The sequence below is a fragment of the Lontra canadensis genome, unplaced genomic scaffold, assembly GCF_010015895.1.
Source record: "Lontra canadensis isolate GAN:19392208 unplaced genomic scaffold, GSC_riverotter_1.0 scaffold398, whole genome shotgun sequence".
In the NCBI taxonomy this organism is placed as follows: Eukaryota; Metazoa; Chordata; class Mammalia; order Carnivora; family Mustelidae; genus Lontra; species Lontra canadensis.
Window position 1 is genome coordinate 4368 of NW_022631392.1, and position 72089 is coordinate 76456.

A 72089-nucleotide genomic window follows, 5' to 3' on the forward strand; every position below is an offset into this window, starting at 1 on the left:
TTACTTAATATACATAGAATACCTAACTGGCTAATGGTGTGATATTATTTCTTTTAGAGTAGTTTAGTACTTCATATGTTTTAATTCCAACTGTGCTTAATCAGTACATTGCCAAAAAATGTGAATGCTATAATTATTACAGTAAAGAAGACTTTAAAATGAATATTTTAAATATTTAATATTTAATATTAAAGTATATTATAAGGTAAAAATATTTCTTAGTCATTTAAATGTCATTTTCTTCTATTTATATTCCTTTCCTAACATGTCATAGACATTGTATCTCTATTTTTATTTAACATAAGAAATCATTTTTTTTTTAAGATTTTATTTATTTATTTATTTGACAGAGAGATCACAAGCAGGCAGAGAGGCAGGCAGAGAGAGAGGAGGAAGCAGGCTCCCCACGGAGCAGAGAGCCCGATGCGGGGCTCGATCCCAGGACTCCGAGATCATGACCTGAGCCGAAGGCAGCGGCTTAACCCACTGAGCCACCCAGCGCCCCAAGAAATCATTTTTTAAAAGATTCTATTTATTTATTCATCAGTGAGACAGAGAGAGTGCAAGCACAAGCAGGGGGAGTAGCAGGCAGAGGGAGAAGCAGGCTCCCTGATGAGCAAGGAGCCTGATGCAGGACTTGATCCCAGGACTCCTGGATCATGTCCTGAGCTGAAGGCAGATGCTTACCCGAATGAACCACCCAGGCACCCCTAAGGAATCATTTTAAATAATAATATAGTTTCTATTTTTATAAATCAAAGAAGTTAGATAATATTACACATCAAATTTTCTTTATCCTTTGAATGAGGAGGAAACAAAGGGCACCAGGAAAAATATTTATGGAGCATCTACTTTATGAAAGATGTTATACTTTAAGTATAAATATCAGATTTTCATTCTCTTGTCTTAATTATTCCCATTCAATCTTCTGTAACATATTTGAGATGGCCATGTCCTCTACAACTTTCCACTGTTGGCATCATCCCACTGTCTTCCCATCTAGCTCAGATCCCATTAGCTATTGCTTCAAATAATCACATCAATATCTTTCCCTACAATCTTTGACTTTTCCCCCAACTCCTCTGCCAAAATCCCAGTAAGTATCCACTGTCTTTGAGCTTGCTCCTAGGTCGCTGAGGTCTGCTGGGAAAAAATTTACCAACAATAGTGAGGCAGACTAGAATTTACAAATTTCACTGATTCCAATAATGCCTAAGAAATTTCTGATGGCAAAACAAGTAAAAAAAAAAAAAAAAAAGCTTGGGGGGAGGGTAGAAAAAAGAAAACTAAACTGATATGTAATATATATATATATCTATGGAAGTTACGAGGTTGCCAAATCTTGAATGCAAAATTTAATTTTTATCATGAAAGGCTGAGGTGCTTACTGGAGTTGAGAAATCAATCTATCAAGTGGCAAGATAATAACCACAGATAGACCTTATGATGATTTACTCTCTGTTTGAAATGATAACCATTTGCAGAAACTGCTTTTAAGCAACCCTCAATTTATTTTATTGGTATAAATTGAACATGGTTTTCTCTTATGAATTCAATCTGCCAAAAACCAAATCTATCATTTCTCTCACTGTTTTTATTTAACCCAAGGGCACCTAATGTCATCATTCTGGCCCTACACATATGTTACATGGTTGAAGATAGACCCTGCCCATTTTTTTCTCATTAACCACTTATTGTTTCATTCACCCTACTCTTCTTTGTGAAGCAGTGGAAAGATTTAGCTCGTCTGTCAGATCCTTGTGTAGTAATTCTTTCCTACCCTTATGTTAGAAAACTGAAGTTTTAAAAATTTATCCCTTCATAATTATAATGAATTCCTAAGCTCTTATGACAGTTGTATCTAAATCTAAACCTCTAAGTTCATGTTTTTATCACTTGGAATAATTCTTTCTTTGAAATCTAAGGTTAAAGGATCTTACTCTGTTTTCAATACATATTTTAAAGTTTATTTAATGTGTAGAACACCAAGCAGAAAATAAAAAGATGTGTTTTTATAGGTGAAGAACAGATAACTAGATGAAAATTAGGAAATTAGTCTTCCACCTGTCATACCCATTAAATGCTTATGGGAAAAACATAAAGAGCCTGGATTGATGATTGACTTTTCTCTCTGATAACTTAAAAAAATTACTTAGAAATTCAGTTCTATCATCTAATTGCCAAAGTCAGGGTTTAAAGACTTAAATTAATACCTTTTCCACTCCTCATTCATGTTGATCATTTTCCTTTCAATCACATGTCCATTCTCCTTGTTCTCTTGTTTTTTAGTTCAAGCTATAAATATATTTATATATAATATATTTTTTAAAGTTTTTTTATTTATTTGACACACGGAGAGAGAGCACAAGTAGGCAGAGAGGCAGGCAGAGAGAGGGAATCAGGCTCCCTGCTGAGCAGAGAGCCCAATGCGGGGCTCCATCCCAGGACCCTGAGACCATGACCTGAGCTGAAGGGAGAGGCTTAACCCACTAAGCCACCCAGGCACCCCTCAAGTGATATTTTTTTATATCCTCCCCCGACTCCTCTCTCTCCCTCTTCCTCTCCCCCACCCATCCCTCTCTCCCTCTGTTTCTCATTCTATCAGTAAACACAGACACAGACACAGACACACACACAGACACACACACACACACACACACACACACACACACTGACCCATCCTCTAACAACCACTTAGTCCGCCCACAAACATCTTTACCATCAGTCATCTCTTTTCCATGTCAACTATCACAAACATGGTTTGGATGTTCAATGACTCTTAAGTGTAATAACCATTAATTGATTTCCTTCTCTAATTTAGTTATCTGTAGCTTTTGGAGAGCTTCTGATTCCTTTCAAAATATGATGATAGCTTTATATGCTCTTGCCTGAAAAATCCTACACACACACAAAATTCACCCTGCAGTCTCTGATGATTAGTAGTTACAGAATCCAGACCACAAGTATAAGTTTGAAAATTGGCTCTTCTTTCTCCAATTTCCAATCTACTCCTTCCTACCCCACTGCCACTTGAATACTTTCAATGTATTGATGAATCATATTAATTCCTCCCAAAATTTGTTCTATCCCACTATTTGTTGAGTTAAATCTAAATCTTTATTCTGGACTCAAAGTTCTATAAGCTACAGCTCTTCCTCCAGTGAGACTCACCATTCCTGCTCTGTGCAGCCTACAGTCTAGCTCAAATTGATATGCACCGAATTTGCTCCTATATTGTCCTTCCTTTACTGATTTTTTCTAACTGCTCTATCTCTACCTCTAACTCTACCAGTTAAAATATACTAATTCCTAGGCCCCTCAAAAAGAGATTCTGAATTAGTCAGTTTGGGGCACAGCACAGGAACTAGGGGTTTTAAAGCTGGTCTCCATGTGTCTCCAATGTGTAGTAAAGTTTCAAAACCATCGATGAAGATGATGCAATGCCTTGATCCCTCAGTTCTTTCTTCATTCTAACAATTTTAGAAAACACAAGACTAGAAAAAGATGTATACATTATTGATTTGGCAAAGTACCCACATCCATAATATATGAAAATTCCTGCAAATTAATGGGAAAATGGCAGGTAAATTTCTAAATGTGCAAGAGACTTGAATAGGCATTTCACTTAAGAGAATGCATTTATCTAAGTGATCAACAATAAAATAATGGGGCGGACAATATCATGAGTCATAGGGGCATGCAAATACAAACTACAAAAAGATACTACACATTTAATGTTGAATAAATAGTTTGGCCACACAAAGTGGTGGCAAGCAGATACAGAACTTGTATTCTCTTATACTCCTCATACACATGTAAAACCATCTTAAAAACTACTTAGCAATATCTGTTTTTTTTAACTTTATTTTTTTTTAATGTTCTAAGATTCATTTTTTATGGATCATACCCAGTGCTCCATGTAATACGTGCCCTCCTTAATACCCAATACCCACCACTAGATCTATTTTTTTTAATTTTATTTATTTCTTTATTTGATAGAGAGAGAGTGCATTCACAAGCAGGGGGAGTGGGAGAAGCAGGCTCCCCACTGAGCAATGAGCCCAATGAGGGTCTCAATCACAGGACCCTGGAATCATGACCTGACCCAAAGGCAGAGGATTAACTGACTGAGGCACCCAGGTGCCCCTTTTGCAGTGTCTATTAAAGCTGAACAAGTATATGTATGTATGTATGTGTGTGTGTGTGTGTGTGCGTGTATCCATATCTATATCTATATCTATAGCCATATATCCTATGATATGGGTATATATATCCATATATTCTATGACCACTTAGCAATTCTACCCTTAGGTATCATCCCCCAAAATGATATTTATGTAAGCAAAATAGGTAAATACAGCATTATTTTAAATTGCCAAAAAGTGGTAAACATATCAAATTTCCTCGCACATATGTGTGACACCATGGACAGGTCTTTCAGACATAATGCTGAATGACAGAAGTCAGAGAAAAGAATGCACTCTGTGTGGTCTTATTCACATAAATTTAAGCTGGCCAAATTAAACCATGAAAGTGGAAGTCAGCATAGTAGCAACTTTTGTTGGAGAGATGGAGGCAATGACTGAAAGGGACATAAGACAGTCTCCTGGAATGTTGGATAGTTTTCTATATGTTGATTTAAATAATGGCTACACAAGTGTGTTCACTTTGTAAAAAGTTCATTGAGCTATACACTTAACTAGATGTATGCTATAAAATATACCTCAATTTGATGTTTTTAAAAAGGGAAAGACCTGTATATATTTACATGTCACACAGGTAAAACTTTAAGATTACTATATGAAGAAAAAGACATTTTTGTGTAAAAAAGAGAATATTGCTTGGAAAATCAGGGGTCATATTAAAGTAGTGAACAATTATATATTTTTTTCTAAATATTTAATAGTGGTATAGAGTCCATATTTGGTAACAATGACACCTAAGCCACATTGATTCTGGCATATTGAAAAATGAAAACTACAGAGATGAGTGCTCAGATAGGAGTTGAAGTAGGAAAATATAAACCTTTCCTAAGGAGTAGAGATACATGGTAAATATTGCCCATTCTTCCATAGTTAGAGGTAGTAGTAGCCTGCAATAACTAACTTCCTCTCATACATGAGATCTCAGTTCTAGGGTAACACATTTACCTAATGAACTTCCTAACACCCAGGAAATAATTAATTTTTTTCTTAAAACAGCATCCAGATCCTTCACGTAATTTTATCTTTTTTTTCACTTTCTAGAAAATATGAATGTATCACTATTAAGAGAAAAACAAATTTGACTCTTCTAATTATACAACTTATTCAGTATTTTTCAAATAGAAACAAGGCTAGATTAGTTTAGATCATCAAACTTAGCATTTCTGTTAAAATAAAGCTTAAACATTGATTAGATAGCAAATGTTATAGTTATTATGAATTAAAGTTACCAGTTCTATGTAAGTTACCAAAGGAAAAATTATTATTGCCTATTAAAAATTTCTTGTGACATATTTAAAGAGTACTTTCAATCACCAAAAAGCTATTCTCTTTTGTAGACACTCTATTAGGCACACCATATATTAAAGATCCTTTTATTTATGTACTTTCATAAAACAGTTGTTAGCTCTTTATATCTTAGCAACCAAGGGAAATACAAAATCAATTTTTACCTTCCTCCATGCCCCCTGCTTTATTTCTAATGAAGTGCTTTTAATTGCCAGGAGAAACATGCCCAATGTGTCATCATATAATTCATGTGTTAAGGTGCACAAAATTCTAAAGTACAACATTCAGATTTTTCTAGCATCCAAAATTACATTGTTTAATTATGAGCTATAATAATTTTTGTAACTGAAAGCACAATACTAATTTCAAAATTAATAAAAATTAAAATATGTAAATATCTTTCTATTAACTATATTAGAAAACATTTAAAACAGCCAGAAAGTATACCCAATTGACTAACATTATCTGTAATGTTATAAAAAGTATTCATGTTAAGACTTTTATGGTTTCATTAAAATTTTTTTAATGAAAAGTTTAGATAATCTTATAATCAATTTAATGTGGTCAATTACCTTAAACACATCTCACCAAAGAAGATATACAGATGCCGAATAAGCATCTGTGAAAAGATGTTCCACACTATCATCAGAGAAATGCAAATTAAAACAACGAGATACCACTACACATCTCTTAGAATGGTTAAAATTCAAAACACTGGCAACACCAAATGCTGGATAGCGTGTGGTGTAACATGAACACTCACACAATTGCTGATGGGAATGCAAAGCAGTATGGTCACTTTGAAAGACAGGTTGGCAGTTTCCTACAAAACAAAACATACTCTTTGCATGTGATCCAGTAGTCATGCTCATTGGCATTTACCAATAGGAGCTGGAAACTTATTATCACACAAAAATCTGCACATGGGTGTTTACAATAGCTTTATTCATAATTGCCAAAAGTTGGAGGCAACCAAAATGTCCATCAGCCAGTGAATGGATAAGTAAACATTCAGACAATGGAATATAATTCAGTGCTAAAAAGAAATAGCCTAACAAGCTATGAAGGACATTTAAATGTATATTACTAAGTGAAATATGCCAATCTGAAAAGACTAAAGACTGTATGATTCCAACTATGCAACATTCTGAAGTCAAAACTATAGAGACTGTGAAAAGATCAATGGTAGCTGGTTTTGGGGTCAGAGTGGTGAATAGGATTTTTAGGGTAGTGAAAATAGTCTGTATGATGCTATAATTATGGACACATGTTACTATAGAGTTGTGTTATATAAATACATTGGTATAATATATTTGTAGAATGTACAACATCAAGTGTGAACTCTAATGTAAACTATGAACTGTGGGTGATAATGATGTTTCAATGTAGGTTCATTAATTTTAACAAATGTACCACTGTGGGTGGGGGAATGTTAATAATATGGGAAGCTGTATGTATATTCGTGGGAGCAAATGGTATACAGAAAATTTCTGTACCTTCCTCTCAATTTTGGGGTGTACCTAAAACTCTTTTTTTTTTTTTTTTTTAAGATCTTATTTATTTATTTGACAGAGAGAGAGAGAGAGCAGGAATACAAGCAGGGGGAGTGAGAGAGGGAGAAGCAGCTTCCTGCTGAGCAGGCAGCCTGATGTGGGGCTTGATCCCAGAACCCTAGGATCATGACCTGATTCAAAGGCAGACACTTAATGACTGAGCCACCCAGGTGCCCCTAAAACTCTTCTTAAATAAAATCTCAAAGCAATCAGTTTATGCTGGAAAATGCCTCTCCATTTCACTTTTTCTAAGTGTTTCAACGAATACTTCCTGTGGGAGATATGTAAGTTTCATTGATTTCATGTGTGTGTGCTGACATATTTTGATTCCTGTCACATTTTCTTTTATGTGTGTTGTCATGCTTTGATTCCTGTCACATTTTCTTTCATGTATCCTCTGTTGGTACTTTCCTTATGGTTATATAAACACAGGGCTTACATAAAATATATTTTAAGTTATAACAATCTATTTTAACCTGATAACAACTTCAATCATATATAAAAACTCTTCTATAAATCCCACCCCCACTTTATATAATTGATGTCACAAATCACATATTGTGAATTTATTAACATGATTTTGCAGCTATAGTTATTTTTAATGCTTTTGTTTCAAATTCTGTCCAAATATAAAAGTGCTTTACTTTACACCAATACAGTATTATAGTAATCTGTACTTTCTTATATATTTACCTTTACCAGCAAGCTGTATATTCTTGCATGGTTTCATGTTTCTGTAGGACATCCTTTCATTTCAACTTGCAGGATTCCCTCTAACATTTCTTATAGGACAGACCTAATGGTGTTGAACTCCCTCAGCTTTTGTTTTATCTTTTTATTTCTCTTTCATCTTTGAAGGACATTTTTACCAGGTAGTGTTCTTGGTTGGCAGGTTTTTCCATCTTTTGGTGCTCTATGTCATCCCTTCCCTTCCAGCCTGAAGGTTTCTGCTAAGAAATATACTGATAATCTTATGGGGGTTCCCCTGTCCATGACAAGTTGCTTTTCTCTTTCTGATTCAAGATTTTCTCTTTGACAGTTTAATTACAATGTGTCTTTTGGTGTGGGCCTGTTTGGATTCATCCTAGCTGGAATTCTTTGAGCTTCCTGAACTTAGGTGTCCATTTCTTTCCTTAGACTTGAAAATTTTCAGCCATTATTTCTTCAAATATTCTACCCCACCACCCTTTTCTTTCTCAAACTCCCATAAACATATATTGGCTGCTTAATGGTGTTTTTTGAGTTCCTTAAGCTTTCTTCACTTTTCTATATATTTTTTTTCTGACTCAATAATTTCAAATTGCCTGTCATTGAGTTCACTATTTTCTTCTGTTTAGTCAAATTCAATATTAAAGTTCCTCTAGTGAATTTTCCAATTCAGTTGAATTCAGATTCAACTGATTTCAAATTCAGTTATTGAATTTGTTGATTCTTCTCTATACTTTCTCTTTGTTGGTGTCCTCATTTTGTTCATGTATTTTCTTGATTTTGTTTATCTGTGTTCTTGTGTAGATCACTGACTTCCCATAAGACAATTACTTTAAATTCTTTGTCAGGTAACTTATAGATCTCCATTTCTTTAGGTTTATTTTATTCCTTTGACTGGACAATGTTTCCATGTTTCTTTGTGTCCCTGTGATTTTTCTTTTCCGAGTTTTTGCATTTGAAAAAAAAAAACAAACAAACAGCATTTCTGTCAGTCCTTTTGGCTGGCTTTCAATGGGGGAAAGACTTTCACCAATTAACCCCGCTATAGATCCTAGGGGGCCTCTGAAACCTTTTATGGGGTGGGGATATGGTGTCTGTAAGCTTAGAAATTTCCCAATTAGAGATTTGCTAGTTTCTTTTTCAGGAGCTCGTAATCTCTTGCTCCCTCTGGTGACTGGCAATACTGCAAGTTCAAAGGTGCTACAGTAGTAAACTGTTCAACACCCTTTTGTTCTCAGCAACCCTGAGGCATCCAAGTATCCTGATTCCCTATCAGGGTTTCAAGTGAGGCCAGAGAGAAACCAGTTTCTCAGGCAGCCCTCTGTAAATCCAAATGAAAGCTCTTCCCTTCTCCCTTCCCCCAAAGAAGCCATGAGTTGGGTGCATTTTCCCAATAACACCAAGTCACATTGGCCTCTCTGCCACCTCAAGTCCTCCAGTGCAAGATGAAGCTACTCCCATTTTCCTTTACTTTTAGTGGTCCCCATGCAAATTATGCTGGTTCCAACTAAGCCAGTGCTTCAAGTCAGATGAGAAAGAAACAAGTCTCCCAGGCAGCCCTCTAAAAATCTTGCACATTGGACACATGCTCCACTTGTCTGTTTCCCCCTAGGGAGAAGGCATGAGCTAGAGTTCTCTCTAATGACACTGACCTGTGTTGGCTTGGGGGTGGGACAATTGGGAGTAAAGTTAAATAATTCTTCCCATTCATTTCAATGTAGCTGTTCTAAATTTTTTTTATCTGCTTGGGATATTACAACTTAAGTGGTTCCTGGAGTTCCCATAAAGATATTTTGGTCATATATTGCTAAGTCCATGTCTCTGTAGGAGAACAAGGCTGGGTCTATTTATTCTGCCACCTTGCATTTATTCTCATTGATTTCTGCTCTGGTCTTGATTGTTTCTTTTCCCACTTACTTTGGTTTTATTTTGCTCTTTTTTTCTTAGGGTGGATACTGAAGTCATTGATTTGAGATCTTTCTTCTTTCTTATATAGGCTTTTGGTGCTATAAATTTCCCCTTCATACTGCTTTAGTACCATTATACAAAACTGATACATTTTCTTTATCAATTCAAAAGATTTTTTTTCTTTGACTCATGTTATTTAGAAGGATATTACTGAATTTCTAAATTTTGAAGGATTTTTCCAGAGAGCATCCTATGAGTGATTTCTAACTTAATTCCACTGTGGTCAGTAATATACATTGGATGACTTAGATCCCTTTCAATTTCTTGTGATTTATTTTATGGTCCAATGCAGTCTATTTTGGCAAATGTTTGTTTTTTGAGCACATGAAAAGAATATTTGGTTTTGGTTAGAGCATTTCATAAATGCCAATGGCATGATGTCAATTCACAATGTTGTTCAAATCTTCTACTTTCTTCATAATCTTTCTTTCTTCTGTTCTATCAGTTATTGAGAGGATCTGTTACTATAATTGTGGGTTAGTCTATTTCTTCTTGTGGTTTTAGCAGTTCTTACCTTATGTATTTTCAAGCTCTGTTACAAGGTACATAAGTCTCAGTAAATTGACCTCTTTGTCACTACAAAATAAACTTATTTATCTCTCATTAAGATATTTTGCTCTGAATGCTATTTTGTCTGATATTAAGATGATGACTCATTTTATTTTATAACATGTTAGGATGGTATAAATTCTTCCATTCTTTTACTTTTAACTTACTTCTATCTATATTTATGTTTGAAATTTGTTTCTCACAGGCAGCCTGCAGGTTTGCTTTTTATCTGAGACTGTTTTGTTGTTGTTGTTGTTTTCCCCATTGGATATTCTTTCCTGCTTTGTTGAAAACTAGTTGACCATATAGTTGTGGGTCCACTTTTGGGTTCTTTTTTTCTCATTGTAGATACTGAAGTCATTGATTTGAGATGTTTCTTCTTTCCTTATATAGATCTAACACTCTTTCCTTTCCTTCCTTTTTCTATAGATATTTTTTCTTTCCTTTTATACCTCTGACAATCTCTGTATTTTATTTGAAATTTCTACATCATTTAAACTTAATCTTTTATTAATATGGTTAGCTTCAAATCTATTATCTTGTCATTTGTTTCTTATTTTTCCCATCTTTTCCTTGTTTCTATTTTCCTCTTACCACAGTTTTTTAGATTAATGAATTTCTATCATTTTATCACCCTTATGGGCTTTTTAACTATAACTTTGTCATTTTAAATAGGTGCTTCAGGACTTACAGGACACATGTCTAAGTTTTCACAATCTTTTTTCACCTATTACCACTATGTGGAAAGCATAAGAACCTTAGAACAGTATAGTTCAATTTCCCTCTCTCAATATATGTTATTGTTTTCCATTTCAATTTTATATATATCATACACCTCACACTACATTGTTATTATTTTTGTTTAAACAGTTACTTATCTTTTAGAGATTTAAGTAATATGAAACAAATCTTAAGTATTTACTTATCTAGTTACCATTTCCTGTGAACTTCATGTCTTTTGGGGGATTCATATTTCCACGTGGTATTTTCTTTCTGGCTAAGGAAATTCCTTTAATCTATTTTATAATGTAGGTATGCAGTTTATAGATGCTTTCTACTTTTGTATGCTAACAAAGTCTTTATTTAGCCTTGATTTGAAAGGAATTTTTTATAGGTATAGAATTCTAAGTTAACAGAGTTAGTGCTTTTTTCCTTTCTTTTTTTTCTTCTGGGTTTCATTTTGAATAGTTTTTATTACTCTATCTTCAATTTCACTAATTTTTTTCCTTCTGCCAAGGGTTATCTGCCATTGATCCCATCCCATTATTTTTCACCTCACACATTATAGTTTTCATCTTCAGAAGTTATATCTGGGTCATTTTATTTGGGTCATTTTTATATCTTCTATATATCCACTTAAATTTGATCATATGGAGTATCTTTTAGTAACTTTTTTAAAGCCCTTGAGCCCTGAATCAGTTTTGCTTATTAGATTTATCTTGCCAGTATAAGTCTCATTTTCTTGCTTTAAAAAAAATGATAAATTTTTATTGTAAATTTTAACTTGTTGGATGCTAAAAAATTTTTTGTCCCTGTAAATATTCTTAAGTATTATTTTTCTGGGAACTAGTTAAATTACTTGGAAACAATATTACCTTTTCTGGTCTTTCTTGTAACATATGTTTTATGAGAACAATGCAGTGGTCAATCTAGTGTCATTTGTTCTTTGTTACTGAGGAAAGATTCTCTGTAATCTGCCCAATGCTCCATTACAATTGAGATTTTCCAGCGTGTTTAGTAAACACTATCCCTGGCCCTATGTGAGCACTGAGCATCATTACATCTGGAAGATTATTTCCCCAGCCTTGCATCCTCACACACACGTGTTGATTGGTAATCAGCTGAATTCTTGATGGAGGATACTCTGAATGGAGGAAATCTCTGGAGTTTTCTCTCTGTGCTACTCCTTTCTCTCCAAAAATCAATTCTGTGAACTATAGCTGCCTTGGTTTCATTGAACACTCAGTTCCATAGACTCACTATGTCTACTGAACTCCACCTAATTTCCTGTTCCCTGTGTTGTAAACTGAAAACTCTCTAAAAGAGTTTTTTTACTCTTCATCTTAATTGCCTGATGTCCACTGTCTTGAAAACCATCCTGTATAGAATTTTGTTTTTATTCTTCAGACAGGAGGATAAATCCAATCTCTGTCATTCCATCTTGACCCAAAGCTCAAGTTTGCCAAGATATTTTTTCTTAGGAACTTTTAATTGTTTGCATTGAGTGAGTTGTTCTAAATGCTCTGTTGTCTGTATTAACAGAGACTCTGATAATTTCTTTTTTACACTTTAAGATATCTATACTTGATGTTAAGAATTATTTCTCAGCAGCTTCCTTATGCCCATAATGATTCTTATCCAGGGAAGAAGTGTTGTACTCACAATCATATTATGATTAAATGAAATAATGGAAGGGTTTACAAATAAAGCAAATCATCCTTTAGGACCTCAGAAATAAGTTTAAAAACAAGATTACATATTCTAATATATTAAAAAAAACTCATTTGAATCTATTTATTATGATGACCAGTCAATACTGGTCTCTCTAAGCAATGTGATAGATCTTTAATGATGATATATCCTATAGACCTTTCTCTTTTATTGTATGATTTGACATTGAAATTCTATTAAAGATATTCTACAGTTTATTGGTTTTAAGCTATAAGGGATTTTTTTTTCTCTGTATTTCATATTTGTCTAATGAATGTGTTGAAATAAATATGAAGTAAATATATTTCTGATGTTGCATGAAGAATTTTTCTGAAATTTTTTGTCTCACATATAGATTCTTAAAAATATTTTATAAAAATAAATTATATTCTTTGACACTTCCTTTGCTCAGCTTACAAATATATTTACTTACCTGAAATATATCAGTGCCTAAATTTAAAAGCCAGTAGTGGGCTCCTTCTTTAAAACATCTTAGTTCACCCCATCAAAATACCACCAGAATTTTTCACAAAGCTAACAATCCATCCTAAAATGTGTATGAAATCAGAAAAGACCCTTGATAGCCAAAGCAATTCTGAAAAAGAAAAAACAAAACTGAAGGCATCATGATTCCAGATTTCAAGCCACATTACAAAGCTGTAGTCATCAAGACAGTATGGTACTGGCACAAAAACAGACACAAAGATCAATGGAACAGAATAGAGAACCCAGAAATGGACCCATCACTGTATGGTCAACTAATCTTCAACAAAGAGGAAAGAATATCCAACAGAGAAAAGATAGTCTCTTCACAAATGTTGCTGGGAAAACTAGATAGCAACATGCAGAAAAATGAAACTGGTCCACCTTCTTACACCATATATGAAAATAAATTCAAAACAGATGAAAGACCTTAACGTGAGACAGGAAACCATCAAAATCCTAGAGAACACAGGCAGCAACCTCTTTGACCCCAGCCACAGCAACTTCTTACTAGACACATCACCACAGGCAAGGAAAACAAAAGCAAAAATGAACTACTGGTCTAAGGAATGAACTAGTAGTTTATTCAAAAATGAACTATTGAGTTCATCAAGATTAAAAAAACAAAAACAAAACAACTTCTGCACGGCAAAGGAAACAATCAACAAAACTAAAAGGCAGCCTATAGAATAGGAGAAGATATCTGCAAATAATATATTGGATAAAGGGTTAGCATCCAAAATCTACAAAGAACTTATCAAACTCAACACCCAAAGAACAAATAACCCAGTTAAGGGACTGGCAGAAAATATGTATAGACATTTTTCCAAAGAAGACATCTAGATGGTAAGAGGCACATGAAAAGATGCTCAACATCACTCATCATCAGGGAAATACAAACCAAACCACAATGAGATACCATCTCACACCTGTCAGGATGGCTAAAATTAACAACACAAAAGACAACCAGTGTTGGCAAAGATGCAGAGAAAGGAGAACCCTTTTGCACTGCTGGTGGAAATGCAAACTGGTGCAGTAACTCTGGAAAATAGTATGGAGGTCCCTCAAAATGTTAAAAATAGAACTACCCTATGATCCAACAATTGCAATACTAGGTATTTAATGGAAGCATACAAACATAGTGATTTGAAGGGGCACATGCACCCTGATGTCTACAGCAGCATTATCAACAATAGCCAAACTATGGAGAGAGCCCAAATGTCCACTAACTGACAAATGGATAAAGAAGATGTGGTGTGCATGCATATATATATATATATATATATATATATATATATATATATATATATATATATATATATATAAATATATATAATGGAATATTGCTCAGCCATCAAAAAGAATGAAACCTTGCCATTTGCCACAACGTGGATGGAACTACAGTATACTATGCTAAGTGAAATAAGTCAGTCAGAAAAAGATAAATACATATGATTTCACTCATATGTGGAATTTAAGAAGGAAGCCAAATGAACAACATATGGGAATGGGGAAAAGAAAAAAAGGAGAGAGGGACACAAGCCATAAGAGACTCCTAATGACACAGAATAAATTGAGGGTTGATGGAGGGAAGTGGGTGGAGGATGGGCTAGATGGGTGATGGGTAGTAAAGAGGGCACTTGTTATGATGAACACTAGGCCTTTTATGTAATGAATCACTGGCTTCTACTCCAGAAACTAATGCATTAATTTTAACTACCTAAATTATATTTTATTTGCATTATATTTTAACTACCTAAAATTTAAGTTTGAGAAAAATCTTAATTTAATAAACAGTGATGAAATATACCACTGAATGACTTCAGATAATCCTTGTGTCATAAGATTTTAATGCACACAATATTTTTCAGAGCTTTTGGCTTGCTAGTGTGTGTGTGTGTGTGTGTGTGTGTGTGTTGCATGTGTGTTATATAATTTGGATTATTTAAGTGCACATGAAAATGTTGTAGATGCATACTGGGGCAACTTCCTGAACTCACAGTAATTTCCCCATTCTGTCCTAAACTCTCTTTTTCTGATTACCTGGGAACAGGCAGGAAATGCAAGCAGGGCTAATCACAATGCAACCACTTCCTGTTATGTCAGGCCACGGATATTAATTCAGGTCATGTTAGCAAGACTTTTTTCCCAAGATTTGGAAAAGGAAAGTTCTTACTTTTCTTTCTTGCAGATCTATAAGGATGTGAGAAAAGTGTTATCATATGCCATGGTTTCGGTTTTGTGAAGAAAGCAATGTGTGAGAAATCACATGATACCAACACGTAAACTGAGAGATTCCTGGTGCTCATCACAGTTTCCAGCTGGCAGTCACCTTAGCAATTCAGTTTTATTGGCCAATGAATCCTCTCTCATGCTTTAGAGAGTTTGAATAGGGTGTCTATCACTTGCAGTCAAAACTTGTCCTTAGATGTTGATACAAAAATATTGAAACATTTTTAGAAGAATAACTAACTGGAGTTTTAAGAATTCCTTTAATTTCATTTTAATGATGCATAATAAGAAAGTAGAATATATCACTACAGGTATCAGCTTATCTACCTGTGATACTCTTAAGTTGTACTGTCAGTTGATAATAACATCACCTATAACAAACAATTCTAGCAAAATTTTATCATCATAATTTTTATTTCTTTTGGCAATATTTAGATAAGGAAAATGATTCATATTTTCTTCCATTATTTTCCATGTTTATGTACTGAAAAGAAAAATGTTCACATGGGTTCAATATTCAACCAAAGTTGTTTGACTCAACATGAGTGTTAATTAGATAATAAAATCTTAGAGAAGTAATAGAAATCTTCATGGTCCACAAAAAAGGACTTTTTCTTAGATAAAATAGAGAGATGATGCAAAAGAAAATAGAAAAATGGAACACAATAGCAAAACTGAAGGCTGAGATCAAACATAAAATGAAAACATACCCTGGGAAATATGGTTAATCCTGGGTTTAATCCTATATCAGAAACTCAAAACATCATCATCAAGTAAAAATATTTTTTTCAGTTTTCATTTTTTTCTTCTCTAACGTAACCAGTATTTAATAAAATAAGTAGCGACTATTTCTTCCACGTCTTTATTATTTTCTTTCATAAAACAGTCATCTTCCTGTGAATAAATGGAAAGCAAATCAACCTAAAGATATCAATTGATTTTAAGGCACTATGCAAGGTTCTGCAAGCAGCACTGTAAAGACCAGGGATTTTAACACTCTCTGATGTTCGTTTTAAATGGTTTACACTATGACTAGTATGACTTAAACATTTTTTATCCTCTGATTGGAAGGATTTTGTTAAAAGAAATTGTAACAGATTAGGAAGAAGGAAATACAGAGAGCTGAGGGGAAAAAAGAAGACTCATATTCTCAGGATAGCCCACAATTTCCACTTCCAAATAGCTCCCATATATGAAACCCCTTAAATTATATTGTAACCCTTCCCCCTGGAGTCTTGACCTGCAGTTTGAGAAATACTGGCATTGATATATGAAATCCACACATAATGCAAAAAACTCATTTTACCACATAGTTTCACCTTCTGCCCCCATCAATCATATTACAAACTCTGTCAACAGGAAGCAAATTGCCTCCCATCCCATGGTCACTTTGCAGAGGAAGTGTTAATGACCAACGTAAATGCCAAAAGTCAATAGGAATAAAGATAGGGAGACAATACTCTAATTACCTTCAAATTGTAATATGAAACTTTATGGCAAAGTTTGTGTTGAAAGGAAAAAAATGGAAAAGCCTTCTGGATCTTGTTTTGTTATGTTTAAAGAAGATTTTCTCCAATATGAGTGTTTCTCTCTTACCTTCTCATTACTTTCTCACTCTGCAGTTCTTCATCCAGTCTTTACATCCAACCTTCTCCCTTTACTTCATCTGCTACCCTGACCAAGCTCAGCATGGTAAGGGATGCAAATAAACTGGGAAGAAAATATTGTAGGTATATAAAACTATATATTAAATTCTAAATTACTTGATCTGTCACTAGGCTAATGAATATTTATTGCATGCCTGCTACCTACCAGACAATATCATGCTTTTTGTTAACATGGTTAACAAAATAGTTCCCTTCCTTATGGAGTTCACTCTCAACGTTTACAAGTGAAGGAAAACTGTACCAGTATTTACTAACTACTGAGAAACTGTTATGAGCAAAATGTTGAAAGTAGATTTTCAAAATGCTAGGGAAATGTACAATTTGCTTATTTACATGTATTAGGAAACATTCATTGGCATAGCAATATTCCTACTGAGATGTGAAGGAGGACTACCATTTAGATAAGTTAAAGAGAAAGGGTAGATTCCAGGAAGATGGAATAGTATGTACAGAAGCAGTTAAACAGTAGAAAGCATCGTCTGCTCAAACAGAAAGCCAAAGTGGCTGGCATGAACTCAGCAAATAGTAGGTTTGTGCATATGAGACTGGAAAGGCAACTAAAGGTCAGATTGTTGGAATTTGGGGGGCATTTATTTAAAGGCCTGTTGGAAGCTGTTGGAAGATTTTAAGAGAGAAATGACATATTCAGATCTGTATTTTAAAAAGGGCATATACTGGAGAATGGACAAGAGGAGATGGGGTAAGTATGGCTATAATGACTGCAGTCTAGTTGAGGACACTGACAATAAATGCACAAAGAACTGAATGGATTCCAGGGTTATTTTGGTGGTGGAATAAATTGAATTGGGCAGAAGAGTCTAAAATTATGCTTATATTTTTGGATTAAGTATATAATAGATAGTAGAGAGTTTTCCTGAATTTCAGAAAACTAGAAAGCAAATTTCTTAGATAGGAATATATAAAGCTGACCTAAAACTAAACAGCTAGGTGAATATTAAGTATTTAATGATCAAGAATTTTAATTGCCCTTCTTACAGATTATAAGAATTCCGGGTAGATGATTCAGATGGCCCATTTCTCACTGAAACTTTTCCAATTTGGGGTGAACATCTAAGGCATCTAAAATAAAGCAGAATTATTTTCAATTCTGGGTGTGATCAGTAATTTATTTCTCATGAAGAAAAAAATGCCATGTTTAAAAGAAAGGCTGAACATGTGTACCTTACATCTTGCTAAGTTCACAATTATAAGAGGAATTTCTAGTTGTGGAAATAATATCAGGAAACAATAAGAGTGTTAAGCCATTTTTTCTCATCTATCCCTTTTGCTACTGACTCCGCCACTGTAATTTTCAGTTTTGGCTTAGAATTCTGTGTTCTCTACACAATAGGCTCTGACATTATGTCTCTTCCAGACACATAAACCCAAAAGCTGCCATCTGCTCACCCCAAAATGGTTTTGAATATCCTTTCTCTAAAATAAAGCCCAGGTTAATTACCTCAAAAGGTTTTTTCCATACTATACTACAACCACAGATCTGAATTCAATAATCCAAAAATCAACCACTTATTCAGGTTTAGTATAATACTTATCTTGAGCAAAGCGGTCTGCAAAGTGCTGAGCTGAATCAGACAAATCTCACAACGTTTGAAATCTTGCTGGATTGATAGCAGAGGACGCGTACAATTTTGGGAAGACTACACAAGTGTAAAATTATTAGCACCAAGTTTTAAATTAACTTACTGTTACTATTAAGCATTTCTAATATAGGCCTACACAAATCTTACTGGCTTGCACAGTTGTCTCTTCTATTAATAAAGGGGCAAACAATAAGATAAAATCTAAGAGATCTTAGCATTTTAATTTAGTAGTAATACTGAAAACTTACATTAGCTAATAAAATACAGAGCCTGATCTCAACATTTTTATGCATTCGAACACTTACAAGTTAATCAATCTAACACTTACACGTGGGTATGTCTTCACCACCATCACTTTCACTCCCTGCCAGCCTTGAAGGATTATTAGAGATAAGAGGCATTTTAAGATTAGTAACTGTAAAAAAAGAGATATGTTATTAACAATTCCCCTAAATGAGGACACCATTTTGTTCCGCCTAACCTTTGAAAGTTGTTTTCTAGTGACTATACAATTCTATTCAGATTTTGGGCGATATATACTAAGTCTTATATACTATATTTTACAAATTTATAAATATAAAATATTTGTCAACTAGGGGAATAAAAATGAGATAAAATCTTAGGATGAATTAATGGATCACATATACTTTATTGCTTCTGTGATATATTTCCTGGCCTGGTGTTTGCAATTAATTTGAATCATGTAAAATTTATAATACTAACATGGGCTTCTGGTTTCAGATGGCAAATCTGGCACAAATATTCACTTCTTCTTACTCATAAGTTCAGAAAATCTTGCAGATTTTATAAAAGCATAGAATGTCAGAACTAATAAAAGTAGAATTTTCTGGAAAAAAATTTTAAAAGCTATCCAGGAAAGGCACAGTTCAAGTATGATGTAAAGTGTTCAAATCAGAGTAAGAAGTCAGCAGGTGTAAGGAAGAAGAATGCAACAAATATTAAGAAACAGAATGATTAAATAAGATGCTGAAAATAATAAAGATACGAGGAGGAAGGGAAATACTTTATCTTTCAAAAAGAAAAGATAAAAGATAAGCAATTCTAGAGAAAATAAAGCTATATTAGAAAAGCATGAAAAATGTAGAAAATTAAAACATGATATGATTTTGAGAAGTCAACATATAGTGTATATTACATTTTTCTACATTTACTGGCTATAACTCAGTTATGGCAAGCTGCAGCTAGAAACTTGGATTAGTTGTTTTTTATTACTAAAAATACAGTTTGATGAGTACCTAAGTCATATCTTACACAGTTACTGTGAAATAGGTAACAGCTAAAACTCATTTTTTATTCCATCATTTTCAGATTTGATTTTTTGATTCCTTACTTTGCCAGATGATAGTGTTATCATTTTTTCCAACTCTTATCACTCTATCATCCAGTTTCTGCCACCAGTACATTATATTTTTATTGCAAAGTTGGTAATATTTACCTTATATTCAATAACAATTAAGCTTGCTGTCTTTTGAATATTAGTTATCATAAAGCTTATATTCCATAACAGTATTTATCTCATTATAACTATATAAATATTGTTCATTACAGAGACACATTGTGTTCTATTACTATATTTTTTTCAGTCTTATTTGCACCTCACAGGGGAGAATGTTTAATGGATTTTTTCTTATCTAACCCTTTAATTAGTCTGAACAACAAAGAGAATATACACACCAATAGATGATTGATAGATATAGATAGACAGACAAACTATCAGGAATTTCTGGGACTATAACAAAAGATTTAACATTCTGGCTATCAGAGTCTCAGGGGAAGAGAAGACTTTCTAGCTTCATGGAAGCTGGAAAAGTACTAAATCATGGCTAAATACTTCCCAAATATGACAAGGAACATAAACTTTCATATTCAAGAAGTTGAGTGAACCCTAAACAGGATAAGCCCAAAGAAATCTATGCCAAGACATACCATAATGAAAGCTTAAAAACTAACGACCAACCTTGGAAATAACTAAAGAAAAAGAATACTTTACCACAGAGAGCAGAAGGGAGTAGTGCAGTATTTTTCTAGTGCAACAACAACAACAAAACTCTGTCAACCTAGAGTCCTATACACAATAAAAAAGTCCTATACACTATAAAAATATCCTTCAACAATGAAGAAAAACTCAAGATATTATCAGATGAAGGAAAACTAAGGAAATGTGTTGCTAAGGAACACAGTAAGGAAAATTACGGTAAATAAAATAGACTTTCCTTCTCTTTAGTTTTTAAAATTACTGATAGTTGAAACAACTAACACTGTTCTAACACTGATATGGTTTTTAATATATGTAAAGGAAATATTTTTAAAACATTATAAATGGGGGAGAATAAAAAGAGATAAAGGGAGATGAGTTTTCTACATTTAACTTAAACTGCTAAAGAAATAACTCCAGTAGACTGTAAGACATATCACAGAATGGACAAAGATAGAAAAGATATAACACAAATATATAGATATGACATACACACACACACACACACACACACACACAATATAATAGAACAACCACCAAAGAGCCATACAGAAAAATACAGTCAAAGATAATATAGACCTCTGCAACCTGGTAGTCAACATGGTGCCCTTCCCACTTTTCCACTTCTTCATGCCTGGTTCCGCCTGCCCCTCTGACCAGCCATGGAAGCCAGCAGTATCAGGCCCTCACTGTGCTCAGACTCACCCAGCAGGTCTTTGATGTCAAGAACATGACAACTGTCTGTGACCCCAGTCATGGCCATTACCTCACCACAGCTGCTAACTTTCATGGTCAGATGAGGAAGTAGATGCTCAATGCACAAAGCAAGAATAGTAGTTATATCGTGGAATGGATCCCCAGCAATGTCAAGACAGCTGTCTGTGACATCCCACCCTGTGGCCTCAAGATGGCAGTCACCTTCACTGCAAACAGCACGGCCACACAGGAGCTCTTCAGGCACATCTCAGAGCAGTTTAGGGCCACATTCTGGCACCAGTACACAGGTGAGAGCATGGATGAGATGGAATTCACTGAAGCTGAGCGCAACATGAACAACCTTCTCTTTGAGTACCAGCAGTACCAGGATGCCACTGCAGAGGAAGAGAAAAAATAAGGCAGAGACCATCACCTCAGGCTTCTCAGTTCCCTCAGCAGTCTTCCTCAACTGCCCCCCAGAATTTGCATTTTCTGCCTCTACCTTGTTTTATTTTGTTTCCTTTTTTGGAGTGTGTGGTCCTAGACTAGTGTTTGGCACATAAAAGAAGCTCAATATTTTGTTGTTTTTTTCAAGGTCCCCCTCCCACTCTTGGGAAACCTACATTTCTGCCAATCTAGGTAACCCTGTATTTCCTTTTGGTGTCCACTTTTCCCATCCTAACAACTGGTATTTTCCTTTGATTTTTAAAGATAATTCTCCAAGAAGCTGGGTCTCATCAGATCCATTTAGAACCATGTGCTGAAAACTCGGAAAGATGGCCACCATCCTAAGCCCATATGTTAACTCAGTGAAAAGGAAACCAAACTACCTCACAGCAGGTAGAGGTACATAGGAGGAAGAGGAAGCATTTTCTATTTTAGAGCAGTTTTAGAGAGGGATACAGGCTATTGAAATCCTAATTTCTGGGACATCTGGGTGAGCCTCTTCCTCTGGCTCAGGTCATGATCTCAGGGTCCTGAGATCGAGCCCCGCATCAGGCTCTCTGCTGAGCAGGGAGCCTGCTCCACCCCCCGCCCCCGCCTCCCCGCTTGCTGCTCTGCCTACTTGTGATCTTTCTCTCTAATTAATAAATAAAATCTTAAAAAAAAAAAAAAAAAGAAAGAAAGAAATCCTCATTTCCAGGTATCTACCTGCTCCTCTCTCAGCTTCAGGAAAGCTGTTAACAGTAGTATCTCCATTTTCAGTTCCTTCCAAGCTCTGTCCTGAGCTGTTTCCTTTGCAGTGGTGTGCCACACCCTGTTGAGTGGATTCCTTCCCTCTCCTACCTAACCTTCTTCACATGTTGAATTCCTTCCTTCTCCCCTGGTCAGAGAAGGGGGCCAAGAAAGGGAAGAGGGACTAATCTGGGTCCCTAATGCCTCCAGAAAGGCCCTCTTTATCCCTATCTTTTCTTAACAAAAAACCAGCCCTGCTGTGTACATATAGAAAGGTGTGTATTACCAAGTAAATACTTGGGCCATTCCACCAGAGAGGGGACAAGGAGACCCTCTGTCTTTTGGCAACATCTCATCTCTTCCTTTTACTATTCCCTTCCTAGCCTCTCCCCATCCCCATCCTCTCTCTTGGTTTTATCCTGTCTTACACTTCAAATTTCTATTTTGGGTTGAACTTGTTTTTTTTCCATATTGAAAAGATAACATTGCCCCAAGAGCCAAAAACAAATGAAAACTGGAAAAAAAAATACATAAATTCAAATGGTAATCTAAAAATGCAAAAAAAAAAAAATCAAGATTTGATGGACACAGCTAAAACAGTGCTGAGAGAAAAATTTCTAGCATTAAATAAGTATGTGTGTGTAGACACACACACACACACACACACACACACACATATATATATATATATATATATTTAAAGATTTTATTTATTTATTTATTTATTTGACAGAGAGGCAGGCAGGGAGAGGGGGAAACAGGCTCCCTGCTGAGCAGAGAGCCCGATGCAGGGCTTGATCCCGGGACATGAGATCATGACCTAAGCTGAGGGCAGAGGCTTAACCCAATGAGCCACTCAGGCTCCCCTACATATGTATTTTTTTTAAGAGCTAAGTGAATTAAAAAACTTAAGGGTTAAACTTTAAAATATTTTGAAACATTTGTTATATGTATAAGTATATACATAATGCATATATATATATACAAATACATACATAAAACTAAGACATATTTCAAAATATTTTAATGTATAATCCTTAAGATTTTTAATCTACTAACTTTCTAAATGACACATTTTAGGTAAAAATAATCTCCATTTTTGATTGGTTGGGAAAACTAAACCTACAGTTAACAAAGGTTGAGTGTGTGGTATTAATTGATGTCCTGGATCCTGTTGCCTTGTGAATGTTTAAAATGTCCTAGGTCTTTTTTTTTTAAGATTTTATTTATTTATTTGACAGATAGAAATCACAAGTAGGCAGAGAGGCAGGCAGAGAGAGAGAGGAGGAAGCAGGCTCCCTGCCGAGCAGAAAGCCGGATGTGGGGCTTGATCCCAGGACCTTGGGATCATGACCTGAGCCGAAGGCAGAGGCTTTAACCCACTGAGCCAACCAGGCACCCCTGTCCTAGGTCTTTTCATGACATTGCAATAATGGACATATATTGTAAACTGGGATTTGATGCATGAAAAGGATCTGTCTACTAAAAACAACTAAACTAAACCTCTTTTTCTACATTCTTTTTGTCATCATCTCATTTCTACCATCATTATAGTCATTGATGTCTATGAATTCCACCAAGAACATTAATTCAACAGTTTGGACACAGAAGCTACTAAGACCACGGAGTTCAAATGAGTGTGCAATTGACAAGAGCAGCAGGAACACAAGGACCTTCTCAGGACCATCAAGCAAGCCCAATCACAGCTTACTGTAGAAGGCAATGAATGAAACTCCAATGCCATGTTGACTGTGTGTCCTGGGATAGAAATTTGATCCTGGAACAGAAAAGGGACATTCTTGGAAAAAAACGGAAGAATCTGAACAAAGTCTATTGTTTTTCTTTTAATAGTAAAATATCAATGCTAATTGCTTATTTTAACAAATGTGCCTTGGTTATGTAGGATGTTGACATAAAGTGAAAATGGATGAAGGGTATGCAGGAACTCTCTGCACTTTCTTTGTAACTCTTTTACAAACCTACAAATATTTCATAATGCAAAGATTTATTAATAAAAAATTAGCATTGAAATCTTGTGTACAAAGACTTGACAGGGCTTTGAAGCATAAAGTTTAATTCTAGCAAAAACTCAAAAACATTGATCAAGAGCAATACAGAATTAAAAGAGATATGCCAGAACAGACTGGAAAAACTTTTTCAATCATATTGCTTAAAGATCACCACTTCTTTGTAAGCAGTAATTCTAGAATGAAATCAGAACACATCACATATTTTAAATAATTTCACGTAGATAATAGTGTGCCCTAATTTAGTGTCAGACGAGTTATACTTTGGAGTTACCAGTGCTTGCTGTATGCATTAGAAATGGCATAAAGAACCTTCAAAGTTTCCATAAAAAAGACATTTATATGCAAATATGAAGGTTAGGGAAAACACTGTAGAATACTTTGACTAAATAAAGACTGTCTTTGGACTCTGAAGTGAAGTATAAAAAGCAAAACGCCTTTGTGAGGGGGTTTGGATTCTTGAGTTTCACCTGCAATATAAATTTAATTTTCCTCCACACTGAAGATTTAAAGTCCCATAAAGGTAAAAATCTCTTCAGGCCACTTTAGTTTTTCCTTTAGACAGATTATAATTCCTTTCAGGAAAAACAATCAGAAGAAGATTAAAAATTTCCAAAAAAATTCAGAAAGCTAGCTGTGGTTCTTTGCACTGATATTTTCCTACAAAATACAAAAAATGGGAGTGCTGGTCACTGTCCAGCCACTGTTATTAAACCTGTTATTGCTTCTCTGTTTTTAGTACATTGTGAGAAAGTACACAGAATTTGATTCAAAAGTTAGAAAACATGAGAGTATGGCTAAGTGGTATTTAGTGTCATTCTGCTCCTCCAAGGGATCAGAAGGTGAGAAGATTCATATCAACCTGCAACATCCTGTCCCAAATACAGCGTGAATCTGTGGAGGGTTGTTCTGTGTTTTTTGAGGGACCAGCTCTCAAGTGCATAGTTCTAAAAATTGAGTTAACTATTTTTTTTCCTTTTTAAGATTCTGGAACAGTATTGGAAGTAAAAATAACAAGAAAAAGATGACTACAATTTAAAAAAAAAACATAACTAAGCCTTCAATCCCATTTTCTTCATAGAACACATAATAAAATGTAAAAAGAAATTCCAGAGTAAACGCCATAAATAATAGAACTAATTAAATTGGGCAGATATCATACAAACTGAAATAACAGATTTAGAGATGATAATTTTTCTCCCTTAATTATAGCAGACTCTTCTGCATAAAGAATGAGTAAAATATCTCAACTATAATGAGCTATCACCTCATTGAGCCCAGTGAATTTGAATTTGCAATATAAAATAAATGCTGGTGTTTCTAAACTTCACTATTCTTCAGATAATTCACAATTAAAAGACATTCAAGGGGTCACTTGGGTAGCTCAGCCAGTTAAACATCTGCCTTTAGCTCAGGTCATGATCCCAGGGGCCTGAAATTGACCCCAGATGTCAGGCTCCTTGCTCAGTAGGGAGTCTGCTTCTCCCTCTCCCTATGACCCTCCCCCTGCTCATGCTCTCTCTCTCAAATAAATAAATAAAATCTTAAAAGAAAAGACATTAAAATTAAAATATTTGAGGGTAATTCATTATCTCATGCTACTGTATTAAGGTAATTTGTAAATTACTAGTCTAAATTATTAGTCAATTTCATTCAGACACAAATCTAAGCAAACTTTCTCATTATCAACTCATAATTTTGTGTCAAAATGCAAAATAACAAAGTGATTCAAAACTGTAGAAGCAATGTCACGAGATAAATGGATACCACCAAAAAAAAAAAAAAAAAAAAGAGAGAGAGAGTTTTTACAAGTTTAAGAGGCTGATATACTCTTCTTTCATTAGGATATGACCACTTACATGGTCAGAAATCTTTACATGTTTTAGCTCAAAATACATGCTTTAGGGGTGCCTGAGTGGTTCAGTGGGTTAAAGCCTCTGCTTTCAGCTCAGGTCATGATCCCAGGGTCCTGGGATCTAACCCCATATCAGGCTCTCTGCTCAGCAGGGAGCCTGCTCCCCGCCCCCTTCCCTACCTCTGCCTACTTGTGATCTCTGTCGGATAAATTAATAAAATCTTTTAAAAAATACATGCTTTAATCTCCATTTTATGGCTAGAATGTAGAAGGAAAGTTTGCTACTTTTTAAAATAATGCCTCTTTTTCTACTTCCTTTGTCAAGACAAACCATATTAGATTTAAAATAATAATTATTAGGCAAAACGGTGACCAAAAAAGCATGATGATAATTACATATGGCTGATATGTAATGCTTGGTCATAACTAACAATTAGAGGGCCCTTGAATTCAGACCATCTGGTTTCTAATCCCAGATCTGACAAATTGTGGTATGACCTGGGGCAAGTCACTTTAACTTTCTGTGCCTCCTTTTCCTCATCTGTATTTTGCAGACACTAATAGTACCTACCTCACAACGTTGTCACGACAGTTAAATTAGAAATAAAAACCGCTACTTAAGTGTTAGCTAGTAGTAGGAGCAGCAGCAGCAGCAGCTGCATATCTTGACAATTGTTCAAAGTCTTTCTGTATAGACAACCCTAATCAAGGCAGAATGTACTAAGAAGTTCACCTTACAAATGAAATGCATACATAATAACAACTCACTGAATTCCTAATAGCTTTCAGAGTTATAAACATGAATAATTTTATTTTATTTTTTTGAAATATTTTTATTTATTTATTTGACAGACAGAGATCACAAGCAGGCAGAGAGAGAGGAAGAAGCTGAGCAGAGAGCCTGAGGCGGAACTCGATCTCAGGACCCTGGGATCATGACCTGAGCCAAAGGCAGAGGCTTTAACCCACTGAGCCACCCAGGTACCCCTAAACATTAATAATTTGTCTCTAAACAGTATTATATAAATATAAAAAGAACATAAACTTAGAGAATGGGAATTACCTTTTTAACTTTATAATTACCTTTTTAAACTCCTGCCTATAGATAAAATCACATGTAAACTATCCTAACCATAGGTGATTTATTTAATATGTATTTAAATATAAATTAATGTCTAGTATTGCTCATAATTATAGATCTTCATTTTATTGTTAGAGTTTTGTGATACATATTTTTCGCTTGTTGTTTATAGCATCTTTTTTCTAAATTATTGTTGGGTTAATACTATTAAATTCTCTTTAAATCTATATTCTGCCATGTTGAATCATATAAAAGGAAAGAAAAAGAAATGTATTTTGATAATGTATAGGACTCTAGAACAAGTTCAATTAAAAATAGGTTAAATAATGTGGTTAGTCTGCATGAAGCAGTAAACATGAGGACATCAATTTCAACAGCAAGCCGTACTCAGTATTTCGGCACAAATGTTTTATCATATGATTTTAAATCATATGTTTTTATCATACGATTTATCATGTGTTTTAAATCATGTGATTTTAAATGTGTGACTTTATACATAAGTTATGGGTTGAACTGTGTACCCATAAAAAGTTATGTTGAAATCCTAACCCTCCATACTTCCAAATGTAAGCTTATTTAGAAATAAAGTCTTTACAAGGTAAACAAGTTTAAATAAGGTCATTACGCTCAGCTTCAATCTAATTTGACTGGTGTCCTTGTAAAAAGGGAAAATTTGGACACAAAGACACAAATAAAGGGAAGAGGATGCAAAGAAACCCAGGGATAATGTCACACGAAGACCAAAGACTGGAGTGATGCATCTACTTCAAGCCAGGACAGCATAGGCTACAAGAAGAAAGGCAGGGGAAGCTCCTTTCCTCATACCTTCAGAAGAAAGCATTGGCCTTGCCAACACCTTGACTTCAGACTTCTGGCCTCCGGAGCTGGAAGACAAGAAACTGCACGTTGCTTTAAGCCATCCAGAGTACGGTACTTTGCTATATAGCACTCCTAGGGAGACATGACATTTTACTAAAGGTAAAAGGGTATTTTTTCTGGTGTTTCATTAGCTGTCTTCCATAATCTTAATTTGAGTACTTTCAAACTGAAACTGGTCTATAAGGATATCATACGCCTTAGAAATAATCCTGAATCAGAATGTGTTACAGCACAGGCATAAGTCAGAGTTGTTCATCAGTAGATGTAATTGTATTCTCATACAGTCTATAAAATGTGTATTTTATTTATGCTGGAAAAATGGATTAGAGTTTTCTATGAAAAAAAGCTAGTGTAAATTTTGGGTTCTTTTTTTTTAAACTCGAATAATTTGTTTTATCTAAGACTGTTCTTAGTGAGAGGGAAAAAATGTGTTCTTGTCCACCTTTATTTGAATATTAAGTAGAAACATCTTAATGCTAATATTGGGTCAAGAATAACAATACTTAGGTAAAAGAGATATATTAAACCACATCCTACATATAATCTGAACCACAGAAATGAATGCATTATATAGTATGTATTAGTTATAACCGTTCAGCAGGAGCCAAATGCAAAATAAAAAATTTTTAAAAAGGAATCAACTAAAATTTCTACTATAAAACATTCCACTATAATTGAGAAACATTTTGTATCATCTTTTTTTGATGCTGAAAAAGTAAATTAATTCTTCAAGCCACAATGCCTTTGTTCCTCTTATAAAGAATATAACCTATTTCTATAATAATTGTGAGAATGATGAAAATGTTTATTTCTTTCTCTCCTACTCAAAAATACTTCTTTCTTCTTGGATTTCCTTCTTCTTCAGATTCAAAATTACAGATTTTTCTCTCCTTCCTGTGCACTAACTCAGTTTTTAACTCCTCAGATATTTTAGTCTTTAATGAAAAAAACTAATGTTTACAAAAAATTATGTCTATCATGCAATGTTAAAGCAGTTGTGGCGACAAAGTCACTGGCTGACAACTCCCAAGGAAGGAGGAAGTATATGATCTGGATGGAGGACAAGAGAAAACAAACCAAGAAGAATGACAAACTCAGGCAAACATAAAGAGTTGCAATCAATGATCAGAAGTGGATTTGAGGGGCGCCTGGGTGGCTCAGTGGGTTGAGCCTCTGCCTTCGCCTAGAGTCGTGATCCCAGGGTCCTGGGATGGAGCCCCACATCCCCTCATTGGGCTCTCTGCTCAGCGGGGGGCCTGCTACCCCCCCCCCCCTTCTGCCTGCCTCTCTGCCTACTTGTGATCTCTGTCTGTCAAATAAATAAATAAAATCTTTAAAAAACAAACAAACAAACAAACAAACAACAAAAGAAGTAGATTTGATCCAGGCAAGCTGGACACAAAGGGAAGCATTGCACAGGATGTGGGTTAAGTGTACAGACTATGGAGTCATACCACATTCATTGACTATATCTCTTAGTGGCCATGTGAGCTACAGCCATAGTTTCCTTATCAACTAAAAAGAAGTAATACTATCTATCTCATTAGTTTATTGTAGGGATAGAGTGAGATGACCTTAGCTCTTAGCTCTTAGCACAGCGTTTGTGTGGCACGTTCTAAATATCGATAATGGCCACTAACCCTGTTAAGGCAAATAAGAAGTGACCCATTAGAGGCACCTGGGTGGCTCAGTCAGTTAAACGTCTGCTTTCTGCTTAGGTAAGGATCCCAGGGTCCTGGGATTGAGTACTACATTGGACTCCCTGCCCTACAGGGGGTCAGCTTCTCCCTCTCCCTCTGCCTGCTGTTTTCCCTGCTTATGCTATCAAATAAATAAAATCTTTAAAAAAACAAAGAAACTGACCCATTAAGTATCAAAACTGGCCCAAGAATTATTTTCTGCATCCTTTCTTTTAATCTAGCTGACTATAATATTTTGTGTGTCTACTGGAATAAAGTATCTATCATTTCCATATCAACATTGATTATATTTTCATCTAGACCTAAGGCCTTAAGATATCAATACCTTGATAACTCAAATTTATGTCTCCAGGCCTCGTGTTTCTTCTGGAATGTATATTCAATTTCCGACCCAGTTTATTTACTTTGGTATCTATAGATGTTTTAAGTGGTCCCTATGATCCTGATCTCCTGGCTTTCATTCTCTTGTAGAGTCCCCTCCCCTTGAATATGAGTAGGATCTGTGACTTGAATATGACAAAGATATTAGGATATCACTGTTGTAATCATGTTACATTATATAAGTCTCCATCCTCCTAGCTGACTTGCTCTAGAGTCTTGCTTTCCCTGCTGATTTTAAAAAAGCAAGAATCCATAAATCCTAAGGCTGTGAGGAAAGGAAGTTTGCCAACAACCTGAATGAGCCTGGAAGCAGAGCCTTCTCCAGGATCATGTCACGATGAGAAACCCAGCTAGCTGACAGGTTGTTTGCAGGCTTGCAGAGAACCCAGCTAAACCATGTCCAGACTCCAACCCCACAAAAACTGTGAAATAATAAATTTGTATTGTTTTAAGTCACTAAATTTGTGGTGATTTTTTTATGCAGCATAGAAAATAAATACAGGGATTTAACAAGCACCTTCTCACAAATTAAGCCTGTCCAAAATAGAGCATCCATCCCCCTAACATTCAAATCTGCCTCCCTTTTAGTGTTTCCTATTGAAGTTAATGGTCCCACCATTTACCCAGCTGATTAGTTAAAACATCTTGGAACTATTCTTGATGCCTTTGTGCCTCTCAAACTGAAAAATCCTATCAGCTATGTCCAGAAAAGTTACACTTTTTATAATCACTTGGTTCTAATCATTTGCCTGGGCTACTGCAATAGCTTATTTTCTTCAATTCTTGACCCTCTAGAGTCTATTTCCATACAACATCCTTTAACGGGTAAATCATTCCTCAATTCCCTGCTCTCAAGTCTTCCAAACATTCCCATGAGACTTGGAACAAAATCCCAATCTTTTATATGGCTTGGGGCCCAAATGATTTGGCCCATGAGGAACCTTTTTTTAAAATCATATCCTACTCTTCCTTCCTTATTAGTTTTTCTGCAACCATACCAATCTTCTGGCCAGTTATTGAACACTCCAAGCAAATTCTCTACTAGAGTTCTTCAATTTGGTCTGCCTTAAATAATTTTCCCTTAAATACTCTCACAATTGGGATTACTTCTTTCCCAAACTTCTACTCACATATTATGTCTTCATACAGGCCTTTTATGAATGACTCATCTAAGAGAGAAAAACTGCATGACACCTATTTCACTTGCCTTATGTTTTATTTTTTTTATAGTACTTATTAAAACTATCATTATTATTGGGGCACCTGGGTGGCTCAGTGGGTTAAAGCCTCTGTCTTCCGATCAGGTCATGATCCCAGGGTCCTGGGATTGAGCCCCGCATTGGGCTCTCTGCTCAGCAGGAAGCCTGCTTCCCTTCCTCTCTCTGCCTGCCTCTGTGCCTACCTGTGATCTCTGTCAAATAAATAAAAATCTTTAAAAATTTAAAAAAAAAACTTATCATTATTATTGAGATAAGGAAGCTGAAGGGACCCCAGGAAGGACTGCTTTTTTGCTGCCTATATTCTTGCTAGGACCAGTACCCCTGCCTTACACGTGTCTCACAGCAGAGAAAATGTATGTCCTCCTTGTATGCATCAAGGTGTTAGTAATTTCTTTGGAGACTTCCAGCACAATAGATAACATCTAAGGCATGACCAAGTGAAGCCATGCTGTATGTATTCCAGACCACTGCACTAGATATCTCAACACCAATACCCTGTGGCTGTAAGAAATAAGTGACTTTACAGAGGACCTTGGACCCTTGTTTTTGTTCTGACCAGTTCTTACATGCATGAGAGGACCTGTACACCAAAACAGAATCCTCATTGAAAACCCTAGACCCCCAAAAAGAGATAAAACTCTCTCTCCTTTCCTTTCTAAGTCTCCCAGATGCTCTGTCTGTATCTACACTATATATTTTCAATAAAATCTGCTCTCACTTCTTCTCAGCTTGCATTTGATTTCTATCATTCATGAAGCCAAGGATCCTCTTGGCTGGTCTTGTGGAACACCCTCTTTGGGTCCTCAGACCAGGCCTGCCTACATCATTATCATCTGTTTATCCATTTCTATTCTGTCTTCTCAGTAGAATATAAGTTACATAATGCTAGTAATGTCTGGTTTTGTTCATTTCCATAAGCTGGAACACTACATGGTAAAAAGTAAGTAGTTGACCAATTTTGCATAAAATTGCTGTTGAAATCATTTTGGAATCCTTCCAGGAAAAAATATTCTGCCATAGTGCTTTAAGAAGTTCAAAATATCTCATAGAAAAGTGCAAGAGTACATTTCAAACTTTCACTGGAAATTTAATGCTAACTAACCACAAAACTATATTCTGTCTTCATCTTTTTGTATTGTCTTAAGAAATTATTTAAGGGAATTATCCTCATGAAGTCATGAGTATCTCTACTATAGCTCTTGATTTCTCTCTCAACTCTATCTCAACAATCATTTTTTACTAACCAAGCTACATCTCAACAATCATTTTTTACTCTCCAATGTATATTTAATGCAAATAAATAGAAAATAGTGCAGCAGAAAAGTAAATAGCTTGTTCTCCAAGAATGCTAATAGTGAGTATAAAAGTCAGGTTTGTAGTGTTATCCGACAGAGGCCAGAGACTGTGTCCATGGGAGATCTGCTTGTGGTGACACTATCCATCATACTGTCACTGTTTGACAGTCACAGACAAGAAGAAATACCTAGGAATTACAAATGAATTTTCTCACTAACAATTTATAGCAATTTGCAGGACATTGTAATTGGCACATTTTCTTCATATATGTTCCATATGTTACAATAAAAAAAGGAAGCTGCTTTTTGTAGGTTATTTTATTCAAGAAGATTTTTTGCCAACAGAGTAGTGTAATGTGTTAATGAATTTAGTCAAATTCTCCCCTCTCTTGTCTGATACAGTGCCTTTCTGCTTGAGGAATGGGTAGCTTAGATGATTTATAACAGAATCCACAACCTTTCACCTGCAAGTCACCAGTTTGAACCCAACCTAGTCCAGCAATGAGAGACATTTGTTTCCGCAGGCAGCTCAGAGGCTTGCATGAAATGAATGGGAAGTCTCTATTTGCTTACTGGACCTGAAATGATAGTTACTTGAATTAGAAATATATTACGCTGTGAGTAAAGACCTACATTATCATTATAGTAATATTCTTTTTCAAGGCCCTGAAGTTAATATATGATACTGGCTGGTATTCAGTTTCAGACTAGAATTTTACTGAGGCAAATTTACCTTCAGTATTTTCAATGTTCTCAATATTAAAGAAGTACTATTTTAATTTTTTTAATAATTAAAACTTACAGGTGATACAGTAAGAGAGAGCAGAACTGGCTACCCCAAAATATGTCTCTTTGGCATAAGGATTATTCGAAGCTAATTATTATTTTTTTAAACCACAAAGGAAAAGCTCTGTAAGCCTAGAAGTTATCTTTTTGTAAGAGACATTTTTACATTTATAAGGGAAGTCTCCAGTGTTAGGGTTTCTGCCTCTCTGTACCAGGAAGAGAAGGAAGACTCTAAATCCCTAGAAATTCTTATCAATTGAGAAGACAACAACCACAGCTGCAGAACATAATGCTTGTTTATTGTTCTTTGCCTGGTAACCTCCCATAACTGACTCTCCCTTCCTCCCAACATTCCCCCCCCCCTTTTTTTTGGGTCTTTAGCTGAAGATATTATTTAAGGTAGTGGCTTGGGCCATTTTAGAAAGTTACTTAGTTCCCCTGAGTCTCTCCCATATATACAATAGGTATACATGCTATTAAAATTGTTTTTCTCCTGTTAATCTATCAGTTATTACAGGGGTTGGGAGTTGGGGATGTCTCAGCCAAGAACCTACACGGGTAAGGGAAAATTATTTTTTCCTCCCTTATAGAGACAAACCAACTATGTGTATAATAATTAAGGTTTTGCCTCAAATTTATATTTAGTTCTCAGAAGTTAGGGTGTCACCTTTTGTAGAGCTTAAATAGCTTTTATAATATTTTTTAAAAAGATATATTTATTTATTTTAGAAAGGGATAGCAGGAAGAGGGGCAGAGGGAGAAGGAGAGAGAGAATCCTCAAGCAGACTCCCTGTTGAGCTTGGAGCCTGACTTGTGGCTCCATCCTGGCAACCCTGAGATCATGACCTGAGCCAAAATCCAAAGTCAGCTGCTTAACAGACTGAGCCACCCAGACACCCCCAGGTTTTATAATACTTTAAATTCATTCATTCATTAAGTAATTGAAAAGTAAATTCATAAAAGGATGTTTTCTGAAGACATTTCAAAATAAGGGGAACAATATCTTTCTCTATTAGACTAACATGTGATCCAATGGGTGACTTAGACAGAAGTCAGTCAGGTTAATTGGGACCTTTTCCTTTTACCTTATTTTTAAAAAGATTTTATTTATTTGACAGAGAGAGATACAGCGAGAGAGGGAATGCAAGCAGGGGGAGTAGGAGAGCGAGAAGCAGGCTTCCTGCAGAGCAGGGAGCTGGATGTGTGGCTTGATCCCAGGACTCTGGGATCATGACCTGAGCCAAAGGCAGATGCTTAACGACTGAGCCACCTAGGCACCCCGGAATCTTTTTCCTAGAAGCTTTCAAAGTATATGTAATGGGAAAAAAGTTATTTTCACGATAACTTTTAAAATATATGTTATTTGTAGGAGCCTCCATAGAGTCTCTATGCTCACTCTAGTGGTTAAGGTTGTCATTAGAACTATTTAAAAATATTCCATCTGTCCCTCCTGGCACACAATAGGGTATTACACTTCCTTGGCCCTACCAAAACTATGTGTGGACATATGACTTGCTTTTTCTAACATATGAGTGGAGATAATATGTGTCACCTTTCTTGCTGTTGCCATGATCATGGAAACATAAATCCACCTGATGCAGACCTCCTACCAACTTGCACTGCATATGTCCCATGTTCAAGAAATTTAATTTTAAAATATCAAGCACTTGAGATGCAGGGGCTATTCATTACCAGGGAATAACACAGCCTATCTGGACACAGAACACTGATATCATATTTTGTTTCTAAGAACACAAAGGTAGAGAAGCCCAATGCCTGAAAATATATGTGTTAGAAATGGTTAGGGCAAAGCAAAAAATGGGAGAATCAGAGGGAGATCTATGCACAGAGAATTATATAAATTATTGCGGGGAGAAAAAAAATAAAGAGATTTTCATTGTCTGGCAAATGAGAAAAGAAGACATGAGAATTGATTCCTCTGGAGATTTTTAGAGAGGTAAAAATATTATGTGGTTTAATATAGTATATGTCCTGTGCCCCCTTAAAGCCTTCTCTTTTGTAGGGGCCAAGGGTACCCACCCCAAGAAGGGCCACTTTGGCATAAACATTATTGTGACTCAAAAGCAATCCAAAGCCAGCATTTTCAGAAAAAGCTCAACTGCTTGCTTTATTAGGGAAAGAGCTATTAACAGAGATGCCTCTTAGTACCTGAGAAACTTATCTGTGTAACAGATCTTCTTTGTTTTTCAAACATCTCCTTTCACTTTCCTGCTAATGGTCTTTCACCTGTTTGATCTTCAGGCCCCTATCCTTCTCCTTAGCTCATATATACATCATGTTGCCTGTCTTTGGAATTTCCATTTCTTGGTGGATTCCCCCATACAGATGCTATTAAATTTGATTTTCTCCTGCTAATCTGTCTCATGTCAATTTGATTCTAAGTCCAGGTAGGACCTTGAAAACTAGAGGAAATTCTTTCTCCCCAGCACCTCTAATGGGTCTTTAGTAAAATCTGTTTTTCTCACTACTCCGTGAGTGTATTCACTTTCAGGGACTGGAAAAAAAATTTTTTTCAAGGATACCACTAGAAGAAACCAAAAGCTACCAATGAGAGGCAACATAATTTCTTTCCTAGAAGATAAGCCAAAGTTATATTTATGTGGCTAGAAAATCTACAGGCTTTATTGTGATTGATATTTAGGTATTGATTCAACCAATGACTGTGAGTATGTGTATTACAACTATAGGAGCAGGAAAAATGTGTGTGATGGGAAGGGAGGAGCCAAAGAGAAAAAATAAAACCTCAACTAAGGAGGAATTCAATAGATATCTGCAATTGAAAATCAGAAATATTACTATGTACTTATTTAGAAACATGGACTAAAGCACTAGAAAAAAGCAATGAAATGACTTAAAGTGTTTGTCTCTGGGTAATGGGATTTGGGAGTAAGAAGCATGGAGAAGTGTACAGAAGAATCAGTCCTTCAAAAAAAGATACAACTATTATTTAACAAAAATTAAATTGTATAAATAAAATTAAAGAAACAAAAGCTTACACTTTCTCATTTTTAATCATCTAACTTTGTTCTGATGACTTTGTTTAATGTTTAATATTATTGTAATTATCAAAGAAAAATAAGTGCTCATTTTTTAAACCTTAGAAATTACAGAAAATTATCATTCTAACTTGGCTACACTTCCCTAGCCAGTGTCTGGAGTTGTTCCTCACACAGGAAATGATGATCTCAAATGAATTAAAGAACCACTTACCTAAAGATCATTGTTCTGCTCGAACCCTGAGACTTTCTTCCACCTCAGTGTCCACAGGACACAAAGTGCCAGCTAAATAACTAATTATAAATGGAAATTTCCAATTGACAAATGTAAGAAGAGTCGATGCAGATTATCAGACCACAGAGCAATGCATGTTATTCAGAAAAGACTTGAAATGATCAAGAAAATCATTACCTGTGATGATTTACACAACTGTATTCTTGTGACAAGCAAGAATGGGCCATTAATCTATTCCATTGAAGGCTTTTTGATCAACCAACCTAGTAAAGAAAATAATCACAAAAGGAAATGGAGGGTGGTAGACTTAACTTTCTTCTTTTTTTCCCCCTTGCTTCATTTCTCCCTCCCTCTCTACTTCTCTCTCCCCCTCCCTCCCTTCTTCCCACCCTACCCTACCCCCATCCTTTCTTCCTTCCTTTTCTGCAAGGAGCAAGTGAAGGAAAAGTAACTCATAGTAAGTAAAAAGGGTTTCTCCTCAGGAAGCAGAGTTGTTTCAGGTTCAGGATTCAGCATAGAATCAATCTTAGCTGAAGAGCAGGGGGAGGGAAACAGGATTTACCAGGCACTTTTTCCGATGTCTGTGACCTCCAGGGCTTACCATTCTTGTTGATGTTGTTTTTTGACTTGTAGTTTTCTAATGTTTCCCACTAAATCGATTATTGCCTTTAGAAGTAATTTCATGGCTTTTAGAGTACTATAGCTTTATCTTTCTAACCTTCATGCTGCTGTGAAAGATTGGTCTCATTTCTTGTTAATTCTGATTCTTCTTTGAGGTTATGCTTTCCTTCTCCAAGGGAATCATCAGGTATCGTTTTATTAGTCGTACACATCATGCCACCTCTGGGGAATTTGTATGGCTAATTCATCTTTCCTGACAACTGCCTAAATAAATGGTAGCCAGAGCATTTGTTTTATTTCTGTGAACTTATTTTATTGCTTGCCACCTTTCACAGCATTGAGCAAGCAGTCATAAAGACCAAATAGACAAGGATTTTCTTTTTCCAATATTATATTTAATGGCCAGTTTTAAATCATTTTTGTTGCAAAACTTTTTAAAGATTAGTTTAACCCTACATTTTTTTTAATCTGATATATTCATTTCTTCTTGTTTGGCAACAAAGGGTAATGGAAGAAACAACTCACTAGTATTAGAGTCTGCATTCTGGTCCCAGCCCTATACATGACCTCACACAATTTACTTAAGTCCTCCAAGCCTCGGTTTTATAATCTATAAAATATAAGAACCGACCTCTGAAGTTGGCCTAAGTTTTAAGATTGTGTTTCCAGTAAGAAAAGATATCGCCCAATTGTCAAATGTTTAAATACCAAAAAGTTCACCCAAGAGTAGATATTACCTTCCATTTATTAAAATAATGTCTAAATGTCTCAGGTTTTTTGTTTTTTGTTTTTTTTAAGATTTTATTTATTTATTTGACAGAGATCACAAGTAGGCAGAGAGGCAGGCAGAGAGAGGGGAAAACAGGCTCCCCGCTGAGCAGAGAGCCCCAATGCAATCTCAGGACCCTGAGATCATGACCTGAGCCCAAGGCAGGCCTATTAACCCACTGAGCCACCCAGGCGCCCCTAAACGTCTCAGTTTTTTCAAAGATCTTATTATGAAATATTCTTCTGCAAATACATAATTAACAGTAGACTAACAGAAACCAGAATCACAAAAGGTTACAAAGTTTGTAATAAGGTCTCCAAGTAAGTTAGTAATTAGGTATTTTTTCATTCTTCCTACAAAAATCAGCCTCCAGAGCCTAAAATATTTATTACTTGGCCCTTATCAAAAAAAGTTTTCCAGCTCCTACAATTAATAAACAAATGAGAGAGAAAGGAGTAAGGGGGAGAAGAGTACATCACCCCAAAATATGCCACACTGGCACATGGATTGCTTTGAAACAAAGGCAACTAGGACCCAGCAGACTCAGGAAAGTTTATTTTGTTGTTGTTGTTTTTAACCTCTCCTTTAACTGCCTAAGAGAATTTTTATAGAGGCCCCATACAAGGAAGAGCTATTAACCCCAGAGATGACTTTTAATATCAGCAAGACTTATCCGCATGGCAAGACAAACTTTTGTTTACCACACATTTGCATTTCTCATTTTCCTATGAATTGTCTTCCAGGCCTTTGAAGCCCCACCCCCCCACCCCCACCCCCTTCTCCTTAGCTCAGGATAATACATAAACTTCAATTAGCCTGACTATCCAGGAGTCTCTCATGTCTTTGGTGCTTTTATACTATATGAAATTAAATTTGTTTTTTTTTTCCTTTGTAAATCTGTCTTATGTCAATTTAATTATTAGAGTAGTCAAAAGAACCTAGGGAAGATGATAAAAGTTTTCTATCACTGCAGGATAAACCTTCCTTACAGAAGCATTCCAAAGATTAAATATAGAAGTGTGAGAAATAGAAAATCACCATTAGAACACAACAGTGATAATTACAGCAAACAAGATTCACTGACAGATGGCAAAATTTTAAGGTAAAACAGGATAATTGCATAGTAACAAAATACCCTCCCCATACATATTGTTATGGTCATTTTAACACATACACAAAATTTTGATATTCCTCCCCCCAGAGAATTTAGTTCGATTCTCCTACTTTTTTGTATGGGCCAGATTTAATGACTCAGTTGGAAACATAGGAAAATAATATATAAGAAAAGAAAACTGTGACTTCACAGTGGAGAAAGCTGGTAGATGCAATCTCAAACAAGTAATAAGATTGAGTTTACATTGTGCATATTGGTATCATGTACCTTTGGTAGGAGGCAATGAGAAGGGCATTTCACCTGTGTGGTATTCTTCCCCAAGACACAGAATCTCAGTGTAATCATGAGAAAATGTCAGATGTGCTCAAATTGGGAGATGTTCTACAAAATATCTAACTAGTAATCCTCAAAACTTTCAAGGTCTTAAAAAATAATATGAGAAAATGCCATAGCTGGTGGAAACTAAGAAATGTGCCTCTTTTGAATGACCTTAAATTACTGGGACCATTCAAACATGTTTTCTGAAAGGGACTCAGAGTGTATATCAAACATTCATGGACGTCTTACTGCTTATGACTGTGGACAATTTCTTTAACAGCTGAAGTGTATAGACATGGGACTATATCTTTATCATAGTACAGGATTATAAAGGTATCAGGTTATAATGTGAGTCTGAGTTGAACACAGCATGCTAAAGCTCATGTATATTAATGTATAAACAACATAGATATGACTGTTTCTTTTTCTTTTTATTATTATTATTTTTTTTAAGATTTTATTTATTTATTTGACAGAGACACAGCAAGAGAGGGAACACAAGCAGGGAGAGTAGGAGAGGGGCTCAATCCCAGGACCCTGGGACCATGACCTGAGCCGAAGGCAGATGCCCAATGACTGAGCCACCTAGTCGCCCCATGACTATTCCTTTTTAAACAGGAGATAAATTGTGAGTATTAAATGAGTAAAAAGAGACACTGAACTGAGTTCCACCATGAAAAAGAGATAGCTATAAGGATTGGAACTTTGTTGTTTTGCTTTGCTTTTTTTAATATTTTTTTTTTTTTTTAAGTAATCTTTCCATCCAACATGGGGCTCGAACTTACAACCCCAAGATCAATAGTCTCATGTTCTATTGACTGAGTCAGCCAGGCACTCCTGGAAGTTTGTTTCTAATTTTGCTGGTTTTTTAAAAAATATATATATCTATTATAAGGAAATGAAAGACAAAGTGTGGATAAAATGTTTTATAATAATCTACTCTTATACGACAATTCTTGACAAAGTGATGATGTGTCTCAATGCTAAAAATACTGTGAAGTTAAAAAATAAACTCTTGAAATATACATGTGTTTCATTACAATTGCATGTACCAGTAAAATAATTTTTCCTAACAGCAGAATATGAGGAGGTATCTCTCTCCTTTCTGTTCTGCCTTAAAGAGAAAGTAGCCCGAACATTACCAAAACATATTCAATTTTTTGTTAATCATTTCTTATTGAATTTGAATCATATAAAAACAAAGGATGCCTTATACCCTGGACAAAGTTTTTAACTGTGAATTGTGCATTCACACTGTAACAGATGAAAGAAGTATCTGGTTACTAGGGCAAATTAGGTTTCTTTTAGGAAATTTACTCTAAAGCCCCTACTCAAAAAGCTATAATGACTACCTAACAACCTTCACCCCAGTATGCTTGCTTTGTTTACTGACTTGCATGTTTGCTAATGAGTAACATTAACATTCAACAAGAACTTGGCACCAACCTAACTGGATCTCCATGGGTGCTCATGATTTCAGTCAAGCTAATTCCTGCTCTAGCCATACTGTAACCTCCTTGACAAGAGGACACTTGAATACAAGATCCCTCTTTTTTATAAGGATATTTAAAAAGTGTTGGCAAAGATATGGGAAAAAGGGAACCACTGTGCACTCTTGGTGGGAATGTAAGTTGTGTACAGCCACTATGGAAAACATATAGGGGTTCCTCAAAAAATTAAAAATAGAATTACCATATGACAAGTCCATTTCTGGGCATTTATCAAAAAAAAAAACATGTTAATTCAAAAACATAAAGCATCCCCATGTTCACTGCAGCATTATTTACAATAGCCAAGATACGTAAACAACTTAAGTGTCCATTGACAAATGATGGATAAAGAAAATGTGATATATTTATACAAAATAATATTATTCATCCATAAAAATGAATGGAATCTTTCCATGTACAACAACATGGATGGACCTTGACAGTAATATGCTAAGTGAAATAATTCAGAAAGAGACAAATACCATATGATCTCACTTACACGTGGAATCTAAAAGAAAGAAAGAAAGAGAGAAAAAAGCTCATAAATACAGAAATAGATTAGTGGTTTGGTTGCCAAGCTGGTGGGTCAGAGATGGATGAAATAGGTAAAAGGAGTCAAAGGTACAAACTTCCAGGTATACAATAATTAAGTTATGGGGATATAATGTATAACATGGTGACTATAGATGATAATATTTATTGCATATTTCAAAGTTGCTAAGAGTAAATCTTAAAAAGTTCTTACTCCAAGAAAAATAAATACTTTAGCAACATATGGCAACAGATGTTAACTAAACTTATTGTGGTTATCATTTTGCAATATGTATAAATATTGAATCACTATGTTGTACACCTGAAAGGAACATAATATTGCATGTCAATTATACCTCAATTTTAAAAAGTTTAAAAAAACATTAAATAGGGGCTCCTGGGTAGCTCAGTTGGTTAACTATCTGACTCTTGATTTTGGCTCTGGTCATAATCTTGGGGTCATGGTATTGAACCCTGCACCAGGCTCCATGCTCAGCATGCAGCCTGCTTGTCCTTCTCCCTCTGCTCCCCCTGTGCTTGCTCTCTCTCTCGCTCTTTCTCAGAGAAATAAAATCTTTAAAAAATTAAACATGAGAATATTGTATAATTTGCCATTTTAAAATATATAAGGTTCACAAACATTTATACCTCAGCTAAAAGTATATTACCTACTATGATTTCATCAATTTATAGACTAATGCAAATTTACCATCAAGTATTTTAAAATTCTAGTTCAGACCAATAAGGAAGCAAATTTTGATGGCACAATAACACCTTATTTGATTTTTTTTGTTATTGTTGCCTCTTAATAAATAATCTTTAATTTAAAAAGAAATCACAATCCCCCTCAAAAAATGCTAGGAAAGGACAGGGATGTGAATCTCATTGTTGACAAAATAACAGAACAGATTAGGGACTGCGAAGAGTAGCCTAGGTCAAACAGAATGCAGGAAAATGTGGAGAAAGGATGCCCCCAGCTGTGTGTCCTTGACACTGCTGATAGAATACACTTCTCCAAATAAGTGTCTCATTTTGGATAAAGAAACCAAAAGTTATTTCTTTACAATAAGGGAAAAAGAATAAGTAAGCAGGGAAGCAGTGAGAGCCTTCAAATACTTCATTTGGTAGAAGGCAAGGGTGAATGGGGGAAAAAACTGATACATTATTTTTGAACCCTGCTTCTTTTCCTAAACGTGGGTGATTTAGGTATTCATTTGTGATAATTCACTGATCTGTATATTTGTTAGGTACCTTTTCCTAATGATATGCCTCCATAAAAATAATTGATGAGGGGACTTCAACTTCTATTTATTGACTTCTGCAACCCAAAGAGAAAGAATGAACTTTCTATTCCAGTTACTATAGCTACATAACAAATTACTCCAAACAACTACTTACTATCTTCAGAGATGTGTACATCAGGAATTCAGACAAAGCATAGCAGAGATGGCTGTGTGCTGCTCCACAGTGTTCCGGTCTTCAGTGAGGAGTCTCCAAGTCTGGGGCAGGAATAACCTGATGACATGTTCACGCACGTGTCTGGAAGTTGATGCTGGTTCACAACCAATTAGAGGATATTCGAATGGACATAAGAGCTCCATCTGTCAGAGCAACGAAACACCAAAAAAGAACAAGGAATATGAAAGATACCTATGAAGAAAAATTTAAAGTTTTAATGTGGATATCAATCAATAGAAAAATACATACTACATTTCTGAGTTTAAAAAAATAGTGAAGAATACAAAGATTTTAATTGTCCCTATGTTAATTTGTAATCTTAATGTGATGTCAATAAAATAAAAACAGGATTCTTTTTTTTTTCTGGTAAAGCAAGCTGATTCAAAGGCAAATTGCATTAGCTGTTCCGCAAGTTTTGACTGGACTCAAATCACATTTGCCACTTTCACAACCGGCCCAAGCCCCCATCAGCTGTCATTTCGGCTACTGAAATAGCCTATCTTGGCTGCCTTTCCATTCCGGCCCTCCTCTCCCTCATTCCCCTGCCCCCACCCATTAATCAAGTCTCTAAAACAGTGTTCCTTTGATAATATCAGTCAAATCCCAACTTTCATTCACCTGTTCCAAAGGCTTTCTCATGCACTTAGAACATGATCCAAAATTCTTAACATGGTCTGAAGGCATTCTAGTACCTGGATCTTTCTCTGACCACATTTCCTACCAGTGCCCTACTTATTAACTCCTCCATTTTTTTGGCTTTTCCACTTTTCTCCAGTCACATTCCACAAACAAGCTTTTCAAGCTCCAGCCTATCAGCCTTTACACTCCGTGTTCTATCTGCCAGTCATACTCTATGGAATCACCTTCATTCCTCCTCAAAGACACTGTCACTGAAACTCCTATAAAAACCTGGGTGTGTATACTGTTTTGGTTTCCTCTTATCATAGATTGATCTATTTGGGGGCTGTTATTTTTCTCTACTAGGAGGTGCATTTCCACAAAAATAGAAACTCCTGACCACTTAAAAACTGGACAGCAAGTGTTCAATAAATATTGAAATGAATGAGTAGAGTCAGAATCATGCTGAAAATTAGCATATCACAAGAACAACAATGTAACCCTAAGCCAGCATGACATAGGTAAAGAGCTCAATCAATGAAACATACGCTAAGGACCAGAAGCTGATCAAATACAATGCCATTTAGTATAAAAAAGAAAAAAAATTCAAATGAGAAGAAAGGTTATTTTGTAATTATTGGCATTTCAATAAAATGAATATCCATTTGGAATAAGAAAATAAAATTAAGCAGAAGTCTTACCTTATAACTTAAACTCCAGATGAATTAAGTATTTAAATATAAAAAAGGACACCCAGAAATACTAAAAAAATTCTACCCATGGTAGAATTTAAAATATCATCTGAAAAATGGGATGAGTTTTATAACTATGGCATAAAGCCCAGAAACCATTTTAAATGTTGAAGACTTTGACTACAAAAAAAATTTTAAATATTTTAATTAAAAAAAAATCACTTTTAAAAAAGCAAAGGAGGGAAAAAAACATTTGCAACTGATATCACACACAAATTGCAAATTTTCTCAAAATAGGATCACTTCCTATAAATAAGGAAATGACAAAAAAAAGTAGAAAAATTAGCAAAATATGTGAATAGATACCATATTGATTTAAAGAATTCTTAAATAGGGACACCAGGTGGCTCAGTCCATTAAGCGTCTGCCTTCGGCTCAGGCCCAGGGTCGGGGGACTAAGCACTGCATGGAGGCTAGCATCAAGCAGCCTCCCTCCACCCCTGCTTCTCCCTCAGCCCTCCACCCCTGCCCCCCTCCACCCCAGCTTGTGTGCACTCTCTCTCTCTCTCAAATGAGTAAATAAAAATCTTTAAAAAAAAAAAAATTCTTAAATACATGAAAATACGTTCAATAGCATTCAAAGAATGCAATTCAGCTGACAATGACACGTTATTATTTACCTTTATCAATGGAAAGCATTAAAATAAAAAAAAGATGCCACACTGACTGAAAGGGTAGGTATAAGATATCAGACAAACTCATACACTGCTATTAGAAGCATAAATTGTAATGGCTTCCATGAAGAATGTTTATCAGTTATCTACTGCTGCTTAACAAATTGCCCTAAAACCCAGAGGTTTAAAATAACAATAAACATTTATTTTGTCTCAGAACTTCTCTGGGAGCAGTTTAGGGTGGGAAGTTCTGGCGCAGGGTCCCTGTGAGGCAGCAACCAGGATGTTAGGGCTGCAGTCATTTCAAGGCTGGATGATCTACTCCTACAGGGATTCGCACAGCTAGCTAGCAAGTTGATGCTGATTGTTGGTGGGAATCCTCAGATCCTCCATATGCAAGCCTCTCCCTGGGACACTTGAGGGTTCTCATGACATGGCAACTAGAGTCCCCTAGAGCCAGAGATTTAAAAAAAAAAAAAAAAAAAGGTAGGGTGGTAACTGCTATGTCTTCTATGCCCCAGCCTCTGTAGTCACATATCATTTCCCTAATAGCCTATTGGTCACATGGGTCAGCATTGTTCAATGTGGGAGGGGGCTACACAGGAGCATCTATTTCTGAGAAAAAGATCACTGGGGATCATTTTGGAGACTGACTGCCACAGGAAACAAGCTGAAAAATATTCTTCAAAATGCAAATTTTAAATCAATTCTGAAACCATAGTCCCACTTCTAGTTATCCTTTAGATATGCACTCTGATGTAGAAAAGGATATATTCATCTCAGCACTCTTTAGCAGTCACAGAAAAGTGAAATAATCTAAATGTTTATCAATAGGAATCTTATTAAATAAATTATAATGCATCCATACAAGGTGATATACATGTATCTTAAAGGAATTGTAGGCCATAGATAGGATCCACAAAAAGGAAGGGGGAAAAAAAGTGGCGATTGGGATGACCAGAGAGGGAAATTTATTTTTCAGTGAGTTCTCTTTTTTATCTTTAGTATTTTATAAGCAAGTAGAAGAATTATCTACTTTGAAAAAGTGGGGGAAAAAATACATAACTGTTACAGTTTCTATAAAGCTAATTCCCCAAACAAATGTGAGTTGGGCTCCACCAAGCCTTCATGGATTTTTATTTTGTCTTTTTGTGATATATTAATCAATTTGCTACCACCATCATCTTTGTTTGGACTTTCAACCCAGTTCTTCTTTGGGATTTCAACTTGAGTGTACTGATTACCTGGCTTATATTGTATCCCTCAACATTCCTAAGCACAATATTAAACACAGAGAAAATACTCAATACATATCTGCTTACATCAGAGTTTCATTAACATTTTAGGCCAGATAATTCTTTGTTAGAAAGGGCTGCCTTGTACACTGTAGGATGTTTTAGCAGCATCGCTGGCCTCCATCTATCAGATGCCAGCAGCACACTCTAATTTATGACCAAAATGTCTCTGAACATTGCCAAATGGTCCCTGAAAGAGAAGAATCATCCCCAGTTGAGAGCCATTGGTTTAAATAATGACATATACAGTCTTGAGGTGTAGTTACAGAATTTGAAAACAGATTTTAAAGCAACATTTAGTATATATTTTCTACTACAATATAAAAATTTGATATAAAAGAAATATAATACCTTATATACTATACACTAAACAAAGACTAACATTTTTTTAAGTTTTTTTTTTAAGATTTTATTCATTTATTTGACAGAGAGAGATAACAAGTAGGCAGAGAGACAGGCAGAGAGAGAGAGGGAAGTAGGCTCCCCGCCGAGCAGAGAGGCTGATGCGGGCCTCGATCCTAGGACCCTGAGATCATGACCTGAGCCAAAGGCAGAGGCTTAACCCACTGAGCCACCCAGGCGCCCCAAAGACTAATATTTAATACTTTTGTCATTATTCATTTATTATTCTTAATTATTCCTTATTTTACATCCAGAATTGACCTTGCATAGGAAAGTAAAGAATTCAGAACTCCTCATTTAGTGAAGCAGTATGATTTGCAACATGATGAGTGATGGCCTATAATGTGAAATACATCATTTTCCTTTCCCTTTCTTCTAGATGACTAAATGATAGAAAAAAAATTGATTATCAGTATACCAAGGGTATGATTTGGAGTAAATATTCGATTCTTTGATACAGATCACTTCATCAAATAGGGATTAAAACTATATAAAGATTAATTATTCTAACCAAAGACTTAGTTCTGGATGATTTCTTTTAATTGATAACCAATGGTTTACAAACTAGAAATTATCATCTGTGAAATTGGATAAAGAGCCTCACAGCGAGAATGACAGACAGAGTAACACTGAGGATATCTAAGATAAATCATTGTCATCTTACAAACAGCATTATTGGGGATAAAAGGCCTCCATAACACATGAGTAAAGGAATTGCCAAATCTTTTCCTATCTTTAAGATTATCATTTTGTCACTCAAAGTATCTGTGGCATGAAGAACATTTCCCATCTCTTCTACTCAACTTATTTTCCAACTTTTGTGTTGATTCTACCAAAAGGAGAAAAAAGAAAAGAAGAAAGAGGTGCTTGGGTCGTTCAGTTGCTTAAGCCCGACTTAAAAAAGAAAAAGGAAGGGCGCCTGGGTGGCTCACTTGGTTGAGCAACTGCCTTCAGTTCAGGTCATGATCCTGGGGGGGGGGTCCCTGCTCTGCAGGGAGTCTGCTTCTCCCTCTGACCCTCCCCCTTCTCATACTATCTCTCTCTCTCTCTCTCAAATAAATAAATAAAACCTTAAAAAAAAAAAAGGAAGAAGGGAAGGGAGAGGAGAAAGGGAGCAAAAGAATGGAAGATTTTTCTGTGATAGAATAAAATTGTTACAAATCTCTAGTCTACAAGATAAAATTAAACTAGTGGCTTAATTTTGTATTTTCTTTTCCTTTAATTCCATGAAAACTTAGCCAACATCTATAAAGACCATTTTTGGAAAATACTTAAGAAATTTAGTTCTCTAAAGCTTTTATTTCCATACTGTAGTTTTAAATCTAAAGGTATTTTCAGCTTTTAAAAAATTTTTCTCAAAATAATCTGACTAGAGCACAAAATATGAACAACAGGTACTATTTTTAATTCTGACTCCATCTTATTTATACCATCACTGAATAATAGTCCATCTAGTTAAAACAAAACATAAGCAAAGATTAAGATTTCTGGTCATTTGTTATTTTATATGAACATAGAAAACAATTACAGCATTAATTACAGTTTATATATTATTTATTTATTTAAAAGGCTATCAATTTTACATCTTGACTGTTCATAGAGCAAGAAAAAGTCACTACAGAAAGAATCATCCTGTCAATGTAGGCCATTTGTATAATAACTAGAAATTTACACAGAATTCACAATTTGGTAGTATGAAAGGTCATTTATCAAGCTTTAAAGACAAAATAATTAATCAGGAAGGAATATGCTTCGTGTGCCTTCAGGTAGAAATATCACATCTTCTTGGCAAGATGAATAGTATTTCACAGTAAATAATAATGTCTAAAACATGATTAACCTCAGAAAAATTGATCTTAGAACCTTGACAGAATATAATGTTTATATTGATGAAGCTAAATCTGAAGTTTATCTAGTAATTTCAATTCATTTTTTTAAGAAAAAAATTGATGTATAAGATTATTCATTGGCTCTTCAAAGACAAATACTCTCAGTATGATAAACATTCATCCATTTTCTGTTATAATTTCTAATAATTTGAGCCAAATGAAAGAAATCATAGAAATTGCAATTTCACAGAGTTCCACCTAAGTGTATAAGCAAGAAAACTAAGGAATTGAAGAGAAAGAAATAAAATGTAAAGAAGAAAGCTTGTTTAGTAAAGTCAGACAACACTCTAATTGTGTCATAATCAAATTATTCTAAAAACAACTGAGGAAAATCACAAAAAAATTAGCACCCAAATGGCTCTTACACTTTGAAAAATTTACATAAAACATTATGAGGTTTAAACAACCAATGCACATGTGACATGTAAATTTTATACTTTGACTTTGTGTTATAATCAGGTATCTAATGGATAAGAGATTAATAAAACATTCTACTCAACACTGAATAGTTAAGCATAATGAATGGATAATTCTGATTATAATTTATAGAAATTAACAATGCATTTGCAAGAAAAGAGATCCTTTATTTTTCTCTAAGAGTTGACAATGGCAGGGCTTTCTCGCCCTTTCTGGACTTAAACTGTAAAATCATTTTGTAGGGACTGCAGATGGTCTATGATACCTTACACCTGAAATTGCTCTAGGTAAAAACCCAAGGAGCAATTCAGCATAAGTTATTAACAATGTGAATGTTTATCATGAATTCTAAGTAATGAACCAACTACATAACTGACGGAGTTTGAGGGTCAACTATTTATAGTAATTTAGGATATTGATACTGATCTGAGAACAAAAATGATAAAAACACTATTGATCTCAGCTTCAGTTTGATAACATAAAATTGGTAGAATGTCAAAACCAAGTGAAATGTAATGAGGCAATTTGGCAAATACTGTCTAGATTAAGACATTTATAGCTCAGAACTAAAATATTCAGAGCCCTTGGTATAGGGTATAAGATGTTATTGCTAATAAGCCTTACATAGAGTCACATTAATCCTCAAATAGGACTGGCTGTGGTATGAGCCAGTCCTACTGCTGAATAGATTATCCTTTCTTTGACCCCTTAATTTGTTCAGAGTGTTATTGTGTTTTATCAGTGCTCACCACTTTGGAGGATCAAATGTATTTTATTAAAGGAACTTGATCATCATTTTTTTAATAGGTCAAGGAGGAAGAAACACAAACAGCTCCCCTTCTAGCATGCACACTACAGCAAAATAAAAAAAATACCACATGGCAGAGAACATTAGGTCTCTGGTACAGATTTTAAAACATGAATGCAAAGTCTCTCCAGTATCCAGTATTATGACAAATGTAGTTTGCTCATTTTATGAATTTGACTTCCTCAAAAAATAATGTCACATAGTAGAAAAACTGTTATCCAGTATTCCCACTGGTACAGACCCTATGTGAATTAGCTAAGAAATTTTAAAAAACAAAGGAGAAAAAGCATCTTTCTACATTGTTTCCGGTGGACAGATAAGGCTGAAGAATGTGAGGGTGTTGGCTAATCCCATGGTTTTCTTCTCTCATCACTACACATTCTCTTCCCCTTGTCCACACAGATGTAGCCCTCACTAATCTGTTTCTTCTAGGCACCCTGAATTCTTCCAGGCTACATGTATTTGGTTTATGGGTAGGCATTTTATCTGAGCTTGTCAAATAAGAAATTTCTTTCCTGAAAACTTGGATTTAGACTTAGTGGCAACAGTTAGAGTCTTAATATATATACAAAAGACACATATATACCTATATGTGTGTACATGTATGCATATATGTATATACTTTTTTTTTTTTCACTAAAAAGCGATCTGTAACTAGTGTTGGATTGTTCATTGGGCATTATAGTCTAAGTGATTTCATCAAGGTCCATGTACTAAACACCATCTACAGTTGAAGAGAACTGTGTTAGTTATGTATTGATGAGTAACAAATTACCACAAATTTAGCAGCTTAGCAGTTTCTGTGTGTCAGCAGTTTAGGTGTAGCTTAGCTGAGTCTTTGGCTTAGTGTCTCACAAGCCTTCCATCAACATGTCTTCCAGGCTGGCTGTGTTCTCAGATATGTTCTTGAGCTATAACTCAACTAGTAAAGTATCTAATTCTAAAACTCTTCCAGGTTTTTGGAAGAATTTCTGTGCAGTTCTCGATCTTAGGGCCCAGCTTCTTACTGGCTGTTGGAGACAGGCTGCCCTCAGGTCCCAAAGGTCACCTTCAGTTGCCTGCCATGTGTCCCTTATCTGTGGGGAGTTCACAACATGACTTTGCTTATTCAAGGCCAGCAAGAGAATCTCTTCAGGCTGCTAAGATACTTATATAACTTAAACATGGGAGTGACATTCCATCACCCTTGTCATAGTGTATATATCATAAGTAAGTCATAGGTTCATAGGTTCTGCCTATAGTCCAGAGGAAGGGATTTTGGGAGCCTAACTCATCAAAGGCCTGCCTAGTGTAGGTTTGCCGATACAACCCAATGAATATAGCTTTCTTTGATCTCTCTCCTAGGCTCCAGACTACCATACGTCTCTACTTGATGTTGAATATAGGCATGCCAAAATGAAAGTGTTAAAAAATTTTGTCTTACCCCATATATAACTCCCAGCCAACCTGTTTCTTCATTTCAGTTGATGATACCACATTTTATACTTTTCTCAGGGCAAAATCATTGGAGTCATTATGATTTACCTCCACAGCCCACCTACTATATTCAATCCATCAGTAAATGTAGTTGGCTCAACCTTCAAATCCCAAATATAACCACGTATTATATATCACATGTACTATTCACCATCCTAGCCATGAAAAGTCTTCCTGTAAGGCTCCCAACTCTGGTTCCCTATAATTGATTCCTGGCACAGAAAACAGTTATATTTAAAATAAGAATAGGAGAGAGCAAAAGAGGGAAAAAACGAAAAGGAAAGATGAGGTAGAAGATAGAGAAGAGCACAAGAAGAGGAGGAATGTGAAGGAAAGAAGAGAAAATTGAGAATGAGGTGTAGGTGAGAAAAAGGAGAAAGAAGAAAGGAGAGATGGGGGGCTGAGAAGAAGGCTAGACAACTAGAGAGAGACTTGAGAGAGAACAAGATAAAGACACAATGGAGTAAACCTTCTTTCTCTCTTTACTACCATCCACAAATGATCTATCACTAAATTCTATCAATTCAACTTCATCATATACCTGAAATCTGTCCATTTATTATCACCTCCACCACCACTACTCTAATACAAGCTATTATCTCTTGCCTGGACTACTGCGAAAGCTTCCTAACTGGACAAACTACTTCTTTTTTTTTTTTTTTAAGATTTTTATTTATTTATTCGACAAAGAGAGAGATCACAAGTAGGCAGAGAGGCAGGCAGAGAGAGAGAGAGGAGGGGAATCAGGCTTCCTGCTGAGCAGAGAGCCCGATGCAGGGCTCGATCCCAGGACCCTGCGATCACGACCCGAGCCGAAGGCAGCGGCCTAACCCACTGAGCCACCCAGGCGCCCCAAGGACAACCTACTTCTGTTCTTGCTGAATCCCACAATCCATTTGTCACATAGCAAGCATAGCGATTCTTTTAAAATGTAAACGTGTGCTATCATTTCCCTACCTACTCTCCTACGGCTTCCCATTATACTGAGCAAATAATAGCAATTCTTGATGAGCTGAACCCAGGCTAGTTCTCTGACCTTCATTCTGATTACAGTCCCCTTTGCTCCTTCTTCTTCAGGCGCATTGGGCAACCCCAGGCAGGAATATGCCTCTTACTCTCCTACATCAGAGCCATTGCTATTCCTCTGTGAGATGTTCTTCCTACACATAGCTGGCTCCCTCCCTTTAATCAGCTTCCTGCTGGAGCACTAACCTTTCAGAAAGACCTACATAAAACATCACCCCTTTATCTTCTTTTACTTTAATTTATATTTCTCCATTGCACTTACCAGCACTTGACATTTTAGTATATTGATCCATATTGGTTTTTTCTCAGTGTTCTCCCACTTCCCCACAGGTATGCCCCCTGAAGAAAAGGACTTGTTTTGCTTACTTTTGTATTTCTATTATCTAGAACAGTGACTAGCATATAAAAGGTATTCAGTACTATTTGCTGAATGAATACAAGGCAACAGTGAATCTAGACTGATTCTTAAACCTCTGCCTGTTCGTTAGCATGAGAAAATATAAGCTAAATGTCCCTACTAACCAACTTAATTTAAACAGAGACTGACTGAATACCTTCAAAAGTCCCTTTAAGGGGCGCCTGGGTGGCTCAGTGGGTTAAAGCCTCTGCCTTCAACTCGGGTCGTGATCCCAGGGTCCTGGGATCGAGTCCCACATCGGGGTTCTCTGCTCAGCAGGGAGCCTGCTTCCTCCTCTCTCTCTGCCTGCCTCTCTGCCTACTTGTGATCTCTGTCTGTCAAATAAATAAATAAAATCCTTAAAAAAAACAAAAAGTCCCTTTAAGTTACAGTTGATCATTTGGACAACACAACAGATCTTTTAAATGACTGTCTCTATCTCCACCTCTCTCTCTAAAATGGTGACTAGGGACATGGATGACTAGGGAATGAGGCTCCTTGTGGCAATAAGAGACATGTAACTCTTAGGTAATAAATTTATTATGTCTTTTGTCTAGAATATTTTCTTCAATTATCCCCTCTTGTTTGATGTTTGCTTTTCATGCTACCTATATTTGACTTGTTTTTGTTACAGAGAGTATCAAAATTATAAATATTTTTATTTGTATAGATAATAAGCTATTTTCTTGATATTTTAGAATTTCTGGTCATAAGTGGTTGTATGTTGCATACTCTTTGTCTTAAAATATTCAATAGAAACTTGATATTAATTTCTGATCTTAAAAAAGCATGTACTTGAATTGAATATGATCAAAGACACTGATTCCATAGAAACCATTCCTTATACTTTTACTTGTAAATGTCTAAACTTGTTTAAGAAAAAGAAAAGGAGTCAGCTTGTATTTTGAAGATTATCAGCTGATGAATAGTACTGTTTGAATTTTCTTCTTAAAAAATGGACAGAATACGATAGTATATTTAGATCATAAAACCTGTTTTATAATCAAAAGCATACAGAAAATTCTGTTCTGATCAGCACTAAGTAAACGGTTTTATTTCTAATATAATGAAAAGTTTTCTTCTTGAGAAAAAATAATTTATCCTTTGAAGATAAGCTTTCTCCCATATATATTATAAAAACAAATAAACAATAAACCCACTTTGCTTTAATGAATCAGAGCTGCATGATGTATATTGACTCAGAAACAAGGAATTAGGTTGTTGCAGTCTATACCATATTTGCTTAGATGGTGTTTTGAGAACCAACTCAAACCATATCTTTTCCTTCATAACAGCCAGCAAAGCTATAAAGATAGGGGCTCTAAAGCAACTAAATCTTGGCCCAGGAAACATAATCCCTGCAAGACCCAAAGGGTGATTGGTGCCATTTCCATGTTTTTGCCTTGTTTCCACTACATCTAATAAATGAATTTTTGTACTTTCTTTCTAAGTGGTGCTAACAAGTTGTTAATTCACATGAACAATGTTGTTGACCTAAAAGGAATTAGAATAGACCTTCTATAATTAACTGCTACAAGTTACCCACAGCAGATAAATACATAAAAGTAATACAGGAACCATGAGAAGTTTTAAAGAGTAGGGGAGAAAAGAAGAGTGAGAGAGCAAAATGTGATTAAAGAGATGGAATTTAGAGGACATGCCTTGGTTTCCAAAGCTACAAAAAAGTTGTGATACCTTTTAAGATTTTAGCAAAACAAACAGAAAGACTTTGGCAAAATAAAGAAACTAGCATAATAGCAGAAACTATAAAGATAATTTGTTTAAGACAGCTGGCACTGAAGAACAAAGACCACCTAAAATAATAATTCTATTTTTTTGTTAATGTCTAAGATAATGTACTAAAAGTATGCATGAGTTCTTCACCTTTGTTCTTATCAATTCCTAAAGTTGTCAGTAAGAACTTCTCAAATGGTGTTTGAAATTGTGTTTATTACTTGACAGTAACTGAATTCCAGAATAAGTCGTCACTTCCCACATAATTCTGTTGTGTAAGGCTGAATTTAAAACAAGTTATATTACAAATAGTCTCCCTTAGCATGGATGCACTAAACTTTCTGGTATATAAAAAATTAAAAATAAAGAGTCAGTAACTCTTAAAATAAATATTTTAAGTGACTAATGACCCTAGTATATGATTTTCTACCAAATCTATTCATCATTCATTATCTTATTAAGCAAGCCAGTTCTTTAATAATTTGGAACTTTTTCTTTTAATTCTGGGTTTTTAGCAGATTTACCACAACCTTCAAGTATTCAGTTTGGCAGAGAATTTATTAGGCCAGGTCCCATAAATATCAGTTACATGTACCTATCCACACATCAGACAAAAGATATCTCAGATTCTTGATTTTACAATAGAGACCTCCTACGTATACAACAAACACCCAGGAATTCAGCTCCTATATAGAGTTTTTCCACATTGATCTGAACAGATAATTCCAGATAAATAAGGACTTTAAAAGCAGAGGAAAAAGCCAAAAAAATATAGAAAAGTATATTTCTTTAACATATATTTCACTTGAAATACATGAATTTAAGAAGTTCTAGCAGTTCTCCAAATGACAATGTCTTCTAATATCAGAAAAAATTTTTATAATATATATAAATGCATGCATTATATTTCCAAAAATTTAAAGTAGTATTCTTAAATACAACTGTATGTATCTTTAGTTTACCAGTTTCTTTTTTTCTGGTTACAAAGAATTCTTTGATGTATACTTTACCTTCAGATAAAAAATATGGCATACTAGTTGCATACTTAATTATCCTTCAATTTCAGCTTATGTTTTTAATATTGAATGGTAACTCCTAATCTTTTTTTTTTCTAAGATTTTATTTATTTATTTGACAGACCGAGATCACAAGTAGGCAGAGGCAGGCAGAGAGAGAGGGAAGCAGACTCCCTGCTAAGCAAAGCCCAACGTAGGGCTCAATCCCAGGACCCTGGGATCATGACCTGAGCTGAAGGCAAAGGCTTTAACCCACTGAGACACTCAGGCGCCCCTATAACTCCTAATCTAAGGAGAGAATGAGTTAACTAAGATGTTATACTGATAGGTACATAACTATCTAACATAATTTACATTTTTAGGATAGGAAACCAAACTCCATTTCACAGTCAAATAATCATAAAGAAAAATCCAAGTTATATAATAATACATGATTAGAAATTATCATGTGAAAACTATCACTGTGCTGACTTGACAACTTTTATGTGGTCTCCTCCAGCTTAATGCACATATAAATCATTTAAAAGAATGTGTCAAAACACATTCTGACTCTGTGGTTTAGATATAGTCTGAGATTCTAACAAATTCCAGTAATGCTGATGCTTATAGACCATGGAACACATTAAGTAAGCAAGGGAAGATGTTTGGAAACTCCTTACACACGGTATTTTAAGTGTTATAAATATTATCCTTTTATAAGCCATGCTAACCTCCTAAATATTAATCTAAATAAGCATTTGTATTAGACACAAGCTGAGGTGACTATCCAACTCACCTGGATGCTTCCAGTGGCTTTAGTACTAGTATCATTTCCAGTTGACTTCCACCCCTGTCAAAGGATATTGATCCAGTTAGAAACACTTGATCCATGAAGACAATAAGATTCTTTCTGGATGACTGTTAAAGCTTAGTCACGTTAATGGAAGCCCCTCAAAACAAAAATATATCTCAGGTTCCTGATACTGAGGTCCTTGCAGCTGCCTTTCTGACGTTTGGTTGATCAATGCAATTTAATTCAAGTTAACTTTAATACCTACCCAATAAATCCTCCTCTTAATTTAAGTTAGTCAAAGCTGACATGTGTCTCTTGCAACCCAACAAACCTCAATAACACAATTTATCAGAGTAAGAATCAAATTATAATTATTGTGAACATCCCCTCTACTGAACACCATAAAATATCAGTGCCAATGTGCTATTCTATAGAATAGCCACTAGGTGCACATGACTATTTAAATAAATTAAAATTAAAGAAAATTTAAAATTCAATTCCACTATCACACTAATCACATTTTAGGTTTTCTATACCTATTTATGACTAATGGCTATTGTATTAGTGCAGATAAAGGATTTTACATCACTGCAGAAAGTTCTATACGAAAGCACTATCCAGAGACTGGCATCAAATAAATTAACTGGGGTTTGTGAGTTAAGTCTGGAAAAAGATGATTTAAACATGCTAAGAAATCCTTCCCTTGACCATCATACAAAGAACAAATTCATAAACTATTATCTCTAAGTTCTAATTTCTCTTTTCAGAAGGAAACTTCATAAACTGTTCACTCCTCTGGGAATGCTATAATATTCTTGCCCCTATTTCTATGACTTTGGTAAGTATCCTTATCCAATCCTTAGGGTCATTAGTAAACCATACAGAGTTACTATCTGATAAAACAAATTTTCATTAACATAATAAAAATGAAGTCTAAACTGGAAATTATAAATGAAAAAAATTATAAATGAATTGTATGAAAAAAAGAAAAAGCACTGAAGTATTGGATTTCAAATACTCATTAATTCATTATGCATATTCATATCATGTACAATATGCTAAAATATTCACATAAGCAAAATATCCTAAATTGAGGCTATTCGCAAATTATTTTTTTTTAAAAGATTTTGTTTATTTGAGAGAGAGACACAGTGAGAGAAGGAACACAAGCAAGGAAAGTGGGAGAGGGAGAAGCAAACTTCCCACCAAGAAAGAAGCCCAATGTAGGGCTTGATCCCAGAACCCTGGGACCACGACCTGAGCTGAAGGCAGAAGCCTAACAATTGAGCCACCCAGACACCCCCATCCTTAAAGAATTTAAAACAAATTAAAACCACATTGAGATACCACCTTACACCAGTTAGAATGGCCAAAATTAGCAAGACAGGAAACAACATGTGTTGGAAGGGATGTGGAGAAAGGGGAACCCTCTTACACTGTTGGTGGGAATGTAAGTTGGTGCAGCCACTTTGGAAAACAGTGTGGAGATTCCTCAAGAAATTAAAAATAGAGCTTCCCTATGACCCTGCAATTGCACTACTGGGTATTTACCCCAAAGATACATATGTAGTGAAAAGAAGGGCCATCTGTACCCCAATGTTTATAGCAGCAATGGCCAGGGTCGCCAAAATGTGGAAAGAACCAAAATGCCCTTCAACAGACGAATGGATAAGGAAGATGTGGTCCATATGCACTGTGGAGTATTAAGCCTCCATCAGAAAGGATGAATACCCAACTTTTGTAGCAGCATGGACGGGACTGGAAGAGATTATGCTGAATAAAATAAGTCAAGCAGAGAGAGTCAATTATCATATGGTTTCACTTATTTGTGGAGCATAACAAATAGCATGGAGGACAAGGGGAGTTAGAGAGGAGAAGGGAGTTGAGGGAAATTGGAAGGGGAGGTGAACCATGAGAGACTATGGACTCTGAAAAACAATCTGAGGGTTTTGAAGGGGCGGGGGGTGGGAGGTTGGAGGAACCAGGTGGTGGGTATTGGAGAGGGCATGGATTGCATGGAGCACTGGGTGTGGGGCAAAAACAATGAATACTATTACACTGAAAATAAATTTAAAAAATTAAAAAAAAAATCAGCCTCATAGGTTCACTGCAGACCGATGAGGAGGGGTTCATTTACTTTCTATTGGTTGGGCAATGATGGACTTTCACTGACAGTACAAGATACCACCTTGGTATTTTATTTTACCTAACTCTAAAGTCATATGTCATCATACACCTCTACATTACACAGCTGAAGTAAAATATTACATTCATAATGTTAGAGATTAAATATTTATCCTACCATCCCCCTAATACGCACACACTCATTAAAGTGTAACATCAACCTTACAAAGGGAAGATGGGTTACACGCATACATGGATACATATACCCATGAAACTGGATTCAGACATTTTTTTGTTTAAATCTTCAGCCCTGTGCCTTCCAGTCATTGTTTTCTCCCTATATGAGAAATGATAAGCATGAAAGTCGCCACTTTTTTTTGTTTGTTTTTCTTTTTCAACCTATACTGAATCTAAGACGCAATAATTCTAAAAAAATAATCCCCTTATTAATAAAATAACCAAATTATAGTTCTGTACCCATGTATATACATGTTTTTATAAGAAAACCCAGAATATTCTGAAGTAAACTTACTTTGAAGACAACACTTACAAGCGGATGTGTTCTCTAACAAATAAAGCAACTTCTTTTCTGTTTGACCTTTTAAATGCAAGACGGTACCTATAATCTGAGTGTTAGGATGCAAACATACTGACCATTTAATAGATTTTTAAATAGACCATTTAATATCCACACCAAAGTGTGGGTAATACTTAGAACATAAAGAATTCTGACTCTGGAACTTAATTATTTAGGCTTTTGAATAATGCAGGAAAGTTTTTAGAGTACAGATGATGAATTAACTAGTTGATAAAAGCAGTGTGCTAATGAGACTTTGGTTCCTGTATACATCAGTTAATTTCAGTGTTTTTCATATTTCTTAAATCTTAAAACTGTGTTTTTGTGTGTTACATGTATAATATGTGTGTTTATGAGAGAGAAAAGGAGAGACTGAATACAAATGATCCCTGTATTATGAAGAATTGCTATGAGTATATGTGTTACTCACATTGGATCAATATTATTATTTATTTGAAAATGACACTTAATCATATTGCTTGTTAATTAAGTTACAATAACCTCTAAATCTGGAGTCTATTATGGTTCCCATTATATCAAAAGCAATTCTATAATTGATAAAATAATTTTGGGGGGGCTTCCCAGCAGATTTACCAGTACTGATTCCAGGTATTAAATCAACCTATTCAACTGAATGTTGTTCAATTCCATATAATTGGCCTGTGCTCTCCTAACTCAAAAAATAACACTCATTAAACTGTAATACATCTGATTACCTTAATAACAAAAGTAACATGCATCTAAGTGATAGAGTAGCTGTGGTGAAAGAAAATACTCTCTTCCCTTTTGGAGACCATTAGAAAACCAAAGCTAATAGATGAGTCAAATCCATGGGGGAAGCTCTAATAGAACAGTAAAACAATATGGATAGTCCTCCTCTGCAGAATTATGTTCCTGTTAAATTCTCTCTAAAACTGTCCTCAATGACTCCTACACTTGGTCACATTAGAATACTTATAATGTGTGATAAATGGAAAGTAAATCTGTTTCAAGTATGCATGGTCATATTAAAAGCTCTGATGCTTTGCCATTATTCAAGTGTTCCATTTCTCTCCTCAAAGTTAAAACATACGTCATGATGTTACCATTAGCATTTCATGTTTATACTATTCTGCATTTTCCTAATAAAATTATTTATTACTCTCTATACTTTTGACTTACCACTAATACAAATTTTATTTCAAGTTGATGTTAATATAAGTAAGGAAATATTTTTTAGCTGTACTATAATTACTACTGCTTATAATGTTTGCAAACATCCAAGGTAAGTCAGAGAAAGGACACCTTCAAGGCATTTCTATGCAACAAAATATGAGTTTTGTTAATGTAACTTTTAAATTTTTTGATGTAAATTAACATATGAATATAAACGTGAGTGTTTCAAGAGAATATTTCTGTTAAATCTACATAAACATGTTGATTTATAGTTGGTGAACTACAGAACAAGAAGATGAGGGTTTTTAGAGAGAAGAGGCTTGTGGGGTGGAAGTACATGGAGAGATGAGTAGAAAACCAAGAAATTTAAATTATAATTACATGAATAAATAAATATATAAATAACCATTGTATGAATCCTTAACCTTAAAATCTAGGTTTTGTAATAAACACTTTTCCACTGGGAGGTGGAGGAAACAAAGGAGAAAAAATGTTTAACAGATGTTGGGTATTCCCAATAAGAAGAGGAGGATCTCCTTTTCGCTGCCTCTATAGAATGGTACTATCCATCAATATAGCACTATAGTCAGGCATGTGGTTCACTTTAATTAGTGTCCTCCTAACTGGCTATTAATTAGCATGTTGTTATATAATAAGTCTCATCATTCCATAGTTTATGGTTGCTTCCTTCCTTTCTTTCCTTTTTAGACTATACTTCATGAGTCATATGAAGGAGTTCGAATGCTTACAAGAGCTCAGAGCAGTAACATATTTTTGTTGGGGTTAACATATTTTTGTTGGGGTCAAAGTATTGATAACTGGCAGGGAGGGAGTAGGCAATAAATGAACCAACACAAATGAGGATCATAAGTAATAATGAATGACTACTAATGATGAGTGGAGCTAGCTGGTTAGTTTTCCATATCTCAGGCTTTAGCATCATTTAACTGAGTAAAATATACATGGTTCAAATTATAGTAAGAAATATTCATCTCTTTGATAAGCATTTATTTATACAACAACTATTTATTGTTCACCTATGACACTTCTGGAAATGTGGTCTGGGATAAAATTACTTTTCAAACTTCCTGATGAATGTGAATTTTAGTTCCCTTGCCTTTTTCACTTACACAAAAGATAGGTATTTTCTGATTTCACCCCATGAAATACTTTCAAAAGGTGAATGAAACACTGTAATTTAAGAAAAACATCCACATAACTTAAAAACACATGAAGAAATCTTGACTTCAAACACTGTAAATTGGAAAACAGCCATGTATACTTACAAGGCTTATATTTTTGTTTTGAAACAACACATGGTCTGCCCATTGCCACACCTAAGAGATGTCTATGCTACTTATACATCTTGTTAACAATTTCATAGATCTACAACCACATGGTGATCAAAAATTTCCTAAGGTATTTTGCCAAAATGAAATTAATTTTACTGTTATGTGAGAAAATACTAATTTGGAGTATACCTGAAAGTATTATTTCTCACCTAGGTTCTATGTGAGAATGGAAAACAGGTCAGCAGAACTTTGGAATGCTTTGTGCCAAGAGGGAAAAATATAATCTTATATAATATCAATTATATAAGTATGCAGGCAATTATTATAAACCATATCATCTATTGGCACATAGGTCTTAATATTTTAAAAGAAATCCTTCAGGTTATTTTTTCTACACTACACTAAAGCCACTTGTTTTCCGATAATTGTGGACAAAAATTTTGAGGTTCAGTCATCTATATAACTATGTTCAGAATTATCTGTAGGTAATTGATATCTGCATAAAATAATTTAGAATTAATAATCCAGGGGTTATTTTTAATACATAAAAGTATCATCCTTAATATATTTCTGCTCTTTTCAGCTACATTCTTTCATTCAAAATCAGCAGAATTCTGTAACTCACTTATGACTAAACCACTTAGGCAGTTACCCAGAGAACAAGAACATCCATAAAAGAAGATAGTTACAACACATTTTCCCTAAAAAGAAAAATAAGCTGTATCTAGAAATATAAAACTGGCACTAAGCACTTTATTAAAAAAGAAAAATATCGACCTTCACAAAAATTATAACCAATAAAGACAATGCTGAAAACAGATTTTGGAGACTTAGACTAAGAATTTTAAAAATATATAAGCCAATAGGGAACACAAGCATTGAGAAACACAGCAGAGTATCTAACATACTTGGAAATCACAAGACAAGAAACCAGACTTGATTAAAAAGGTGACATTCTGACAAACAACAGAGTGAATTTTATTGCAATTTCTCAGTGAAAAAGGAATATGGAAATTCATTGTCTATTGCACATAATTATGTTCCCAGTTGATTGCATACTAAATTTTATATAAGTTCTCATTCTATAGTGAGTTCAGTTCAGTGATTCTAAACAGAAACATAAAGTGTTCATAGAATCCTAATAAAAGAATCCTCCCAGGCACATTTGCAACAATGACCTCTATGTAATTAGCCAAGTTCTGGTGCCAGGAGTACAAGAAAACAAGTAAGAACATTCTCACAGATGATTGTTTTTAACAAGGCTTATTTTCATTTGGGTGTTCTCCTCACTACATATGCATGCCTGATCTCTCACAAAACTAAACCTTATAAGAATGTCAAGGTTAGAAGCGAGGTTCTGTAATTTTCCATTAGTCATCAGGTAGTAGATTTAAACAGCAGATTGGTTTACTTGGCTGGTGCCAAAGTCTATTCAAATGTTCCCTGCCTGTTATTTACTTTTGTTTTTGTGACTCAAAGTATTGCTGCCAAGTATTCTATGACCTCTCCAAAATATTTTAATGTAAATAGGTTTGAAATGTCATCAAGACAATTATATTAAGGAAAATGTTCAAGTAAATCCACAAGCAAAGCGGGTGGGGAGACTTCCATGTAGATCATTAATTCTTAATAATGAGGATAATAAAAGTAAGGCACTGATGATACACTATGTATTTAACATTAGTTGGAAAATAATGATTAAGCAGTAAAAACATAAAACTGTGATTGGAAGGTGATGAGCACATTCCAAGCAGAAAACAGAGCAGAAATGAAACCACGGGGCAGAAAGAATAAGAAGACAAGAAAGGCAAGAGAGCAAGGACTGCAGAGTCCCGGCAGTGTTTGTACTTGGATTTTTTTGCAGAAGCCGTCCATATCCTGTTTAAATAGCCTTCACAGCCAATGGTCAAGCTGATATGCCCAAGGTCAGATACTCAGGGGTGAAATTTTGCAACAAATGTGACCAGATGAATAAAAGGGCACACTTGTGTGGAATTAATCAGCCAGCTCAGCAGGACCCATTTCTCATTCCTTTTTTCTAGTATTTGACAACATTCTCTAACTCCTCTAGATTAGAGTGCAAATGGCATGTTGCTATTATCATCTGATATCAACTCCTTTAAGCCACTGTCAACTTTGCCTTTTGGTTTAGAAGATTCAATCCGTATTTACTGTCTGTTTCAAAATTCTGAGTATCACATGCGTATTTCATATCTCACTGTAGTCTCTTTGTCCAACCAAATCTTAAAAATAAATAAGAAAACTAACTGTAAATAAGAAAGAGAATTTAAGTTATAGAGTAAACAATGATTTTTATGACATTACTATATATTGAATTTTAAAAGTTTCATCCAAATTATTTATGATCAGATCAGCCCCGTGTACAGGAGAAATTGCATCTATTCAAATACAGTCGAAGCATCAAATCCCATTTATTATTCACCCTCATTATTTTAATGTACTTTTTATAAAATTAATTTATTTCAAGATTATAGTATGCAATGCTAACATTTATTTCAAAACCAACATATGGTTCCTCTATTTCATGGAGTAGCACTGTGGAGACCGTACAGTGAATGATAAAAATACACAGACACAAGAAGGAACTTTAAAGTTCACACAGGTACTAAAGGTCAGAAGAGGCAATAGGTTCAAAATTCAGGAAAACAGTTTGGGCAACAAAGAAAATGAAGCAAAAAGACCAGGCAACACAGGCCAGACGAAGGCAAACCTTCATACAACAGGAATTTAGAGTCAAACTCTGAATATTAATGGGAATTATGGGATACCAACATCAAATAGGGCCTCAAACTAATGAACTTACTGTTTGAGGGAAAAAATATGAAGTATTGAGCCTCAGAAATGAAAAGACAAGACAGGGGCGCATGGGTGGCTCAGTCCATTAAGCATCTGACTCTTGATTTCAGTTCATGATCTCAGGATCATGAGATTAAGACCCACCTTGGGCTCTGCTTGAAGTCAGCTTGATATTCTCTTTCCCTCTCCCTCTGACCCTTGCCCCACCTGTGTTCTATAAATAAATAAATAAATAAAATCTTGGGCGGTGGGGAGAAAAAAGATAAAACAAATAGGAACCTCCAGGCTGGAAGAAGGAAAGAAGGCAAAATGTGCCTAATAGTTTGATTTTTTTAAAGCGTAAATTTTACATTTTTTATTGAAGTCTAATTTACATATATTAAAAATGAAGATCCTAAGTGCTTCATTAAATGTGCAGGTTAATAGGTTAAAGGATTACGCAATCCTTTAACTATTCCCCACAACAATATAAAGAACGTTTATATAATCCCAGAAAGTTCCTTTATGCCCACTTTCCTGTCCATTTCTATCTCCACCTGAGGCAACCACTTTCAGATTTCTATAACCACATATTAATTTTGCCTTTTCTTAAAATTTATGTAAATGAATCATTGTACGCATTTCTTTTTTCCATGTAGATTCTTTATAACAAATATACCATTGGATATTCAGTGTAGGGTACATGGGAATTCTCTGATACTGTCTTCTTACCAACTTAGGGCAGGGAAAGACTTATGAGAAGATATATTTACTAAATTACATATTAAGTATATTATTTATTAAAAGATTTATGGGCAGGACTATAAAAGTAGCATAATGATATATTGGTCGGTCCTTATCAAAATTAAGTATTTCTTCTTACTAAGTACCCATCAAATAGGCAAGTTATGGACTGGGAAATACAATTATATGACAAAAGATTGTGAATATATAGAAACTCTCACAAATGAATCATAAACAGACAAAACATCCAATTAAGAATGGGCAAAAGACATGGCAGACATCTTGCAAAAGTATACAGAGTAATGGACAATTGGAAAGTGAAAAGGTAATGAATACCATTAGTCATCAGGAAATGCAAATTAAAATTATGATGATACACTGCTGGCCATCCACTTAAAGGACCAAAAACACAACCAAAAAAACCTGAAAATGCCAAGTTCATCAATATTGGTTTATTAATCATAACAAAGTTTACATACTAATGTAAACTACTAATAATACGTAGGGGTACATACGAACTCTCTATTGGTGAACATGTGGAGCAACTGAAATGCTTGTAAGCTTGGGGCACATGAGTGGCTCTGTTGGTTAAGTGTCTGCCTCTAGCCCAGGTCATGATCCAAGGGTCCTCTGGAATCGAGCCCCACATCGGGCTCCTAGCTCAGCAAGGTGTCTGTTTCTCCCTCTCCCTCTGCCTATTGCTCCCCTGCTTATGCTGTCTCTCTCTCTCTCTCTCTGTCAAATAAATGAATAAATAAAATCTTTTTAAAAAATGCTTTTAAGCTGTGGGGTGCCTGAATGGCTCAGTTGCTTGAGTGTCTGACTCTTGGTTTCTCCTCAGGCCATCATCTCATGGGTCCTGGGATTGAACGCTGTGACAGGCTCTACACTCAGCAGGGAGTATGCTTGAAGATTCTTTCCCTCCGCTCCTTTCCACACTTGCATACTTGCTCTCTAAAATAAATTGGCTCTTGTGTCCCTTTGATACACCACCTCGTTATGGGGTTCTATGACTTGTATGCATGTTTTGTTTATTTCCTTAAGCAATTTCTTGTTTTCTATATAATTCCTGATCCAGTTCTAGAATAATCCATTTCTTATTTCCTTAAGCAATTTCTTATTTTCTGTATAATTCCTGATCCAATTCTAGAATAATCCATTTCTCCCAGGAGCTTTAGTTCCTTTTATTAAGGAATGGTATTAGAAACAAGGTCTGACTACTAGGTGTGCTTGTTGCCACTGAGGTGTTATTGCTTCCATGCCCGCTCTACTGATAAGGAAAGGAAATCTGTAAACATTTCTGTTATAACTATCTGTATTAAGCTAAATATAAGTTTATACTGACATATCCAATTGTAACCCATATTGCATTGATTATTGTAGCCTTTTCCCCTTGTTCATTTGTAAATTCCCAATCCAGTATTGAAAACCTTGGCTCCACTTGTCTACCATCCCATCATTTAATTGTTCAATTCCCACATATATGTATCCTATAATTGTACGGTATCAGAAGTTCTGTAGCTCCACCTGAAACAATTTTATGAATGACAGTACAACGTCTAGGTACCTTTTCTTTCGCTTTGCTGACTGAAAGACTTAAAAGCTACAGTTTTTATTTTCCTGAAATATTTAAGTATTTTTTCCTAAATGTTGAATTTAAATTGGCATAATTAAAAAAAAAGTATTCTTGGTCACTTCAAAAATGTCATTCCATTTTCTATGGCATCCATTGTTTTTGCTATAAAAGTCACTACTGACTTTTTTTTCCCCCTTATCATTGTTTCCCTGTATTCAGTGTGTATCTTTTTCCTATAACTGGTATTAAGTTTTTTATATGATTCTCTAGGTTTTCCCTGGATTCCAAGTACATGTGTGCTAGGTCATTTGATATTGTCCTGCAGATATCAGACACTTTCTTCCACCAGTCCTTTTTTTTTTTTTCTCCTTATATTTGGTTTGTATAATTTCTCTTAACCTGTCTTAAGATTATAGATTCTTTCCTCTGCTGCATCCAGTTTGTTAGAAATACCATCAAGTGGAATTTTTTGTCTGATATTTTACTTAGTCTATTTCTTGCATTTCCTTTTTAACAGTTCCCAATGTGTCCAGTTTCTCTACAGACTCTGTACCATATTTATCATAGTTATTTCAAAGTCCCTTTCATATAATTACAACAAATGGGAGACTTTTATATTTGCCTCTATTAGCAGTTTTCTCTTTAGACCCAGGCCCATATTTTCTGTTGTCTTCAAGCATCTTGCAATTTTTACTGGATGCTAGATATTATAAAAAAAAGAGAGAAGAGTAAATAATATTTGCTCTAAAAAATATCTTGCCACTTTTTCTATCAGCCTTCTTGTTTGGAAGTTTTAGTCTATTGAATCTCTATTACTGCTGAGCCTAGACTTTGTTTAAGCTCTACCTAGACTCAATTCATTTCCTTAAAATGTTTTTGGGTTCTCAGCACTGGCCAAACTTTGTAGATTTTTGTACCTGATAACTAACACACTAAACTACCTGCTACTCTGTTAGCTCAAAATCTCAGCTTCCAGTATGTCCAAGGGTTACTCCCTTTATCTCTCAGTCTTGCCATCTTTGTGTCCTAGTATAACTTTCTCCAACCTGTTACCCGGCCCCCAACTTCTAGAGGGCTACTGCTGTAAGTTGATTAAGGCCTGGAATCCCCAAGACTGCTCCCGGCAATCCTATCTCACTCCTCTCTTTTCACATACTTTTGAGCACTCTGACCTTTTGAACAAAGTTAGAGGGTGGGTGCAGACTTAGTCTGACTGGAGCTCCAGGAGATTGTTATCTTATCATTCCAACACACACTCAATCATTAAACATTTGGCTGACCTCCCTTCACCTCCGTTCATGGTGCATTCATGTAGTATAAATGTACTTTATGTACCATAAACTGCTCTGTAAGAAATGAAAGCAGCTGTGACTTTCAGAGGTTGTTGTTGCTTTTTGGATTAAGATTACTAGAGTTTGTGTCCTCAGGTCTTTGATAAGCTTTTTTTGTGTTTTGTTTTGTTTTAAATGATTTTTAAAATCTTCTCTGGCTTGGGGAGGCTGGGTGGCTCAGTTGTTAAGCATCTGGCTTTGGCTCAGGTCATGATCCCAGGGTTCTGGGATCAAGTCCTGCATTGGGCTTCCTGCTTGGCCAGAAGCCTGCTTCTCCCTCTCCCACTCCCCGTTTGTATTCCCTCTCTTGCTGTGTCTCTTCCTGCCAAATAGGTAAAGTCTTAAAAAAAACCCAAAAAACAAACAAAAAAACTAAAAATAAATCCTTTCTGGCTTGTGCTTGTGAAGTGGAGCAAAAGTCTCCTGTAACTTCATAATTCCTAATTAGGCTCTGTATTTTTCTTGTTTTATAACCCTTTCAGAACACCTCCTCAAGGATTTCTGGATCCAGTTCTCCACTTTGCCAACGGTGGTGATGTTCACTTACTAAAAAACCGAAAATACTTCTTCTTTTCTTTCCTAACCATTCAATTTTACTGATTATTCTTCCTTGCATTTATGTTGTAAAAAGCTACTTGGTCCCCTGTGACTCATATCTGGCCTTGTTTCTTATTCCCGGAGTCTCTTATTCCAGTCATGTTTCCCTTCTCTTCTATCTATGCATACTTGAGTCTCCCTGTACTTTGAGAAAAAGTCTGACCTTTGGTAGGAAATATGTAAGTAGAACTTACCTTAAGCCTTTTAGTTATTATTAAGCTCAATTCTTGGATTAGCACCTACCACAGATGTATTGCCCATTTTGCCTAGATTCTTAACTTGCTTTATATTGGCTTTCTCACTCTGTTTTAAGGATTGCTTCTTCCTAAAACCTTTTGTTTCTTTATTACTAACCATCTTGTCTATCCCAGCTGCATTCAACTTTTGGACTTGACTAACTGCCCAGCTGAGCACATAAAACTCACCATCATTCTCTGACTTCCTCTACAGCTGTGGCCACTAGAGAAAAAAAAAATTGTCATTTCCCCTTCCCTCCATCTACCAGAACTCCAACTTGAATAGTCCCAGTGTCTTTCAAATAACTTATTAGATTTGTTGTCTCATTTGGATTGCTGTTCTGATCATATGATTTAATATATAACCTCAAAATATGTTATGGGAGATACTAAGATACCAAAACTATGAGAATATATTATTTGAATCTCAAATAATCTTCAATCTGGAAAACATATGGACATAAATTTTAATACAGAGGGCTTTATCTATTCCTTGATTATCAGTAGCTATTCCTAATTTAAGGACAAGCTTGTCTATCAGCCATCTCATCGATCTCATTCCACCAGTTTGTCAGGAAATAGAATATATAAAACAAATCATGAAATTTCAATTTATATAACTCTATTCCCCAGCTACATCACTGATTTTGTTTAAACTTAAGAAGTCCTTTCTCAGGGTGCCTGGGTGGCTCAGTGGGTTAAATCCTCTGCCTTTGGCTCAGGTCATGATCTCAGGGTCCTGGGCTTGAGCCCTGCATCAGGCTCTCTGCTCAGCAGGCAGCCTGCTTCCCCCACCCCCAGGCCTGCCTCTGTGCCTACTTGTGATCTCTGTCAAATAAATAAATAAATAAATAAATCTTAAAACAAAACAACAACAACCAAAAAACCCTCCTTTCTCTGGGGCACCAGGGTGGCTCCATTTGTTGGGTAACTGACTTGGTTTTGGCTCAGGTCGTGGTCTCGGGGTCATGGGATTGAGAACCAATTTGGGCTCTGCACTCAGTGGGGAGTCTGCTTGAGATTTTCTCTCCCTCTCCCCTTGCCCCTCCCCCTTCTCATAAATAAATAAATCTTCAAAAAAATAAATTACAAAATTAAAAACTCCTTTCTCCAAATTCTGTATTTAACTCCTTCCACAGTCTCTCAGGAAATGCTTAGTGATAACCAAATCATGTTGATTCTATTTTCCAGTTATTCCTCCCTATTCATCTTCTCTGTTCACCAGGCATCATTACGTTTGCTCTGGATTCTTCTCATACTTCCTGTCAGGTCTCCCACCCACCCACTCCCCATCCATTTTCATCAACAATTCCTGAATAATCTTTCTAAAATGTATATATGACTTTATTTTTAAAATGGTAACTAGTCCTTAGCAATACTCAATTTGGTAATTCTTTTTTTTTCTTTCTTTGAAGATTTTATTTATTTATTTGACAGAGAGAGAGAGAGAGAGAGATCACAAGTAGGCAGAGAGGCAAGCAGAGAGAGGGAAGTAGGCTCCCTGCTGAACAGGGAGCCCGATGCTGGGCTTGAGGCTCGATCCCAGGGCCTGGAATCATGACCTGAGACAAAGGCAGCCACCCAACCAACTAAGCCACCCAGGCACCCCTAAAATTTTAAACATAACCTGTCATAGACGTTCTACTTCTGGGTATACACTCTAAAGAAATGTAAGCAACATATCTTGGAAAGAGTTATACATGAATGTTCATAGCAGTTTTGCTTATAACAGACAGAAAGTTGAAAGTAGCCCAAATATTATCAATAAGTGAACAAACTGTGGTATATCCTTATAAGGGAATACTTAGTAATAGAAAGGGAGGGACTATGCCTGAATCAGGCTCTCTGCTCAGCAGGGAGCCTGCTTCCCTCTCTCCCTGCCTGCCTTTCTGCCTACTTGTGATGTTTCTCTGTCAAATAAATAAATAAAATCTTTAAAAAAAAAAAAAAAAAAAGAAAGGTAAGGACTATGGTACTTGTAACATGTTGGATAAATATCAAAATAAGCAGAATGAATGAAAAAATCTAGAAAAAGCAGAGTATATGTCATTTGATTCCCTTAATGTAAATTTCTAGAAAATGCGAGCTAATCTATGACAGAAGATAGATCAGTGGAAGAATAGCAAGATGGAATTACAAAGGACACAAGGAAATTTTTGTGTTAGTGAATATATTCATTATTTTGATTATGGTTATGGTTTCACAAGTACATGTGTATGTTCAAACTTCTCAGGTTGTACACTTTAAACATGTACAGTTAATGGTATCCAATTATACCCTGATAAAACATTAAGGAAATAAAAAAATAAATTAAAACTCTCTTACACATTCCTCACCTTCTCCAGGGAATCTTCATCAATCTTTTAGTAGGACTTAGACGGCATTCTTCTATCATTCACATACTTATCATATTTCATTATTCCATTGATTTACCTGTTTACCTCACTAGATTTTAAGCAATAGAGAAGGAAAGACATTATTTTTGAGGTTGATTTCTTAAGAGATAAAACAGGTCTTTTCAGAAAACATACATTGTTTCTGCTCAAAGTAGAACACTGACTTGAATGGACATTGTTCTATACTGATGCCCAATGCCCTCTTCTATATAGTAATATTTGTTACTTTTTTAAGGTCATCATTATTAATTACTAATGTTTAAAATTTGAAAACTAATCTGGAGATCAACAGAATTGAACAGGCAGTATTTCCTACTGATATTTAAAAATTCTGAAAAGTTGAAATTAGAATGTTAGGCACATATATTCTGACACACCTCTTATAGGTATGCCAGTTTCTACATGCCTCGTCTGTCTTAAATATAAAACTAACCTGGTCATCCTATGCATTTCGGTGGTTCATGAAAATTCCCAAAAATCTTTGTTAGGGGTCCCATGTTGGAAAATATAACAAGTAATAAGGTCAATAGGCCAAGCTAGACCAAACTGTCATAATTTAGGAGTCACAGTGTGGAGGAACTTTAGATACCAGTATTTAGAAAGAGGGAACAAGCACAATTAAAGGAAATTAAAGGAAAATTAAAGGAAAGTTTGGGGTGAATCTCAACAGATATTAAGAAAAAATATAAGTGATATTTTCTCTCTAAAACTAAAGCTTTTT

The 72089-nt window shown here is 35.3% G+C and overlaps 1 long non-coding RNA gene and 1 pseudogene across 1 annotated transcript; one reads left to right on the forward strand and one right to left on the reverse strand.

Moving 5' to 3' along the window:
- Positions 1–20978: 20978 nt before the first annotated feature.
- LOC116862937 lies at positions 20979–21865 on the forward strand (annotated as a pseudogene).
- Positions 21866–28355: 6490 nt separating this feature from the next.
- LOC116862936 lies at positions 28356–56599 on the reverse strand. Its single transcript, XR_004381742.1, has 4 exons — positions 56548–56599; positions 43269–43471; positions 37205–37290; positions 28356–28398 (listed from the first exon to the last, which is right to left on the reverse strand). It is a non-coding gene; the product is annotated as an uncharacterized LOC116862936 (long non-coding RNA).
- Between the last annotated feature and the right edge of the window lie 15490 nt (positions 56600–72089).